The sequence below is a fragment of the Erigeron canadensis genome, chromosome 5 (assembly GCF_010389155.1).
Source record: "Erigeron canadensis isolate Cc75 chromosome 5, C_canadensis_v1, whole genome shotgun sequence".
NCBI classification, from domain to species: domain Eukaryota; kingdom Viridiplantae; phylum Streptophyta; class Magnoliopsida; order Asterales; family Asteraceae; genus Erigeron; species Erigeron canadensis.
In genome coordinates, this window is record NC_057765.1 from 4,763,687 (window position 1) to 4,835,775 (window position 72,089).

Genomic DNA, 72,089 nt, shown 5'->3' on the forward strand with positions numbered 1-72,089 from the left:
GAACGTCTAGTCTGCTGGAGTGTTGAACCCACCAAAAAGCGGCTTCTACAATGTAGCAAACCGTATACCCTTGACAAATCAACTTTTCATTTTATAAAGTGTCTTACCTAAACCTAAAAAGCGCAAAAGTAATCTTGTGGAACAATTTTCATGTGTCTCCAACGATAACAATGACACTTTTGACACTCCGGGTTGGTAAAAACAAACATCATAAAAGGGAAGTATTCCACGACTGGTGTTGGCATTCATCTAAGAAAAGTAAAAGCCATTTTTTTACTCAACGAAAACTAACAAAGACCCATAACTATGAGATGGGCGACGTTTTAGTTGTCGAGTGAAACTAAATAGTGTAGCGTTACGTGGAACGATTGTTGATCAAAACATATTATGGGTGCATTTGGTGAGGAGTTTTTCAAAATCAGGAAAAGCCATGTTTGGATGTAGCTTTTTAAGAAAAGCCCCTTGATCAAACTACTGTAAGTAAGTTCTAAAACTTTAGCTACGAGTTCTTCCAACTTCAGCCCCTAGCTACGGTCCCAATTTGTTTTTGTTAAACAACTGTGAAGAAAGAAAGAAACTGCTCAGTGTCGCCTTCCAGGGTTTTGAGCCCCAATACCTCGACAGTGTATGAGGGAGGTTAAGATGTAGGCAAACCTTACCTTTACCAAGGTAGAGAGGTAGAGAGGCTGCTTCTAGGTTCTACCTAAATGGTAGAATAGGTACCTAAATGCCAAACATATTGTATATTAGTGAATTGGAAAAATCTTTAATGGAATATTCTCAGATGGATTGGTTTAAGCGCTTGTATTCGAGCTGCATTTTTGGACAAAAATACCTAAATTTAAACCACAATATTATTACTAACTAGATAAATGCAGAATAAAGATATGAGAAGGCTTTCTGCATCTAAGTTAAGTTTAATTAGAATTGTAATTATAACTCTAGTAAGAATTAATGGCGTCAACTTAAGAGGACAGTGCCCTTTGGAATCGTGAATAGTGAGGTATGACCCCACTGAACGGTATCTTGATTGTTGATTTAACTATGCAGTAAGCATTGACTTTGATACGGAAGAGGACTCTGTTCTTACCCAAATGCTTCAAGCTGTTGCTGTTCCTGTTATTGGAAATGTTTGCCGTGTTTTCATGCATGGCCTGAATCATGTCCAGGTACGTAGTCTCATCTCAGCAATTTTTTTGATCTTGATTTTGTTTTTTCTTTCTTTTTAAGACTGCGAAAGATGCTGAAAGTAGCTTCTGGTTTTGTATTGCAGATCTATGGTGGCGAAAAGTTACAGCAAGCATTGGTCAGCCGACCAGATAAGACACCGCTTATTACGGTATGGCAAGGATGAATGTTTTGTAACTTTTCTTATTCCTTTAATACCTATTTTTTTCTTCGCATACAGTTGACTCATCTCTATAAAAAATGAAGGTTAGCAATCATATTGCCTCCATTGACGATCCTCTAGTTATTGCTGCACTCCTTCCTTCAAGTGTACTTATGCATGCTCGTAACTTGAGATGGACACTGTGTGCTACTGATCGATGTTTCCGTAATCCAGTCACCTCTGCATTCTTTAAGTCTGTTAAAGTTCTTCCCGTCTCACGTGGTGAAGGAATTTATCAGAAGGTATTGGTTGCCAACTTGTTGCTTTTTGTGATTTATTTTGTTAATTCACTTTTCAAGTGTTTGTTTTATTGTTCGTTTCACGTTGCCTTTTATTAATTTATATTTTTCATTATAATCCAGTAGATTTAATCAAGAGTTGATTTACATAAACAGTTGGTCCAAGTCTTTCAAAAACCAATTTTTACCCTCGAAATCCAAATTGACGCTGTATTTGGTTTTTATACTTACAAGCTTCTAATCCAGAGTATTATTGTATTCAAATGTTGTATATAATTATATTATTATTGAACTTTAAAGTGACTTTTAAATTGTTTAAAAGCATCTCTAGTTTTGGCTTATGGTTAGAGGAGCTTGAAACGGGTTTAATATCTTGATATGAGCCTTCATATCTGACCTTTGGTGTTATTGGTTGCTTATTTAGTTATTTATTTTGTCAGGGTATGGATATTGCTATTGCAAAACTAAACAGGGGTGGGTGGGTCCACATATTCCCTGAAGGCAGTCGTTCCCGAGATGGCGGAAGAACAATGGGCTCTATTAAAAGAGGCACTGCAAGGTTAGTAAGGATGTGTGGTTATGTAACTTCTGGATATATGTCTAAGCTGCTATCTAAAATAAAACCTTAATACTTGACTACTATCTCTTCTATTTCTTGCTTGTTGGTATAGCCTAAAGTTGAACATGAATAAATATTTTGAAAGCCAAGTTGGCTAGGTTTTCTTAGATGCATATGGGGAAGACCTCAGCGGTGATCACCATCAGTAATTCAATTAATCAAATCCTAATAGGCGTCAACCATTAAGTGAAAGGATTAGTATCCATTTGGGTTTATTGTTAATCCAGCACCGACTTTGGTAATTCTCCTACTTTTTATAAATGGATGAGAGTCAGATTAAGAAGTCTGCCAATAAAGAAAGAGTTGTAAACACGATGTTGGATTTGAAGAAACCATATGTAATTACGGTGAAAGTTGGCGTTGCTTAATTGCTGTGTAAGTTGGCATCATGACTTATTGCGAAAGAATGATCATGAATAATGATTTGTGGTAGGTAAATAACCAAAGATAACACGTCAACGATCATGGCATGGATATGACTTTTATTCTTGTTGTGCATCAGTGAGTTTAAAACTCCAAATGAAGACAACCAACAACGAGAACTTGGATAGTTAATTTTGAACAACAGTACCACATTCAACTTAAAGACCATAGTCTCATGATAACAGTTGTGAAATATCTTTAAAAGGGGCCTAACTAGAATTCCATCGTAGGTAGATAGAGTAGCTTGCTTGTGCCGGTCAAGTTTTTGAGCGCAAGTGCACAACACACCATAGACTCAAGAAGTTGTGAGAAGATGCTCGCTAATTGCAGCATTTCCAAGTATTATTAGGAGAAGTTCGAATAGGGTTATTACGACTTGAGAACTTTAAGTATACATATTCAAGGGTTTATGTCAAGACTCAAGTACAATGTCAAGGGTCTATATATTATGCTTATTTATTTTTTAGGATTACGGAGGTTTCACATGTTGACAACTTTTGAACATGATTACAATTATTGTAGGGTTCAGTGCATCATACTATAGCTAACTATACACGAAAAGTCATAGTGTGCACACGAACTTAGTAAAAATGTTCAAATTATGTAAATAACTATGACAGGCCAATAAAAAAAACTTACACGTGGCAACCCATATTGAATGCCACGTATACCATCTTACATGATTTGAACAATTTTGCTAAGTTCATGCATACAATAGAGATTCTCGTAGTTTGTGCACACTATAACTTTTCGGTCTTAGTTACTTACATTTAGATGCACTTATCCCATTATTATATAGATGTTCCGGCACTGTATTGGTCCTATGCTCCACTTGCATTATCTCTTGTGTACAAATGCATAATATTTTAACTGTACTTCCTCCAATGGATCTTTTTTAGGGGAGTCATAGTATGTGAATTGCTCATTTACTTGTTTGCACTATATGTGCAATAATTGCAGTATTCCCCTCATTGTGTTACGAAACATTGATGCCATTCATTTTGATATAGGGGTACTTGGAATATTTGTGTTTAAAATTGTGCCTAAAAGTTTTGCACTATGCATGGCAGTTTATAAAGTTTTCGTCTATAGAACAATAATTTTGATATCCAGTTTCAATTTTGCACAGGTTAATCCTTGATGCAGATAATGCACCCATTGTCGTTCCATTTGTGCATGTAGGGATGCAAGAGATCATGCCCATTGGTGCCACTATTCCTAGGGTTGGCAAAACGGTATGATTGAAAGTCACATTGTTCTCGCTAATATCCTATTTCTTTCATGTTACATGAATGAAAAGAATATGGACTAACATGAGTGTACCCGCCGATGAAAAACAACTTTTTTCGCAGTAGCTTCCATACCATGTAGAGAAAAGAGATACATACGTTTGTTATGGCGTATAATGTTAAAATTATTCATTTATGACTGAAATTGTAGGTGACAGTACTTGTTGGTGATCCAATCGATTTTAAAGATATGAGGGATATGGAACAGGATAACCACATACCAAGGGGAACTCTATATGATGCTGTCTCTGCACGTATCAGTGATCGTCTACTAAAACTAAAAGCACAGGTTGACAATATTGTCCAACTGCAAACTGATGTAGCACTAAGACGAGATGAGTATTTTGATAGTGGGTATGAACAAGATAATGAGTCTTTTGAGGTTAGATCTCCTTACCAAGGATCAGGAATTGTATCAAGGATTCGTGGTTATATGGATCCCACTGAGCTAATGGGTTTTGCCGCAAGAGGTTTGTTTACGAGTCAAAGTGTTCGAGGGGTAAAGCCTATAAAAGCGTGGGACAGTTTTTGGAAGCAAGTGCATCAAACTCGTGAAGTGGCTTCAGTTTCCATGTTGTCATGGGCCACTTGACTTTTAACTTTAGTTTTTGGTTTGTAAAATAAATAGGGTATATGCAGTTAAAGTTGATAGTTGTACTTTTTTTGTAAGATGTTTAAGAAATAATTTAGGGTCTCTTTCACTTTATTCACCAGGCTGTCTCCATGGAGATCCTTTATACCTGTATTCTCCCCTAATTTCTTTATTCATTTTTTCCCATGCTGTCAAAAAATAAGTTAGAAAATTCAAACTGTGGTGTTGCACCTGGTATCCAAATTACCCATCTCCTTTATTAATCAATTTAACTTTTTTTTTTTTAACGCACTAATTTAAATATTTTTATCTAATATACCTATAATACTTTTAGTGAAATTATATACGATATACATCTCTTAACCCATAAAATAACTAAACTAACAATTTTTTGAGATATCAAGTGCTTTCACATTAATAACCACTTTTGCGGTTGCCACTGTCGTCCCTACCATCAACCGTTGCCGTCATGTTGAAAATGTACGTGAATATATACAAGTTTATCGCAGAAAATAGAGCACAAGATGAGAAATATGGCACTTGGATTATCTCACAAATCGTGTAGTCACTATCAGATTAAACCTATTTGTGGGTACTATATACAAATGATTTAATCGGATTAATTGTGAAATTCTCAAGAACAGGATATGTATATTTCGTATGAGAAGGTAAAAGAAGAAGAAAAAACAGTACTCTCTTTGAAAGGGAACCAGGGATATATTGATAAAAGTGGAAACCATCGCAACCAATGGAAACCGTCACAACTAACGGAAACCATCAAAACCGTTTCTTCTTTTATCTATACTCCCTTTTGTCCAATATTATATACTTCTTCTTTTATGTTGACCAAAGTAAGGACCACATGGTGGCTTGACAATTTTGTGACATCCGATTTATTTTATATCCAACACCAAATGAGTTATGAAATATCTTTTCATATGTACTTGAGTATATAAAATAAAATATATACAAACATATATCATAGATGAATAAATAAATCAGACAAGATTTAATTTTATTAAATTAAACAAGCATGCACTCCCGCATCTCCTCACTCGTTTAATACTAATAAAATTAATTTGATCAACGAGTCAATCCAATATCACTAAAATCATGTTAGTTATACTAGATAACCAACATGTCACCACCGCCATTGTCGCACCACCACACCCTTGCACCGCACGGGCATGTGACTACTTATTAAATAATCATACATTATTAGATAACTCGACAGACAAATAGTGGGTTTACACCAACGTGGTGAAGACAAGAGGGGCCGAAGAGGCTGAGTTGAAGGCTCTTATACTGATGTGGTGGGAAACTATCCATATAGGAATGAGGGTGATTGCTGTTTCAGGAGCTTCTCGGGCTTATTCTTTTTGTGTTCAGTCTACACGATTAGTTATTGATGCTAGTAAGCTTCCAAACGAGCCTCTAGTTACTAGATGGAATACTTGGGCTCCCAGGAAATTAAGTTTATATACACGGATGGAGGGTATATATGGACAGGCTGCCTACCCGGTTTAACTTGTCAAAACAAAAGTAAGATTTTAGAGATGATCATTTGGTGCGGATTTTGGCTCATTTTGAAGACAAGGAACAACGAGGTACTGGTATTGAGCAACAAAAAAATGATTAGATTTTCTTTTTGATTTCGCACTTGGTTATTATTTTTCTAGGTCTTTTTCTATAGGTAACAAGTTGAACATGACTTAATTAGATTGAGTGGCTTAAGAAAACCCAAGTTTAGTGATGTAACATTTCTCTTGGTTTCGCGTATTGGTTGACCCTTATCAACGGGACAACGGGTATGATCTATCAATAAAATTGCGGTTAAAGAAAACTCTATATAGTTAATATTAACAAACAAATATTAATGCAAGTTGTGGCATATGTAATAGCATGTACTAATAAGATACAAATAGGAGAATAGACGAATTAGGATATTTAGATTGCGTACGTAATATACTAAATTTAACTGAAATCTTGGACCGAAGTGACGATAGCGATGCTGGCATTAGCAAGTTACCAAATGTTAAGGGGGTGGAGCACTAGGTGATGACTAAATTGGGTTCAATAATAGGAGAGTTATAAAGTATGTACTGTATATCTTTTTTATAGAATAATGGCCGACAATTCAAACAAACAAACAAACATGCTTTGATAAGTATAGTACAGTTGTAATTAGGTAAAAACATCTCCAAAGATGATAAGGAATACATGGATGGATGGCATTCGCTTCATTAGCTGCATGCCACTTATAGGTAAAAGCTAGTATAATTAATATGCTAATATCCTTGTTATCTTAAGTTTATTTCCAAAACTAAAAAAACCTATGATTTCCTTATCCTCCCCCTCTTCTATTTGTATCCTCTTTTATACCCTTGTTGTATTTTTGATTACTTTTGCCACCACCTCTGGTTCGTATGATGGAAACAAGAGCGATCATTTGGCGTTGGTGTCGTTCAAGTCATTGATTAGTAATCCATATGGAGTTCTAGCCTCATGGAACTCTTCCTCCCATTTCTGCAACTGGAGTGGTGTTTCATGTGGGAAGCGACATAGAAGAGTGACTGCGATAAACCTACAATCGAAAGGCCTCCAAGGCTCATTGTCTTCTCATGTAGGAAATTTGAGCTTCCTTAGGTTGTTAACACTTAGGAACAACAGCTTTCAAGGAGCCATCCCCCATGAGCTTGGTCGTCTATTTAGGCTACGTTTCCTTATATTGTCCGAAAACAAATTCAACGGAGTCATTCCTGCTAACTTGTCTGGTTGTTATAACCTTGAAAAGCTTTGGCTTGAAATTAATAATCTAGTTGGAAGCGTACCCTTGGAGATCACTTTCCTTTCGAAACTTACCGTTCTTTCATTGGGTTCAAATAACTTAACCGGAGGAATCTCACCTTTCTTGGGAAATATGACATCCATGGAAGCATTCTCTGTTACAAACAATCCATTGGATGGGAGCATTCCGCACACTTTAGGTCGCTTGAAAAACTCAAAGATCTTTTACGCTGGTGAATGTAACTTACATGGAATAATACCTCACTCCATCTATAACCTTTCGCTCCTAAGTAATTTTTCGTTGGCTGCAAATCAGCTTACGGGTACTCTTCCGCCTACACTTGGGTCAATGCTCCCTAATCTTCAACTTTTTCAACTATGGGGCAATCAATTGTCGGGTCTTCTTCCCCCGTCAATATCTAACTGTTCGAAATTAGATTTTCTTGAGATGCGTAACAACAATTTTAGTGGGAAATTGACGATTGACTTCGCAAAGCTAAAATACATTTCTTATATAAATTTGGAATTTAACAACTTCAATGGAGGTGGGGATGCAAATGATATGAACTTTATTGTTTCTTTGGGAAACTGTAGCATCTTAGCAAAACTGTTTCTTGGTTATTGCAATTTTCAAGGAGTTGTTCCGACCTCAGTCGGTAATCTTTCTCATCAACTCAGTCATCTAGAATTAGGAGGAAATCAACTATATGGAAGCCTCCCTTCAAGTATAGGAAATCTTGTAGGTTTGACCTATTTAACTTTAGAAGAAAACCAACTCACGGGGAAAATCCCCTCTACCATTGGCATGCTTTCAAAACTACACGAGGCTTACTTTTATGAAAACCAATTCTCAAATACAGTTCCTCATGCAATAGGGAACTTATCAATGTTAACTTTGATTTATTTAGGCTCCAACAGATTGGAAGGGGATATCCCACCAAGTATGGGGAATTGTCATCAGCTTCAGGGGTTGTACCTTCAGAACAATAAACTAAGTGGCAAAATACCTAAAGAAATTCTTCAACTAAGTTCTCTAATCTTTTTATATCTTTCAAATAATAGCCTCTTTGGTTCAATCCCAACTGAGGTTGAAGATCTCAAATCATTGAACGAGCTGGATTTATCTCATAATCATTTATCAGGTTTTATTCCGAGTAGCCTTGGCCGTTGTACTAGCCTTACCTACTTACACATAAACAACAACTTATTTCAAGGAATGGTACCATATTCATTAAGTCTTGTAAAAGGACTGGAAGAACTCGATCTTTCTCGCAACAATTTATCAGGCCAAATTCCTCCGTTCTTAGAATGGTTCTCTTTAAAATACTTGAATCTATCTTTTAATGATTTTCAAGGTCAAGTACCGGTAAAAGGAGTATTTTCCAATGCAAGTGCATTCTCCATTTCGGGGAACAATAGACTTTGTGGTGGCTTAGTTGAACTTAGGTTACCCAAATGTGAAATGGCAAGGAAACATAACAAAAGGTTCACATTGTTTATTATAGTTATTTTAGTTTCTTGTACAGTCCTTTCCGTATTATCTATATTCTATGTTTGGTTTAAAAAGAAAAATAATGGGCAACTATCTCAGTCATCCATCAATGAAAGATTCTTAAAAGTTTCGTACGATCAACTCCTCAAGGCTACTGATGGCTTCTCTGAAGCGAACTTGATTGGCCAGGGTGGCTCAAGCTCTGTTTATAAAGGAACCCTTGATCATGATGACGAATTCGTTGCAGTAAAAGTTCTACATCTTCGAATTCGGGGAGCTCACAAAAGATTTATAGCGGAGTGTGAAGCATGGCGAACTATCCGACACCGGAATTTATTAAAGATAATAACTTCGTGTTCGAGCATTGACTTTCAGGGCAACGATTTCAAAGCTTTGGTTTACGAGTTCATGCCTAACGGGAGTTTACATGATTTGCTACATTCAAATGCAAATAGATCTAGACTAAACTTATTTCAAAGAATTAATATTCTCATCGATGTTGCATCCGCACTTGATTATCTTCATAACGAGTGTATACCAACCGTTGTTCATGGAGATATGAAGCCTAGCAATATTCTACTAGATAATGATATGGTGGCCCATGTTGGAGACTTTGGTTTCGCGAAATTTGTTGGAAACAATTCAAACCAAAACAACTCAACGGGGGTTAAAGGAACAGTTGGATATACACCTCCCGGTAAACTTAAAGGGTTCTCTTAAGCTAGTTTTACTTTGAAATATTACCTTTACGTAAAACTCGTTGCCTATTGTAAATTGCAGAGTATGGTTTAGGGAGTAAGATGACAAGTAGTGGGGATGTGTACAGCTTTGGAATATTATTACTAGAGGTTATGACCAAGAAAAAGCCGACTGATGACATATTCAACGAAAACCTTAGCCTCCATAAGTTTGCTTATGTGGCCTTGCTAGACCAAGTAATTGATGTGCTTGATGTTGATATTGTTGTCATGCAAAGTACTGAAACAAATGCACGAAAAATGGAAGAATGTTTGGCTGCAACTATTAGGATTGGAGTATCATGCTCTGTAGATTCCCCATCACAACGGATGAATATCAACAATGCTCTCCACAAGTTGTTGCATGTTCGGGCTACCCTTGAAAATCTTGAGGTACTGTGTTCACTGCTTTTACTTTTTGTGTAAGAAAAACCTTAACAAATAAGGTGGTTGATATGCTCCAAATATGCACTATTTCAGGTTTAACACCAAGCTTGCCTGGCACAGTCCAAAGTAGATGCGGTAAGGAGTGGTATATGCTGTGGTTAAATATTTGTTATTAACAGTGTACTTTAACTACCTGTTAATGTTTGTTTGTATGTTTCGTGCTATAATAAATTAAATAAATTTGTGTGTTGTTTGTCACCTCATAGAGTAAAGGTTCTAACAAAATTATCAAGTCTACCCGTTACTGTGAGATGTTTGAAGATCACAATATTCATTTGATCTTCCGGAGACTCATTAAAGCATTACGACTGTGTTTTCACTAATAAATTCAAACCGTTTTCATTGATTTCCACGTGCAGAACATTGTATCCGTAATCTGAACCATTGGTCAATGTAGCCCTGGCCTAAGCATCTAGATTTGGGCCTTCTCTGAACTATTGCTTCAGTCATGTCCTGATGTCCATGGTGTCAAGGGCGATTTGACTTTTAACTATAGTTTATTGACTTTTAACTTTTTGATTTGTAAAATCGGGCATATGCAGTTAAAAGTTGACATAGTATTCCATTGTAAAATGTTTGAAAAATCACTTTGGTTCGCCTTCTCTGTATTTGTGGTTAGACGACACTAGCGGAATAAGTCAGTAATTTTTGTTGAAATTTTTAATAATATGTCAATGCCACTTGACACATTCAGAATAACTCAAGCAGTAGATACTTCTTTCTCTTCATTATTTTGGATTTATTCAGCACTAGCTATTATTCACCTGAGGATTTCAGGATTTGGATAAGCTTATAGTTCAGAAATTACAAGCTCAGCTCTCCCTCCAGAGAGACGGTACATGTAATCCTCCCAATTTCTGCACTCACTTTTTTTAATGATGTCGAAAAAACAATTAATTAAAATCAAACTGTGGTGTTGCATCAAGTTTTGAGAAAAGCCAAGAGGATAAAAAACAAACCCCTAGTAACCAAAGATAGATTTGTCTTTCAGTTGATTTCTTTTGTATTAAGGTGGTACCACTATGAGTTAAATATGAGCCATGCGATGCTAATGTGCTTTTAATGACCCATAACTCAAATTTAGACACCTATAAGTACATTAAACTATTCCGAGATATACTAAGTTAGCATGAGCGTTCTCATAGATTTTTCTGACATTGTTATATAAGTTCCTATTACTTTCCGCAATAATTGATACCCAATCTGAAATTACCATTATTGTTTGATTTATGTGATGTTTTTTCATTGTTCTCATTAAACAGCTATACTTGTAATTAAAAACTGATTCAGTTAACTAGTTTTGATAGTGCCAATTACTCTAGGTTCAAGTGCCTGAGTTAAGATACCCAATGACTTAAAAATGAGGAGGTATTGGGTTCAAATTCCACAGGTGACAAAATTTTTTAGAGTACTATGTTGGGTTGGGGGGGTTCTTGTTCTCACCTTTGATGTGTTTCCTTCTATTAGTGGTCTTCTAGTTTTGTACACTACTCTTCCAATAGCAACAGTCATCTCTACCACTTCATACATCCCAATGTTATTGCGTCGCAAAGAAATTAAAGTTTGCGTCACTTTTAAAGCTATCGAAGCAGCCTTTTTAATTTAATCTGCAGACTAGTTAAATTATTGGGAAAAGTGTTGTTTCAAATGGGGAACGGGTTCGGTTGGCTAAGAATCCAACTGAAAGCTGTTTGAAATTATGGTGAAGAACAGTAATTTGTGTTTTTCTGCTGATTTCATCACTGCTTCTGACTTGTTAGCACTTGCTGGTAAGGTCATTGTGTGTGATTTCATATTACTTTTTTTTTTTTTTTTTTTTTTTTGTAACGACCAACTAACAGAATCTCCTAGCTACTCCGTACAGAGTGACCCATTGGTGAAAGGTCACCCCTTAGTCGGACCAATCCACATATTAGTTATTGCATATTCTATATATATAAAGTCAACCAAAGTGTATTTACCTTGGAACGGGTTGATTTGAATTACCCCATGTCAATTTTTGATGAAATACCATACATGATTGCATTAGTGGGGAAAGCGCTTTGAAGTGTCACAATGCCTTATTTTCCGTTTTAAAAACTTTAACTCGTTATAGAGCTTAAGAACTTTTTGTAGAGATGCTCTAACCTATCCCGAAGGAGAGTTATCAAGAATTGTAGCTTCATTGCACTAAAACGGGGCATTTAAAACTAATGCATATATAATAACCAACTTCATCTCCAACATCACACCACCAACCCAGTTTCAATATCCATTCAATAAAATACCAAACATATTACCTTTTCACTTAGGAACACTAAATCACTATTAAAAATATAACTATTCCATAACCCAAAATTTCAGAAACAAACTAAAATGTACAACTAAGAAAGATGAAATTTAGTACATACCATCTTGTAGTCTCTGGTTGTATATATTTACATATAAAAAAGGCATTAAGTGAAGAAAGACGAAGATATTGAGGCATTAGGTGCACTTAGTTGTCAAATAGAGCCCATCATCAACTCAATAGAGTGAGATGGTATATATCCGTGCTTTAAATTTTATCACATCACCTTGTGATTTGCTGTTTTATCAATTTTAGCCCATGTGATATTTTTTTATTATTAATTCACCATGTGCTGCCATTCTCTATCACGTGTCAAAATCCTTGATCGACACGTGTCTTTTTAATTTAATAATCTATATAATTTTTTAAATAGAATCCTAATCCAATTATGTTTCTAATTTTTATTAATTAAATTAGTGCATATTATTTATATGGAAACAATTTTTAATCTACACGTAATATTTTGTAAACTGTAATCTTTTAGCAAGTAATAATATAAATTCATCCATGGAGATAGTTTTCTTTATTTTCCTACTTTTAGATTTTATAATCTGTTCCATACAATGTTATACTTTTAATAATCTTAGTTCGATTCATACTCAAACCCCATGCTTAATTAACATACAATTTGAATACATGCCCCCGAAAAAAGAAAAACATTTTAAATAATTATACATCAATTCAATCCATCAAAAAGCTCTACCGATATGTGTCACGAAAGACATTCTTTGTTGGAAAAAAGACCACATGCAATTGTTGAAAGTAAGTTTTTTTTCATGTAGTTGTAATTTATCAAATACTTGGTTGTCATTATCATTTTCCATAAGTTATTAGCATGCAGACTCCAAAAAGTTGAATTTACGATCCGTAATCACAAGGCTATTTGTCGTCATCCACTATGCTTATAAGTTTTGATTTTGATGTAATTGTAAAAAGATAAAATATCACAAATGGTCCTTGTGGTTGTTCATATTAGCATTTTGCCCCTTGTAACATCAGTTAAATTTGACCATTAAATAAGGGTATATTAGTCCTTTCAAGTTTAACATTTCTCTCACCCCTATCAATTATCATCTTCATCATCAGAACCTAAATCACATAACACAAACTTTTAATTTTTGATCATTCAAATTCAACCTAATAATAATTCGATAAATCAATATACATCTAAACCCAAATTTTAATTGTGAAGCATTTAAAATCGGTATCACCTGAACACATAATCAAAACCCAACCCAAAATTATTCACCCATTTTTTCTCTTTCGTATTTTCTTCTTCAATCATCATCACCATCATGATGTAAATTATATTTTGTAACACGCAATAGCAAACTATAAACATTGTAGACCCACAAATAGCAGATCTCAAAGCAATTAATTAGAAAGCATTGCAAATCCTTATAATGCATCTAACGAGAGCTATAAGAAAATAGATATAAATATTAAACTATAATAGTTGGTTTATGCAATTAGTTTTATGTAGAGATAGGCCTCTACATGGACATCAAGCAAAAGTGGGGATGTATATATATATATATATAGATGTAAGCAAACAAAGGGGATTTGGGTTTTAATTGGGAATCGAAAAACACAGAGCCACAATAAAGAAAAAGGGATCGAAAAAAGACACACAACCGCTGCTGCGGTTCTATTTCTCACTGCTATTCCGACGTTGTTGCCGTTGTTGTTCCTGCATCTATGTGTGTTTTGTATGTTTTGTGTATACATGTGTGTTGTGGTAGATATATATCAAATCATATTTGGATTGTATCATCGTTTTACTTTAATTTTGCTTATGTGCAGAGGGTTTGATTTCAAATTAATTTCTTGGATATGATTTTGATTATATTTGAAAGTGGACTATTTCATTATTAATCTAGGATTTTTGAATTAAAAGGGGTGATTTTGGAATCAAATGTATAGATACGTATAATATACATATATTGTTTTGGAAATAAATGTGTTGGGAAAGAAATGGTTGAAAAGACTAAAATACCCTCATGTGCCATGCAAATGAGGGTTTTAACGGCCTTAATTTAACAGATGTTAGTGGTAGGGACTGCTAGCAACGAAATTGAAAAACCAAAGGACAATTAGCGACGAAAAAAAAGTATAAGGGGCAAAATGCTAATATGAACAACCACAGGGACCATTTGTGACATTTTCTCTTGTAAAAATTTAAGGTAAATCCAAAACTTTAGCTAAACATAGATTATACTTATGATTACTCATTACCTTTTATTATAACTTAGCTTCGATCATTGGTTTATTTTAACAACAATTTATTTCACATTCATGCATCATGTATAAAGCATATTTAAATTTCTTTATGAAAAATCTAGATGGCTACCATACATCGTACGTGTATTAGGACTAGTTATATTATATACATCATATGTGTATTAGGACTAGTTATATTACCATATGTCTTGGATTCTAACATTTGAAACCTCTCCAAGATGTCATCGACATACTTAGCCTGGTGAATGAAAAATCCATCTTTCCTTTGATCAACCTGTAGTCCGAGAAAGATTTGTAGTTCTCCCACAGCACTAATTTCAAACTGCTTTATCATGCTCATTTCAAATTCTTTGCACATCTTTACATTGGATGAACCAAAAATGATATCATCTACGTAAACTTGTACAATCAGATAATCACGCTTCCGCCATTTAACAAACAATGTGTTGTCTATCGAACCTCTTGTAAAACCATTTGTCAACAAATGTGTCGACAAATTTTCATACCACACTCTGGGTGCTTGATGCAATCCATAAAGAGCCTTATCAAGCCGATATGCTCGTCTTGGATAGTTAGGATCTTCAAACCCCGGTGGTTGATGAACATAAACTTCTTCTTTAACTTCTCCATACAGGAAGGAACTCTTAACGTCTAACTGATACACCTTTATACCTTTAAAGCTTGCATAGGCTAAAAATAACCTTATAGCTTCAATACATGCAACTGGCGCAAAAGTTTCGTTATAGTCATATCCTTCTCTTTGAGCAAACCCCTGAACAACCAAACGTGCTTTATTTCTGGTAACGATCCCTTCGTCATCTCGTTTTCATTTGAATACCCAATGAGTTCCAATTGGTTCTTTACCTCTAAGCACATCTACTAACTCCCATACTCCAACTTTTTCAAATTGAGCTAATTCCTCTTGCATAGCTTCAACCCAAAAAGAATCTTGAAGTAATGCCTTAACATTCTTAGGTTCTTTTTGCGAAATGAAACAAGAATACAGACACTCAGTTATAATTCATGTATCCTTCACTTCACAAAATAAACTAGTCATCTCCTTATTTAACTGATTTCTAGTGCGAATAGGTTCTGTAGCATCACCAAGAATGTTTGTAACTGGATGATCCTTATTTACTCGGTATTGAGGAACCGAATCAACATTTAGATTTTCTCCTAAATTCGATTGAATCTGAAATTCAAGAGAGCTAAAATCATATTCCGATTCTTCAGAAATAGGATCATTATCAAGCAATGGAATCCTTGAAGGAGTAATTGGAGTAGTATTCTCGGGTTCAGAAACATATGAATCTAATGTCTTATCATTGTCGTTACCACTTTCACCAACAACAGTAGGAGGAGATGAAGAACTATTTTCCATATGATCTCTTAAAATGATCACATCATCAGCTATGTCAGGATCTGAGTAAGAAGCAGGATCGTGTAATGAACGAAACACACTGTCATAATCAAAGTTCTTGCCAGTTCCAGAATGTATAGCGGGCTTATGACTGACAATCTTGACATTTGTCCCCAAGCCAACTTTGCCTGGCTGTTTGTTGTAAACCCGTCGAATTGATGTACCTGGTTTATAACCCATGAAAATCCCTCTTCAACTTTTGGATCAAACTTTGACTGAGGTAGATATTTCAAGAAAGTACACGGTACACCAAATGGTTCAACATTCTGTAGATTCGGTTTCTTTTTATGTAGAAGCTCATAGTATGTCTTATTATGACGCTTAATTACAGAAACCTTATTCAAAATATGACCAACTGTATTCATAGACTCCCCCCAGAACATAGTGGGGAGCCCTGAATCAGCAAGCATTGTTCTAGCAGTTTCGATTAGAGTCCTATTCTTTCTTTCAGCAACTCCATTTTGTTGAGGTTCATACGGTACACTGAATTGATGTTGGATTCCTTTGGACAAACAAAAGACTTCCAATGTTTTATTTTTAAATTAAGTTTCGTTATCACTCCTGCTTCTTTTAACACGAACTCCATAAACATTTTTAGTTTCAACAAAAAAATTTATCAAAACCCGAGGAGTTTCATCTTTCGAATGTAGAAAGAATACCCATGAGAATCTCGAGTAGTTATCAGTGATCACTAAACAATAATACATCTCACCTATACTCCTTACATTCACATGACTAAGTAAATCTATGTGAAGTAACTCAAATGGGTTGACAATAGAATTTTCTTGCTTTGGTTTATGTGAAGACTTCTGCTGCTTACCTTTCAAACAAGGTACACATTTGTCTTCCATTTCAAACCTTTTCATTGGAACACCTTCAACCAAACCATGTTTGACAATATCATTCATCTTTAGGAAATGAATATGTCCCATTCTTCTATGCCATAACAACGATTCAGATTCACTTGCTTTAGATAGCAAACAAACTGGCTCCTTTGAGTTATCAACACCTAATATAAGGCCATAGATGTCTTTCTTCCTAGTTTCAAAATAAGTGCTTCTTTCTCAGTAAAATGGACATGATTACCCTTGTCACAAATCCGAGAAACACTCATAAGATTATGAGATAATGTTCCACATAATTGACTTTCTCCAATGTAATTTTCCCATTGACAACATAACCTTGGCCTGAGATATTGCCGCCCTTGGGACCTGCGAAACTAACATAAGATCCATTTATATCTTCATAGTTGGACAACAATTTCTTGTCCCTTGTCATGTGCCGGGAGCATCCACTATCAACATACCAAAGACTGATAGGCTTCCTTGGTTCTCCCTTCTGATATGCAGCCTTGCAATCTGCCGTGTATGCAATGAAGTCTTCAGTTGTCATACCTTCAGGTATCACAAATTCTTTCATTTGATCTTCAATGCGCTTCTTATCAAAGTCATCATTTGGGTTAGATGACTCTATGTTCTTTTCTGAAGCTTTTACAGCTCACACAGATTCACTCTCAGACCTTACAATCTCAACAACTTTCTTAACATTCTGCTTAACGACTTTAAATGTGTTCTCTTCACTTGTATACACAACATAATCAATTGTCTCAGCTACTTCATTTGCATAGCTATCAAAGACCTCAACCATATAAGCATGATTTGAAGTATCTTCGGATTGTGTATCCCATTGATAAGTACCATTTGGATTCTGAACAACAACAGCCTTGGACTCCATGAATTGATGAGAACCTGACTGTTGTGAAGAAGCAGGTAATGTAATCATTGCTTGAGTCTTTTGATTATTGGGTGGAGTAATACCGCCTTGATTGTAGTTCTGTCTACCCGCCACGGTATTATCAGTCCTCTTGGGACATTGACACTCTCTTGTAAAGTGACCATATCCATCGCAATTATAACATTTCACCTTGGATTTGTCAAAGCCTTTAGTGCCATTACCCAAAAACCTTCCAGTTCTCTAAGAGAATCTTCTGACTTTAATGGCTAACATTGTTAGCTGCTATTGTAGATCCATTTCTTCTAAATCATTAGGATCTATTTGATTGTAATCCTCATCAATCAGTGCAGGGTCAGTAACCTTTCTATTTGTATAAGCTTCATGAGCTGAACAAAAGGCCGAATATACATACATTCTTCCTTCTGCGGAACTCATACTCATTGGCATGGAATTGAATGACTGAGAATTGCTTTTGACAGAATAAGCAGTATTGTCATAAGCAACATATCCTGCAAGTCCATCAGCATCTACTATTGGTGAAGCTTCAGCACCACTTAGAAATGCATTAGTTCCTGAGCTAGTACTTGCTAAATGAACAGGATTAGCATGATACAGTGATGGATCTTGAGTAAAATCCGAGTGAGTATCCTTGATCCTTCTCTTCATTTATCTGATCTTTGGAAACTACAGTCTCAAAGTCCCATGAACTGTAATCCTTGTCATCTTGAAGATGATGAACATGTTCCGTCCATATTTTTGGTAGTGCATCCAAAAATTTGTCTACTAACTTAGTTTGAGGGTATGCAACACCAAAATATGATAACTCAGTAGTTAAATGACTGAATCGAGTAATTATCTCATCAAGAGATTCTCCTTTCAGTCCATTAAAGGCTGCATACTGACACTTAAGAAGTTTAATACGATTTATTTTCAAAGTAGCATCGCCTTCACAGTATTTTTCAAGGGCATACCATAACTCCTTTGAAGTAGTGTGTACTTTTTAAACAGATGTACACTATCTTGAGGTAAGGCCATAGTAAGAGTTGAGAGAGCCTTTCCTTCAATTACATACTTCTTCTTTTTAGCATCTGGCATATCAGTGTAAGTATACGTACCGATTACACCATTTTTCTCAAATGTTGGCCAGTCAAAACCTTTAGTTATCATAGCCCACATATCAAAATCATTTTGACGAATATAGTCTTCAAATCTTCTTTTCCACATCCAATAATTTTCCATACGGAAGAGATTTGGAGGTGTGTTACCACGACCAACTTCATGGTCATGCAGAATCATTTGACTGATAAGCAGGGCATTTGGTGAATTAGCAGCAGTTGGTACAGTAGTCATTTCGAATCTTTTAAGATTAAATCAGAGGAAATAACAGTGTAAACCACGAAGAACAGTTCGTGCGGCACGAAGTCACACGACTAACACGTGACACGAAGTCACACGGGATCACACGAAGAGCACGTGACACAAAGTGACACACGAAGGACAATTGTCACGATCTTGGACGCGAAGAGCAGTTCGTGCTGATGTAAGCACACGAACGAAGATCACCTCGTGTTGACGTTAGCACGAGGTCGCACGAAGCAAAACACGAATTTAACAAAAACGCGAATTTCGAAGTGATTTTGCAATCAATAGCAAATCAAAAAATCTTAAACCTTCTGGTAATCAACCTTAGGGCTCTGATACCACTTGTAAGGTACCCTATTGTTGTATGGATCGTAATAAGATGTGATTCGTTATGTAAAGAGTGCGGAATCCTCTTGAGATAACTAGATTGCTATTGCCTTTTGTCAATTAATGAATAGTTAATCGACCTAAGGAGACACACGAAGTACAAATTCGTGAAGGAGTATTCACGAGCAACAATTCGATGTAATTCGTTAATTATCCCTTTAACTGTTAAAGTTCGATCACTAATTTCGTCAATTAGTGTTGTATTTATACTAATAGGGTTATGGTTCGTGTGATCTTGGGCTTCACACGAAGTGAATCGAGCCCGATCCACCAAAACGCGATCTGACTTCGTATTGACGTCAGAACGAGGACAACACAACGTGCTAATAACGTCAACATGAGGTGCGCAGTCTTGGATCCTTTATTTCACCCGTACATAACGTTCAGCCACCATTATAAGTATTTTAAGACACTTATAACCTTGGTTATACGTCCTTGTACCTGCAAAACAATAATATAACACACAAACATAACAATAATCATAACCAAATATTATATTGAAGTTCAAACGTAATCTTTAAATACAAACGTAAGTCCAAATGACTTATTATTTAAACGATTACACACATATTCCTAAAACAAAAACGTTAATCAAATCTATGTTGCTATTGTCACACAAATCTGCATCTACTACAACCATATGCATAGAAGCACATGCAACTGACACGGAAAAACCTGATGGCAATTTTGAAGGTTTGTAATGCCGATACATGTTCGTTATCAATGATTTGGGTTGATGATGAGATTGATACTCCAACTTCACCTGCACGGTCGATTGGTAATGCATATGGATTAAGATGGTCATAAACAAATAAAGGGTCACCATCACTTAGCATACCACGAAATGTTTTTAGACTAAGAGGAGTAGCCCGTTAAATGGGCGTTGCAATGATGGGAACGCCTCAGAACGCCTTCCTGAACGCCCCCTTCGGCCCTAAGGGGCGTTCCCCTCCTTAAAAAGTGTGTAGCGTTAGAAATTGAAAGGCTTGAGCCCCCTTGTCCTTTTGCCTGCAGACCCACTTTCCTTCTGCCACCTTTCCTTTTATTTCACATGTTATACCAAAATTTATACACCTTTTCTTAATTTGTGTAGCTCACTTTATATAAAACAAGTTTTTACATATAAAAAAAGGAATGCCCTTGGCCATTCTTCCATCTCAAATGAATGGGGGAATGCCCTTTACCATTACCATAAAGCCACATGTCATGAAAGGATTTGAGGAAGGGCATTCCCTTAATGCTCCACTCCTCCTAGTCTAACACTTAATGCAGTCAAGATGCATGAATAAGCTCCTGGGTGTCATTCCTTTCTTTTCATCATCACTTCTCCAACTGATTCCCATAGTGTGACCTCCACCTGTCGCCCCCTGCGCAGAACAACATGCAAACAGATTTAACGACGTATAACAACGTATGACATGTGAAGAAATGACATTCCGTTGAATACATTTCATTAGTGAGATTGCACTCAAGAGTCTGTGCACCATTGGATTCTCTTCTAGGTTTCCCAACACTAATCACATAACCAATCAATCTGCAACAGCTAACAGTAACACATCTGACTTTAAACGAAGACCGACACTCGAAAATGTACTCATTTTAAAATTGTATCAAATTTGTAATTGATCTTTATATTGTTACGTTACAAATCATCAAAAAATATGGCAAACCTTTTATGTAACTAAAATGATAAAATATATATACTCATTTTAAAATTGTAGCGAATCTGTAATTGATTTTTATATTGTTACAACCTTTTATGTAACTAAAATGAGAAAAGATATATCCGTAAAGCATCACCCAAATCTATCAAATGGATCGAGTAAATGCAAATTATCAAAAACAGTACATGGCAAAACATGTATGCAATACTAATCAATTACAACTAAAGATTTAAGAGTAATCAACTTTCAAGGGCCCACCGGCCACATGCTAGTTGGAGTTCATCCAGGAACAAGTCAGATGCAGCAGAAGAGGACGTTGCCACGAACCAGAACCTTCTTAGCCATGGTGTGAAAAAAGTAGTATATTATGTAAACAATATCAAAAGGCAGCCCATATTTGTACCACTTAAATTTATAAGTGTATCATACTGTACAAATAATATAACAGACAGTATAAATATATGATGCATAGTAGTGGTAGATTAATCAAAAAGTATGGTACGATTATCATTTCCCATATCAAAAAGTAATCAATAATGGTTGTTAGGAAACTAACATGAAGATGTAACCTTATGTACATGGATAAATACGTGAATAAATATTTGTGACTCGTCATACACACCTATCAAAGGTTATAGAAGTTGCTCATAAGTCATTTCATGAAGTTTTTTTTTGAAACGGGCGTTTTTCAAGGGGGTTTTCTCAAACAAATTTTCGAAAAAAAGATTTGTACAACCAGGTAAACCGGTATTTCAAATACCGGTTTCGTTTTTTTTTCTCCAAAATGGTATTTCAATTACTGGTTTCAAAAAAAGAGATTGAACCCGGTATTGGCATCACCGGTTTCGAAATACGTGCTAGCTTTTCAGAACCTATCAGAATGTACAGTAAGTATGCATGGTGATAGTGACACATCACTGCAAACCCGGTATTGGCAAAACCGGGTTCGAGGATGGAATGAGGAACCATAACCACAGTGGTTGTAGGCTCCGTTGCTGTGGTTTTTTCCTGTAGTTGTACTGTTCCAATTTTCAGGTTGCTTTCCGTTGAATAGCAAACACCAATATATGTGACTTTTATTTTATTTTCTGATGGGGATTTGTTTCAGAAAAAAAAAGTTTGTAAAGGGAGAAAGGAATTTGGAACGATGGGGATTTACTAGGAAAAAAGAAATGTATATCAACTATACTGTAATATATGGACAACAGGTGTAGATCGATGTAGATGTGATCAATGTAAAAGTGGTAGTTGAGATAATATAAATGATGAAAGTTTAGGGTGTAAAATTAGTTCATTAATGACAATTAGGTAAATTTGTATAACTAATAATGGATGGTTCATTAAGGGCAAAACAGTCATTTTCAAACTCTTCTTTTTCTAACTTTTTAACATGGTATAATTTTTATAATGTAGTATAGATATATATCTTCTCATATTGTGTCCAAATTTGTAACTTTTGAAAAGTATGTTTACTTTGTTAAGAAAAATAATTAATCATCTTACATATTAATTTAAAAATCTTATTAAAATTATATAAATATGACATGTGAATTTCACTAATTCTATTTTTTAATCTCACCTCTCGATTTTCCACATGTTAAACATCTTATGAATTAGATTAGATAACTATTCTAAAAAAAACAATATATGAATTAGATTAGATAAATTCTAAATTCTAAAAAAAAACAATAAATAAAAATGGTTCAGAATTTCAGATAGGACATGGTTGTTAATGGATTGGGCCAAGCGCATTGAAATTCGGCCCATACATAATTTGATCAACACAATAATAAAACCCTAGTAAATATATGCACCCTATAATAATACTTACAACCTTCAGAAGCAACGTTCGTGTCGCCTCCATCCATCCATCCATCGTCTCAACACCTGCACTCAGGTTTCAACCTCTTTTGATCCTCATCACACACACACACATACTCACACACACATATATATATGCTCAGTTTCTATTTGTTTTCATAGTTTCATTTTAAAGCTGAAATAGGATAACTTTGGATTTAAGTAGTTGAATATTATTAGTAAATAACTGTTATTATCGTGTTTTATGTTTTTTTTGGTATAAAAATAGAACAAAAAATGGCTGTCCCAAAGTTGGATAAGAAGATTATCAAGAAGCGGGTCAAGAAGTTTAAAAGGCCCCAAAGCGATTGGAAGATTTGCGTCAAGGTATACCTTTTATTTTATTTTATTATTTATAGATTTTGTGCTATTTTATTGTGTTTGTATTTCTGTCAAATGTGTTCGGTGGTGTGGTTAGAAGTTTAATGTCTAGGTTTTCAACAGGAATTTATGTTTTGTTGGTAGGAATTTATGTTTTGTAGGTTGTCTAATTAACTTTGGACTAACAATAATACACAATTTTGTCACAGACAAGAAATGGGTGAGGTTAAATTTAGACGGTCGTAAGTTTACCGTTGGTAACTTTGGACTAAACTGATACATCAAAGAGAAATATAGAGTTATAGTGGTGTAGACAGGATTTTCATTGTGGTGTCGCTGAAAAATTTTCATGATACTAACCAGCCTAAAATTAAATTACACCAACATGGGGTTGCTAATTATCCAAAAATCTAAATAAATACATAAAAATAGTACTACAAGTATAGAGTTTTATAGACATTTTAAGAGAGGTTCTCAAATGATTAAGATTTTTTAAAATTTGTTATATGTCAAGTGACTGTAGTGTTTTTATTTTTGTATAAAAATTCTTTGTTGCAGGAAAACTGGAGGAGGCCTAAGGGTATTGATTCTCGAGTGAGAAGGAAGTTTAAGGGAGTTACTCTTATGCCAAACATTGGTTATGGATCAGACAAGAAAACCCGACACTTTCTTCCAAATGGGTTCAAGAAGTTTGTGGTGCACAATGCAAAAGAGTTGGAAGTCCTTATGATGCACAACAGGTACTTTACTTCAGTCTAAAGTGTATATATATATATATATGACATTGATGCTGGCATGAGGTTTGATCAAAGTGCATTACTGTTAAATACATTTCTTAAGTACTATGAATTATGAAAATATATGAAAATTTGAAGCAAATTCTTTTTATCCTGAAAGGATTACCGATGGCCAAAGATGTGGTTATATAATGAACTCGTACAATGACTACAATCTCCTATTAGTCTTGTTGAACATGATACTCTATATATACTTGCTCACTTGAGAACAACCTCAGGAAAGGTGGGCAGGCCTGTTAGCGTTAGGCACCTGCCCACAATTTGTTAGTTTTATAGCGAAAGGTTAGAATAGAGGTAACAAGTTAGGAGTGTGGCAGATGTCATAGATCAAAGAATATAATATATGGTATCCGTCAAAATGGGTCTGGTAGAAAATAAAGACCATTTTCTTTTCGTTTTAAAAAAATTACAATTACACTTCGTGTAAATGTCCATTCTTCTACTCACACAATGTGGTGGTGGTAGCTGAAAAATGAGAGAGTTTCTGGATGGTCTGCTCTCTTATTATATGTTGTCTCTGTGTTGAGGATTGTGTGTTTCTATATATTGTTGCAACTAGAGTGTATGGTTACAGTTTAGGGGATACAATGGCTGTGAACCTTTCCATACTTCAAGGGATTCTCTTACCTTAGTTTAAAGATTTCATATAGTATAGGAATGTGCAAGATAGATTCTTGAATAATACTCTACTATCGATTGAAAACCATTCAATGATTTTCTAGTTTCTTATGGACGTCTGTGAGACCTTCCCAGTTTACCTGTTTGGTTTTTATTCAACATTTTGGTTTGACCTTGTAGTCATCTCTTCGGAAAAATGTAACTTAATTCGACCTGTCTTGTTGTAAGTGTGAAGTTCAAACTCTCTTTTGCATACTATTTGTTGACATCAATATATGTTCATTGTCTTAATGTCAGGACATACTGTGCTGAAATTGCTCACAACGTCTCTACCCGCAAAAGAAAGGATATTGTGGAACGTGCAGCCCAGTTGGATGTCGTCGTTACCAACAAACTGGCCAGGTTGCGCAGCCAGGAGGATGAGTAAACTGTCTTGTATTAACCATGAATGATATAAGCACTTTTCTATGGATTGTTTGTGGTGTTTTTAGTACTTCAGTTAAGGACATGTTTAGTTTTATTTCTGACCCTATCTACATGAAATGCAACTTCAAGAAGTGTTTGATGTGTTCTGCTAGTTTCATTTTTGTAATGTTTATGTTAAATTACGAGTGTTTTATAGCTTTATTCCAAATGTTACCAATTTATTGTCAAGTGTAGGTGCAAATGAGTTGTTATTGCAAAGGTTACCAATAGCGTGAAAGCATTGACCGTTTACGCATAATATCGTTGGGTATTGGTAATCTTAGTAATAAACCCTCTACCTTGGATATTTTGGATTGCAAAATAAGGAGACAGTTTACTCATCCTTACGAAAACTATAAATGTATCTAGTTTTTAGCAAGGCTAAGACTCCATATATTTTAATTCTATGCTCCACTTGTTACAGCTTACAGTATTTGGTATCATTGTTGTCGTAGAGGCAATGTGTAATTAGTAATTTAGTATGTCATATAGACTCTAACTGGAGCAAATACTGTCTATGAAAAACCTATTGTATAAAGAGAATAACCTATATCTATACTACTAATTAAAGAAAATACCCTTATGTTAAAAGTTACATGAGGGGAAATGTCTAAAATGCCCTCCCATGTAATATTTTCATCTACCATCATTAAAATGTTTAATATTTTCACTTGCACTACCCTTAAGGTTAATGATTAAATTACACTATCAATCATTTATCTTTGAAAATATCTTCATTAACCATTTACATCAATAATCTACATCAATTCACGTTTCATCTACCACCAACAATCACCTGTACAATTACATCGTCGCCGTCACAATCACCGTTGCATTACGCGGGTAACGTGCTAGTATGCTTTTAATAAATAACCGAAGGATTGAAAATATAAATTTGTTTTAGTAATTTGCTTTGCCCTGGACACACCTAGTTGAAGCATATAAGTTATCCTTTTGTACAAAAGTAAAATAACCACATGAACTTCTTTAATGTTTAATTTTAACTAGGGTGAGGGTAAAGATAGTAAGAGAGGGATGACACTGGGATGATGATTTTGATTTGACTTGGTAATGATTGTCCCAATATTTTCCTAACTCAATGAGAACTGGATCACTTATCGAGTTTTAACAGACAGACTTTAATTTAGAAAACATATATACATCTACGACATAAATATAAGTAATTTTAATTAACCAAACAAAAATAAATATTTAACCAAAAAAGTAAGTTATGGAATGATCAAATTTAAAGATATAATGTTAAATTTTACAAGTGTTCTTACCGTATTCTTACTTTAAGGGTATTCTTATTTTATTAGTTTTATATATATAAAGTGAAGGTGGTGCTATTATGCACCGAAGTTGGGTGAAATATCTCTCACAAACTAATTTAGCTAAAAGATAATCCGGATTCACATTTTATTTTTAAATCCTTACAAGTTAAATGTAAACTAGAAATGATCATGCCCCACGTTGTGGGGCTTCAATTGCGAGGTTTTTTTTGGCAAAAAAGTTCAAAGTTATTTTTGAATGCCAAAAAAAGTTCAAAGTTATTTTTGAATAGAATTGAAAAAACAAAATTTAACAGAAACATATCTTAATATCAATTACTATTTTATGAAAAGAATAAAATGAACAAATTTTTTTCAAAATTCTAAATAAAAGTATAAATCAAGAAAACCATGAGGAAAAAGAAATGACATTAATTTAAATAAAAATAAGAACAAACAATTTCAAAATAACCATATTAATTATTTACAACTAGCTTAAATGAATTAAAAATAGACCTATTTAAACCTTTTAGGCGGCCGATTTAAACACCCAACCACTCACTCATTACACCAAGCAGAAACCACGTCCTCTAAATCTAATTTTATTAACTTTTACTATACCTTTTTTTTAAACGGCATAAATTTATTTAGATACATAACTAGCAAGGTGTTAGTTGTCAAAAAGTACAAATACAAGTGAAATCTAGAAAGTACTAAAATCAACTAATCTATACTCTTCCCGATACATTAACTGCGAGGATTACAAAAAGAGTGAAAAACTTATGCCGATTACGGTGACCTAAGACATAAGAAAAAACTCCCAACCAACGAAGGACGAGCCACCGGTTTTTACTTCACGGTGTTTTTGATGTAATCCCAAACATGTATCGAGGTACAGGTAACCCAAATCGAACAAAAAACAAACAGTCCAAAAAAGGCTACAAACACTGTGACCTGGAGCATTAGTCAGTATGAAAAGGCTTGTCTAACCACGTTTCCCAAACGTAAGAATCATTTCTATCCCGGTTGTGAACCCAAAGATACGAGCAAGAAACGATAGCATTAAAGATATCCATAATATTTTCTTTCAAGTTGTTATGAAGAATGTTGTTTCTCGCTTTCCAAATATACCCTCAAGAAGTGTATAAAATAGCTTCAAGTCTTTTCATTCGTACCAGAGATGCTCAAAGTATCACACCATTTGAGTATGTCTTCAGGAGATGTGTTAGGGATAACCAGCCTAGTCCATTTGTTGAGGAGAGTCGTTACATCTTTCGCCATCTTACAACAATTAAAAAGATGGTTAACAGTTTCAACACTCGACTGACATAGCTCGCATCGGAATGTTGACACGTGAATGTGAATACCTCTAGCAAAGAGATTCACGTTTGTAGGTATACAATTTCTTCTCAACCTCCAAATAAAAATGTTGACTTTCTTTGGAAGAAGAGAGTTCCATTTGGTTTTCATACTAACATCAGACAGTAGTGGTCAATTGACTTACGAATTTCGACAATAGAAAAATAACTCTTCCCACTAAAACTCCGACCCCATTTATCATGGTCTTCATTAACTAGGTTACTTGGTAACATACTAATGAGTTGATTAACTTGTTCAATTTCACGAGTTGTTCTTATTGGCCTGCGCCATTTCCAAATCCAACCAGAATCGTCGTGCCGGTCACTAACAACACAATTTTTATCCAAGTCAAGGGCTGCTAGTCTAGGGAATTTAACATCTAGAGGTTCACAATCGCACCATGCTTGAGTCCAAAATTTGGTGCATGATCCATTCCTTAATTTGCGACTTATATAATTGAGCTTTAAATTCGAATTTTCATGAGTATATTTTATCGACTCGATGATAGAGTGCCACAGCCCTTTATTCTTCGCATACAAGTTAGAAAAACAATCATCTCCGTGTATAGCTTGTAAAACTTTCACCCAGATAATGTGCGGTTCATCAAGGGCACGCCATCTCCATCTGTAAAGAAGTGCCTGGTTCATAGCATCGATGCTTCCAAAGCCAATACCCCCGTCATCTTTTGATGCTAAAAATGTACCCCATTTAACCCAAGCAAGTTTTCTTTTTTGTTTCAAGCTACCCCAAAAGAAAGAAGAGCAGATCGATTCCAAAAGTTGATTGACTTTCTTAGGCATCCGAAAAATGGAGAAGAAATAAATTCCTAGAGAACCCAATACAGAGGATATAAGAGTGGACCTACCTCCGATCGACAACATATTAGCTTTCCAAGTCGCACGACGTTTCTCAAACTTGGAGATAATCGGCTTCCAAATAGCAATCCTTTTTGGGCTGCCCCCAATAGGTATACCCAAGTATTTAAACGGCAATGATTCGGCTTTACAACCAAATTCATGAGCCATTTGGTTCACTTCTCCAATTTCAACCCCGATCCCGATAATAGAGGATTTCTCGAAGTTAATTTTAAGTCCCGAAATGTAGTAGAAAAATTTAAAAGCCTTGGATATAACTTCTAGATTCGGCTTTGACCAATTCCCCACTAACATTACATCATCTGCATAAAAAAGATGTGAAACCTGCACTTGGTTAATATTAGCACATTTAAACAAACCACGTCTTACTAAGTTGTTAACAGCCACATGAAGACCCTCCGTAGCTATGATAAAAAGAAATGGAGACATTGGATTTCCTTGTCTCAGACCTCGCTGTATTGGAAATTCCTCAGTTGGACTTCCATTCACCAAACCGATGATCTTGCAGAACATAAGCAAGCTTTAATCCAAATAATCCATTTTTGACCAAATCCCATTGCTGATAGAATAGTGAACAGGAAATTCCAAGACAAGGAATCATACGCCTTAGCAAAGTCAATTTTGAACAACAACAATTTTTTCTTCCGCTTCTTGTACCAGTCAATGACTTCGTTTAGGAGGAGTGGCCCATCTAAAATCTGTCTGCCTTTAATGAAGGTCGTCTGCTGGGGACTTACAACTTGATTAACAACTTTGGTGAGTCGGTCAGCAAGAATCTTTGATATAATTTTGTATTAAACCCCAATAAGACTGATTGGTCTGAAATCAGACACGGTGATAAGATTATGAATCTTAGGAATAAGAGTAATAAAGGAAGAATTACAACCTGTCGTGATGATAGCATGGTTATAAAACTCTGTCACCATATTAATGATCTCATTTTTCACCATACTCCAATGTCTTTTAATAGATGCGAAAGAAAACCCGTCTCGACCAGGTGCTTTGTCTCCTCCACAACTTCACACCTAGTTTTCAAATTTTTCGTACACCTAACATATACTTCCTCTGTCCAACTAAATTTGTCAACTTTTAAATTTTTAAAGTCAAACTTTACGAACTTTGACCATAAATATATTTATTTGTGTTTAATACACGGGGCACATACCTAGTGAGAAGCACTATGAAGTCACGTTCATCAGTGGGAGAGCCAGGATTTGCAGTCTGGGTCACCGAACAGTTTTCATGATACTTACTAGCGTAAAACTATATTACAAAATTAAATTATATCAGTTTGGGGTTGTCAACTACTTTCAAAGTAGAAAAATTAATAAAAATAGTACTAAAAAAATAGAGTTTTATAATATTTGTGGAGTTGTCATGACCACCTTTGGCCACCACATAGCTACGTCACCGACGCTCATGCTTGTGGCCTTAAATGTCATTCGTGTGCCATCTTGGGACGTACCCACTGAGAAGCACTTATCGGCATCCAATGTTTTAAATACCGGTAAATACCGGCCGGTATTACCGGTACCGGAGACCACACCGGTATTTTAAGTCCGGTATTTTTCCGGTAATTTCACTATTCAATACCGGCCGGTATTTCCGGTATTTTCCGGTATTACCATACCGGTATTTCCGGTATTTTCAAAAAATAAATTTTGATTTTTTAAAAAAATTATTTTTATGATACTTTAATGTTATTTTTTGTTATTTGTGAACTTTAAAACCTATATTTTGTTATGAAATACATATTTGGTATTATTTTTTAGTATTTATAATTGTATTCTGACTATATATTTTTGTTAAATTGTAACAAGTTTTGTAAGATTTTTACACAAAATAATATAATAAATTAAAAATAGTCGTACCGACCGGTATTTCCGGTATTACCGATAATACCGGTAATACGGATAATACCGGTAATACCGAAAAAATTTTCCACGCCGGTATAACTATAATACCGGTTTTTAAAACATTGTCGGCATCACATTCAGACTTGCTCTTGCTAGCATACGGTGCAGTCTTTGACATCCTCATAGTATGGAGGCTTCAAAAAGTCTATGATTGTAACTGGGTGCCTGGGTCGATTATGGATTGTAATTTTTGGAGCTCCTTGCTAGTTGTTTTAACGAAAGCTTTTTGTTTAAAAAAAACGAGTTAGGCACTGCAACTTGCGCATCCATCATTTTCCCTAATCATCAAACAATTACAGTTACACTTTATACACCTCCGTATAAATAATCTCTCATTTATATATCATAAAAATAAAAAATCTATTTTCTCCCCCGCCAAAATTCAAAAAAGAAAAAAAAACCCAACCAAATGATCTCCAAATTAGGCATAAGACCACACCGCGATCGAAACTTTTTTCTAAAGCTAATTTCCAAAGCCACAACCCACTCTCAATTCCAACAAACCCACGCCCAAATCATCCAAAACTCTCTCCATTCCGATTTAGCCACCGTCACGAAACTCGTTCAAAAACTCTCCGATTTCGGTTTCATTTCCTACTCTTCTCAAATTTGTTCCACTTTTCCAAACCCAGATCTTTTTCTTTACAATGTCATCATCAGATCATACTCTATCAACAACCAGCATTTTAATTCCCTTTCTGTTTATCGCAAATTACGCGAAAATCTTGACCTTAAACCGGATAGTTTTACTTATTCTTTCGTTATTTCAGCCGCGTCGAAACTAAAGTTTAAAAATTTGGGTTTAATGCTTCATGGGCAAGCTATAGTTAGCGGGGTTGGGCTGGAATTGTTTGTTGGGTCTTCTATTGTTGATATGTATTTAAATTTTGGGGATTTGGGTTATGCATATAAGGTGTTTGATAAAATGTCTCAACGAGATACGGTTTTGTGTAACACTTTGATATCTGGGTGTGTTAAAAACGGGTGTTTTGATGAAGCGGTTTTGGTGTTTAAAGATATGGTTTTGAATGGGGTTGGATTTGATTCGACTAGTTTTGCTGCTGTGATTACTGCGGCTGTTGATTTGAATGATTTGAAATTGGGAATGGCGATTCAGGGTTTGTCGGTAAAGTTTGGGTTTTATTCAGATGTTCATGTGGTTACCGGTTTTATATCGTTGTATGCTAAATGTGGGGACATGTTGACCGCGAAGTGGTTGTTTCAGCAGATTGAAAAAGCGGATGTGATTGCTTATAATGCTATGATTTCCGGATTTAGCTGCAATGGAGAGATGGAAAATGCTGTTGGTCTTTTTACTGAACTGCTTGTTTTGCAAAAGAGAGTTAGTTCGAGTACTATAGTTGGTTTGATTCCCGTGTTATATCCGTTTGATTATTCGAGTCTAATGAGCACAATCCATAGTTTTTGTGTGAAATCGAATTTAGTTTCTAAAACTTCGGTAGCAACTGCATTGATAACAGTCTATAGTAGACTCAATGAGATTGATTCAGCAAGAAATTTATTTGATGAAACAACAGATAAAACCCTGGCTGCGTGGAATGCTATGATTTCAGGTTATGCTCAAAATGGAGTGGTTTATAAGGCTGTTGAACTTTTCCAAGATATGAAAAAACTTAACGTACTGCCAAATCCTACGACGATAACTAGTATACTTTCAGCATGTGCTCAACTTAGTTCTTATAGTTTAGGAAAATGGGTTCATGATATAGCAACCAAGGAAAGTTTTGAGTCGAATGTTTATGTCTCAACGGCTTTGATCGATATGTATGCCAAGTGTGGTAGGATAGAAGAGGCTCGGAAAGTGTTTGACACAATGACAGAAAAGAATCCCGTTACATGGAATGCTATGATATCTGGCTATGGTCTCCACGGGCAAGCACATGAAGCACTCAAGATTTTTAACGAAATGGTGGATTCTAAAGTACCATTAAGCGGGGTTAGCTTTGTTTCTATTTTATATGCTTGTAGCCATGCCGGATTCGTAAAAGAAGGAGAAAATATTTTCAACTCAATGGTTGAAGATCACGGGTTTGAACCGTTACCAGAGCATTACGCGTGCATGGTTGACCTATATGGTCGGGCTGGAGAACTACAAAAGGCTTTGACTTTTATTAACACAATGCCCGTTGAGCCAGGTCTCCCTATCTGGGGTGCACTTCTTAGTGCTTGTAAGACTCACAAGAACACTAACACCGATATAACAAAGTTCGTATCAGCAAAAATATTTGAATTGGATCCTGAAAATGTAGGGTATCGGGTCTTACTTTCCAATATATACACTGCTGACAAGAATTATCACGAAGCTGCTTCCGTAAGGCAGGCGATCAAGAACCAAAATCGCGTAAAGGATCCTGCAGTCACTAAAATAGAGATCAATAAAACTCTACATGTATTTACATCTGGACAACAATCTCATGAACTAAAGGAAGCAATTGATGCAATGTTGGAGAAATTACTGGGAAAAATGAGAGAAGCTGGATTTCAGACAGATACAGAGATAGCATTGCATGATGTCGAAGCAGAAGAGAAGGAAATAATGGCGAAGGTTCATAGTGAGAAACTAGCGATTGCTTTTGGACTTATAAACACAGAAGAAGGTTCACAGATTACGATTTTCAAAAACCTTCGAGTCTGTACAGATTGCCATAACTTCACTAAGTTTGTATCCAAGATTACTGGAAGAGTTATTGTTGTGGGGGATGCTAATAGGTTTCATCATTTTAAAGATGGAGAATGCTCTTGTGGAGACTATTGGTGAAAGTACTATCTTCTTCAAAACAAGGGTATACTGAAACATTATTCATTTTCGCAGACTAGGAAGTTTCATCTAATTGTTTAAAAAAGGTACGTTTTCAAAAGTTTTTTTGAGCTATTTACCTCATTAATCTTGCGGTTTCTATATAGTGAAAGGAGTAGTACCATTTTGTATACCCTAATGTATATGAAACTTGAGTTTGTCAGAAAAAGCTTCGTATACTGGACTGATAATCAACTAATTTTTGTCTCTTGGTTCAATTAGAAGACGAAAAGCACTAAGCTCCCAGCATATATAGCCAGTATGTCAGCAACTTTGGCCAATGTTTGGCCAAAAAGACTGGTTATCAATTCAGTCTCAGTTGGAGGTAATCACCTTGACAGAGCAAATCTTTTTTTATTAAAGACCACTAATCTGACTTCTCCCCCCTAAAAGGAATATCCTCCATCCAACTTTACCACTAATCTGACTTCTCCTCGAAGGAAAATCCCTTATCCAACTCGCTTCGGTGCTCCTCTGTATTATTTGCCCATACCTTTACTTTAACTAATGGACCTCAAAGTAATTGCATTCACTGTCACCACATGATGAATGTGAGTACCATCCGTTGAGATACAACCCAAGGCTTAACCAATGGTACATCACAAAAATCAAGAAGTGGTTTTGCTAATCAAGTTCGCACAAAGACTAAATAGAATTAATTGCAAAACACTTTATGATATTTTTGAATAACGCTGCTTCATTTTATCCCTGACTTAATTGATGCACTTGCAGTACTTACTGCACCTTTGTTCACTCAACAACAAGACCATCTATTGATATTGAAATTACACTTCATCTCAAGTCTCAACAGATTACAGATACAACAAATCAAAGCAATGATATCCATGACACTTAAAAATCCCAAATATGCTTCCATTTAGGGGTTGCAATGTTGCATACCCAGTTACTCTACTTAGGGCTGGCATAATAGGTCACACCGAACCTGTTAAGACACGAACCTGTTAAGGTCAAACACGAACACAGCCTGTTAACTAATCGTGTCATTTTTTCCAAACACGAACACAACACCACTTGTAAGACGTGTTAACATGTATTTTATAGATTTCTTGACTAATACTTAAAAACCCCCTTGATGATACAAAAGCACTTACAAATCTCAACTAATACATAAGGATAATAATCCTTAACATTACTAAAATTCATAGACATCTTAACTAATACAAATCATATTTCAAATCATAATATCAATTCTTAGTATTTTTTTTATAAATGTATAACCTTGATAGCTGTTAACAGGTCCTAACCTAGCAAGTATGGATCTGTTAAGATACAAATCTTAAGAGGTCGTCAGGTCTTAATAGGTTTAGGTCTGTTAAGACACGAATCCTGTTAAGGTCAAACATGACCCTGTTACAGGTCGTATCGTGTTAACATGTTTCGTTTCAAAATTGCTAGCTCTTATACTACTCAGATGACTTTGAAGTTGGTGCATTTTTGCATGCAATTAATTTTACCACGTCCATTTCATATTTGACTCGGCCAGTTGAGTTATATGTTCCTTGCTTCATTCTTATGTGAGAAACCTTAGAGGTTAATGTATTGAATTGTATGAATAATGAGATTACATAAGGCCATATTTATAGGCTAATCTAAACTTGTTTACCAAGTATTACAATGATATTAGGAAACTATATATATCTAAGATATGGAAACTAATATATATTCTAATACGCCCCCTTAAGCTAAGGCCGTTGTGCGACTCTTAGCTTGGATCGCAACAGCATGAACCGATCTGAAGATAACGCCTTTGTAAAAACATCAGCAATCTGATCATGTGAAGATATGAACTTTACTGACAAATTTCCTTGAGCAACCTTCTCTCGTACAAAATGAAAATCAATTTCCACATGCATTGTGCGAGCATGAAAAACCGGATTAGCTGACAAATAAGTAGCGCCTAGATTGTCACACCACAATGTTGGAGTAGTATGTATCGGAATGCGCAATTTTTGAAGTAGAGATTGAAGCCATGTAAGTTCGGCGACAGTGTCAGCCATAGCTTTGTACTCAGCCTCTGTGGATGACCGAGATACAGTACGTTGTTTTCTAGCAGACCAAGAAACAAGATTAGATCCTAGATATATAGCAAATCCCCCCGTGGATCGACGGTCATCTGGGCAACCGGCCCAATCAGCATCAGAGTAGGCATTAATAGCATTAAAGGAGGCATCAGCATAAGCATGTAACTGAGTTGATGAGTTGCTAGAGATGCGTAATCCGTAACCGGATATCCCTTGTAAGTAACGAAGAATACACTTAACAGCGGACCAATGATTCTCAGTCGGGGAATGCATGTATTGACACACTTTGTTCACAGCAAATGCGATATCAGGCCTAGAAAGAGTAGCATACTGAAGACCCCTAACAATACTTCGGTATTTAACTGGATCCGAGAAAGCAGTGCTATCACCATTAGACAAAACCACAGATGTAGAAAGTGGAGATGGAACTGGTTTGGCATTGGACAACTTTGCGCGTTCCAATAGATCTGTAATATATAACCTGTATGTGTGATTTCCACACCCAGAAAATAGGACAGATGCCCCATGTCTTGAATGGCAAAGGCACGGCTAAGCTGATGAACAACCTGATCAAGCATCAAAGGGTTGTTACTTGTCAAAATAATATCATCAACGTACACTAGCATATATAGTACTGTACCACGAGCACAATAGATAAAAAGCGAGGGACCGGTTTTGGATCCCTTAAAACCGATGCGGTAAAGAGCCTGAGAGAGCCGATGAAACCATGCTCTCAGTGCTTGCTTTAGACCGTACAATGATTTGTGCAATAAACACACATGATTAGGTTTTGACCTGTCAACAAAACCTGGCGGTTGTTGTAGATACAATGTTTCCTTAAGATCACCATCTAAGAAAGCATTATGGACATCTAATTGTCTCAAGGGCCAATTGTTAGCTGTAGCAATAGATAAAACAACCCGGATAGTGGTAGCCTTGACAACAGGGCTAAAGGTGTCAGTGTAGTAATGCCTGGCTGTTGGTGAAATCCCTTAGCAACAAGTCTTGCTTTATAACGAGTGATAATTCCCCGTTGATCACGTTTAACTTTGTATACCCACTTGCAATCAACTACATTTTTCCTGGAACACGTGGCACTAATGACCATGTGCCGTTTCTCATGAGAGCTGAAAATTCATCCTCCATGGCTTTGCGCCAGAGAGGGTTCTTGTTAGCAATAGCAAAGGTAGCAGGTTCAGTTTCAGAAAGAGATGTAGAGGTATGATACGTAGACGGATCAAAAATTTTTGTTTTAGGCGGATTTTGGCGAAGATTTGAAGGACGTGTGTGTGTAGTGGGTTGGGATGGTGATGATGGTCTAGAGGAGGAAATAGGATCGACGAGTTGTGCAGGTTCTGATAAATGTTGTACTGGTTGGACAGGAGGAATGAGCGTAGTTGTGGGCTCAGGTGGAGAAGGTGAATCAATATTTTCAACTGACTTATTGAAAACTTGGTTGACCGTAAGAGGTGGAGATGATGGATAAGACGAGAAGTATTTGTCTGGTTTGGAGGTAGGTCTCGATGTCGAGGTGGGTTGACGAAATGGGAAGAAATATTCATTAAAGCGGACATGACGAGCAATATAGAGACGCTCAGACTCTTGGTCAAAACACCGATAACCGTGATGGGAGGTGCTATACCCCAAGAATGTGCAAGGAGTAGACCGAAAATCCATTTTGTGTGGATTATAGGGTCGTAGGTGAGGGAAACATTGACAACCAAAAACACGGAGAAAAGTGTAATCGGGTGTCCGGTTGAACAAAAACTCGAAAGGAGAGGTGTGTGCTGTGTTTGAAGAGGGCATGCGATTGATAAGGTAGACTGCAGTGTCAAAGGCAAAGTGCCGGAATTTAGATGGAACACCGGATTGAGAAAGAAGAGTGAGACCAGTTTTAACGACATGTCGGTGTCGTCTTTCAACAAGGCCATTTTGTTCACTTGTGTGAGGACAAGAGAATCTGTGGATGATGCCTAGATTTGAGAAAAAAGGAGACAATTTGCGAAATTCACCCCCTCCATCGGTTTGGACTGATTTCAGTTTTGTTTTAAATTGACGTTCTGCCATAGCAACAAATTGAGTAAATATATGATAGACATCAGATTTACGTTTCAAGGGGAAAAACCACATGTAACGTGAAAAGGCATCAACACACAACAAAAAATAAGAATGACCATCAAAAGAAGGAACGGGTGAAGGACCCCATACATCACAATAAACAAGATCAAGAATATTCGAAGCTTTATTGTGAGATAATGGTAAATGTAGTTTCGAAGACTTGCCAATATAGCAAGCAGTACAATGACTTAAAGAACTATTACTAGAAAGCGGTAACTTAAATCTAGATAACATGGAAGAAAACAATTTTGAATGAAGGTGACCCAGTCTTTGATGCCACACGTCCGGTGAGACTCGAACAGTGGTGAAGACAGATTTTTGGATTGGTTGACAACGTGGCAGACAAAAGGAGTAGAGACCTCCATTACTTGGACCAGTGAGGAGGGTAGAACGGGTGATCTTGTCCTTCACAGAAAAGAAAGTTGCGTGAAATTCAAAAAACACATTGTTGTCTAAACAAAACTTTTGAACGGAGAGAAGATTTTGTTTAATTTCAGGAACATGAAGGATATCTCGTAAAGAAAGACTTTTATTAGGTGAATAAAATGTTGAAGAGCCAATATGTAAAATAGGATGACCCTTACCACTACCAACATGAACATTGTCATCACCCAGGTACGGCTGGAATGTGTCAAAACTCGAGAGATTAGGAGTAACATGGTAATTAGAACCTGAGTTTGGAAGCCATGAAGTTGATGCAGGAGAGCGAGTATTAGCAGCATAGTTGGTCTGAGTAAAGTTAGCATACGGCTGCCGATTACGAATTGTGGAGGGGTCCCGATTTGGGCACTGAGACGGGAGATGACTGATTCCACACTTGCTACAAGTACCATATATAGTGTTTTGATTAGTTGCCCAAAAAAATGGATTTCAATTACCTCCACCGCGATTTTGGGAATTCTGATAATTGCCACGACCTCTACTATTGTTCTGATTGTTGCCTCGGTTATTGTTGGACCGATTTGTGTAAAACGTTTGAGGTGACTGGTTAAAGGATGGTTGAAGCTGAAAACCAAGACGGGATGCCAGTTGTTGAAGGGCTTCCATAGTATCATTAGGAAGCGAAGGTGAATTTCCACTAGGGCTCGAAGACTGTGGCAATGTAGTATTTGAGAAGGTTTGAGCGGGTGTTAAATCAGCCACAGATTTCTTGACCATGTAGTTAAGATCGAATAGAAGCCCGTTTAGCTCAGAGAATGCCAAGGGGGTTGGTCGGCCAAGTATGGTTGATTTGAAGTTGTTGTAATCATCGGGAAGACCTGTAATAACGTGCATTACAAGATCTTTGTCTTTTACTGGTTCGCCAATATTTGCAAGAGCATCAGCATACTCTTGTGCTCGATTAAGATAAGTAGACGTTGATTCACCGTCTTTCATCTGAAGTCGAAGGAGTTAGGACTTAAGGGTATATTCCCTAGACGAGGTTTGTCGGGCATAAGCGCGAGCAAGGGATAACCATAGTTCACGTGAAGTACCTCCTTGTACATGTTGGAACGATGCTTCAGAAACAGTAGACATAATAAGCATGCATACATGAGCATCATTAGATAGCCAAATCGGATGATTCGGGTTTGGTTGTGAAGTGGATGCAGCATCTTTTTGTTTGTCTTTTTCATCTATTGTTGGAGACGGACATGGAATTGTGCCATTTATGTACCCAAATAAACCATGTGTGGTGAAAAAAGCCTCAAGCATTGATTTCCAATATCCATAATTAGTTGGGGATAGTTTAAAGGCAAATTTGTGGGAGTTATGGATTGCTTTGTCTTGTGTGTAGATAGAAGCAAGCATCGCCATTGAAAAACTAAGTTAAATTTTCTGTTTTTTTTTGTTTTGGAAAAAAAATTAGGTTTCCGGCCACGGTCAACGGTGGTCAATGGCGGCGAAAATAAAATCCAAGTGGCGGGTTATGACCGGAATTCTTCTAGGATAACAACGGTGGTGGCGGTGTACCCTAACTCGCCGTAAATCGGCTTTAATTGCCGAATTAGTGAATTTTCCGGCGATCTATATGGCGGCGAGTGGCGGCGTGTGCGGCTTCCGGCGGTGGCGAAAATTTTGGGTTTTTTTCGGAATTTGATTCCGAGACTAATGATAGTGGAGGCGTTTTTTAATTTGAAGTTTAAAAGGGGTAATCGAAGTGGATTAGATTTAGGGTTTTTTTTTTTTATCTTCTCCGGAATTTTGGTGGTCGGATTATGGCTTTGATACCATGAGAAACCTTATAGGTTAATGTATTGAATTGTATGAATAATGAGATTACATAAGGCCATATTTATATGCTAATCTAAACTTGTTTACCAAGTATTACAATGATATTAGGAAACTATATATATCTAAGATATGGAAACTAATATATATTCTAATATTATGTCACTATAAATTTGATTACAAGTTCAAACTTGACATTGTTGAGCTATATATGTATTCGCTTATCCGTGTTAGCCTGTGCTTATTATTGGCTTTTCCGAATATAGAAATCGTAATGTTTAGAGTTAAAAGTGTACCAGTTTGTTATAATCCATGTGTCATACGAGTTCTATTCTTTGAAGTATGGTTTATTTAAAGTCAGAATCTCATACGACATGAACAAATCTGTTCACCATTTGTGTGTTTTCTTTTTGAATAATGTACCACCTACAGCTTGGCTCTCAAGTCCTCACCTTCAAACAACATTTTAGATTCAATGGGATACCTTCTCCAGTAGATTATACAAGGTATGTCTTTTTGCAACTTGTATACATAAATTTAGCATTTTATTCTTTTGAAGCACAGTGATGCTTGGTAAAGCCGTGTTTTGTATGTTGCCTAATCTTGCTACAGATCTATGATCTATATACCTGATCAAAAAACTTTCCATGCTATTTATCACAACAAAGTGTACACATAGTATAATGGCAACGGGTCGGGTATGGGCCGGGTTTAAGTAATCCCGGACCCAATTAAAAATCCCCGTCCTAAACCCGGACCTGACGGGTCACCGATTACTTACTAACTGTCAAGTAACGAGTTTCCCCACGGATAATTGGGGATCCATTAATTTATATACATATAATATATTACGTGATGGTTACAAGAGCTCTAATGTATTGATTAGCTAATGTTTTGATTAACTAAATTCGTAGTTACAAGAGGTCAGGACTTATATATAAAATTGTTGGTGACACTGCAAGTTTAGGACAGTAGCCAAACATTGGCACTTTCAATCACATTCACGCTAATAAATTCAAGAAGTATAAACATTTGTGATTAATTTTTAAATTATCAATTAGCATTTTATGCATTTAAATGCCTATTGTATATATAAAAATTAATATTATATAACTTAGTAATATATATGGATCGGGTATACGTGTTCGGGTATACAAGTCGGTATATGCAGGTTTTAATCTAAGGCCGGACCCGGACCCGGACCCGCAATAAATATAATAGCATCCCCATACCCGGCCCAAGGCCCAAAAGTGCCGGGTTTCGGATTTCCCCGTCGGGTACGGTTTTTTTTTGCCATCCCTTGTGCTTAGGTAAATTCAGGATTTTCCAACCAATGAACCATGTACATTGTACCTTAATTTTTATTGATAGCCTTGAATGAAACAAATAATGCATATAAGCCATATAAGGAGGTGGATATAAACCTAGAAAGGATGAAAGGTGTATTGAAGTCATAAAGACCATCGCTCGATTTCCGAAAAAGACCTCGGTTATATATTATCTTAAAATCAGCTCATTCATTCTTCCAGTCTGTCATCAGTTTCTATAGGTCTTCTGATGTAAGTTTGCTAGTGCCATCTAAGCGAAAGTCTATTTCTTGATCTTGGCAAATATTTGAGTGCTATGAAGAATCATCTGTGTCTTCATGGCCATACATATCCACGGTTTCGTTCTACATTCGGTCATTTTAGATTATAGTTTAGGAACATTACAATGGAAATATCTTTCAATCGCTAATTAGTACAACTGTTGTGTTTTTTAGTTGATAGGGAACTGCAAAATATGTACCAGTATCATTTAAGAACAAGTTGAATAACATTTGTTCATGTCAGGATATTCTAGCTTTATATCAGTGTTCTTTTAGTAACCAACAAGTTGAACATTAATGATCCTTTAAAAGTCTCCAGTTGAAATCACAATTAACTTTTCAGGGCTTCCAGTCCTGGCCTGAAAATCAGCAAAGTTTTTATTAATATGAAAATAATAAAGTTGGCAAGTTATATTCTTTAAGAAAACTTTACTTCGTCCTAAATATATAATTCATCTTATATTCTAGCTTGTCCAAAACTCTCTGTCACTATTAAATATGGTTAGATAAATTAATCTGATTTTCCTAAGTTGAGTTTTAAGCTTGATTATTTGCGTTTCTGTAGTTTCTACAGCAAAAAGGTGCATTCTCTAGGATTTCATGGGTTAAATGTAGGGTTATGATTTCGGTATCCCAACCCAATTATGAGAACAAAAAAATATCTATCATTCTCAACTCTTTTGGTAACGTGGGTCATTATAAAAAGTTAATGTACTGTAAGTGACAGTCGGATTATTTGAATAGTGATCTTTTTCAGGTTTCTCGATTAACAACTATTTCAAAAGGATTTTGGAAAAGGACTCGGGTTAAAGAACTTGATTCAGAATTTGATACGTTTGCATCTATGTGTCCAGTAGTTATTATACTCTTGCCATGCCTTACCAGGAAGTCAGTTCTGTAATTTCAAGTAGTATCTCGATCAAACCCGATACAAGATCAAATCCTAGAGAAAAAAAAATTCACGAAGGACACCTTTATCAATCACATAAACCTCTTTTTTCCTTAACAATCTCGACAGAGAAAGTTATCAATGATTCTGTGCAGTACCTGCAAACAAAATGAGTTGCTGATTTCCAAAGGCTTTATAAAAAACAAGTATGCTAACAATAAAAGAGATACTCTCGTTAGAATAGTTTAGTTACAGCACCACATTGAACCCGATTGAGAATGTAAGTTTCGAAGCTCGACAATGCTTGCAGAGGTGATTAGATGAAAACTATGTTCAGTAAACTCGTTGCATTCATTTTTGTAAACTCGTTGCATTCAATTTCGTCTTCGAAGTGGAAAATGATGAAGTGGGTCATGTTTTCTTTGTTGTACAAAGCTCATAAGCATTAAATCATTTACGATTCGCTCATATTGATGGTCTAAATTATTTGTAGCGTAACTGCGTAAGTGATAATTTCTTGTTGATTGTATACATGATAAAGAAACAAATACTTATTATTCAAAAGAGCACCTGCCTTATAAGCAGGAGGTTTTGGGTTCAAGATAGGAAGTCTTTCTATGAAGGTTTGACTTGGGTATACCCAGATTCAAGTCTGAGAAGGCAGGGTTTACCCCTATTGATCGTCGTGCCTTCGGGCGGATTAGTAGGGGTTTTCCCCCATTGGGTATTTGAAATAGGCATTTCTACTTCGAGGGAGCTCTCTAACGCGGACTCGATTAAGACAACGTATGTTAGACCTCCCGCTGTCGAATCGTGACACGAAGTTCTCAAGCGAAATTCACCTTTCAAAAGAGCATAATAAAGTTGTATTATGTGCCACTAAAAGCTTTTTATGATGCAAGTTCAACAAGTTTTTAATGGCAAAAAGCATTCCCTGCTATTGTGTTTTTGTTTTTAAACTACAATTATTTGTTATTAACGTGGCTTAAAAAAATGTCATTAACGGACCGGTAGAATTGAACCTTATCCCTAGATAACCCGATCAATTTGATCCCCTTCCAAGGGCAAGTTCTTATGCGTGGGGCTGTACACGAACTAAACAGTTCATGAACCGTTCGACGGGAAGTTCGTTCGTGTTCGTTAGCATAGTTAAATGAACGAACATGAACAAAGCACTCCTTCGTTTATTTACGTTCATGAACGTTCGATAATCTGTTCGTGAACGTTCGTTCTTTTATGTTCATGAACCGTTGTTTGTGAACAATAGTTTGTTTATGTTCGTGAACATTTGTTCATTATGTTCATTTACATATACATACAGGGCCGGCTCGACTATTTATTGGGGTCAAGCATGGGCTTTAGGCCCCCAAAAACAAAAGTCCCCCAATTTTGTAGCTATCTGTTTGTATACATCAAAATTTCTAGGCACCTAGAAAAATACTCGAGTAAATTGAAGAAAAAAAAGAGGGAATAGGGTAAGTCAGATGCCTCATATCTCGAAGTCTTCATCTCCTTGAAAACTGAAAAACATATGAGAAGAATAAAAAGCTTATCACCTAATTGATTTTGGTAAAGGAAACACATTTATTCCTTTGTCTTGCAACTCCCTCTCCTTCGTATTTCGTAAGGTTTTTTTTTTTATGTTTTAAAACACAATTTCACTATATTATATATTAGTTCTAACTGAATAAGGGTGAAAGTAGATTTTTAGGAATGTTACATGTTGTTCATCTCCTTGAAAACAGATAAAGGAGGAGGGTTTTTATTAATTTTATTTTAATTCTGGTGATGATGAGACATATACACAACTAAGGTTTATAAATTTGGGTCTTTTGTTATTCATCATAATAGTTTGACCAGCAAAAATTAGAATTATGTGATAACTAGTTTATTAATGTTAAGGGCTTTTAAAACTGGTAGTGATACGCTTAATAATGTTAGATTGTTAGACTTGCTAAATGTTGTAATTATTGAGTCGAGTTTGATTGTCAAAACGAGTCAACAAAACAGGGTACACTTGGGTAAAGAAGATAATTACATGCTAACTTTTTATCAACCTTGAATATTGTTTCTTTAAACGACAGGTTAAAACGAGAAGCAACCCAACATCAGGTGACCAGCAGCAGCAACATCAACAGACAGTAGGTACACTTTTTTTGTGTTAATAAAATAGGCCCCCACAATTGATGTCGTTTAAGGCCACCAAAAACCTTGAGCCGACACTGTATACATATATATCTAATATCTAATACTATCTTATAAAGCATTTTGCTCTTTTTTCAAATCTCAATTAAGTAATTGAACTACCTAAATTACCCCTCTTCTAATACCTTCAATCTCAACCATTCATTTTTCTCTCTCTTTTCAAATCTCAACCAATCATTTCCTCTCTCTTCTACATAAATCATTTTATTCCTCTAATTCATTCAAAATCTTTTATCTCACAAACCGTATATCGATAAATTATAAAAATTATATAGGTGTTCTTAAAATTTCATCCTCTTTGATCAGAGATGTCATTCGATATACTTTCGACGAATTTTTAAATCTGAAGACGGAGCCTGTACAATTAAGGCATTTGGCTATCATACTCTATGACTTGACCTATCACCATCACCATCTCAACGCCGCAACTCGCGAGCACTATCTCTCATGTATATATATATATATATATAGGGTAAGGTTTATGTGGCTGTTATACTCCCAAGCTTGGGTGTGGAACCCCTCACATCTTGTTTTTTTTTAATCCATAAATTTCATGGGGGGCCAAACATTTACATATATATTAAAAAATTAGTATGTGAGGGGTTCTATACCCAAACTTGGGTGTATAACAGCCACATACTCCATTTTCTTATATATATATATAGAGAGAGAGTGAAAAATTGTTTTGAGAACCTTTTTTTGCGAGAACCTTTGAGAACTTTTCAAATCAAGCCCAACCGATGATTATTCTTTACATGAAAATTGTTTTTTGATTGTTTTCTAAATAACTTATGTGTAATTTTGAAGTTTATAATTGTGTGGAGGCATGGATTATCATCCGTTATACAATTATGTGGAGATTTGGATTCTTGATCACATGTGCACGAATATTGCTATGATTACATGTGATCGACTTGCATACATGTGATCACAACAATATTCATGCACATGTGATCAAGAATCCAAATCTCCACATAATTGTATAACGGATGATAATCCATGCCTCCACAATTATAAACTTCAAAATTACACATAAGTTATTCAAAAAACAATTTTCGTGTAAAGAATAATGATCGGTTGGGCTTGATTTGAAAAGTTCTCAAAGGTTCTCGCAAAAAAAAGGGTTCTCAAAATAACTTTACCATATATATATATATATATACTCTTTGTTCTTTTTGGTTTATCGAATAAAAGTTCCTATTCTTACTTGTTACTGGACGCCTAACCAATTCAAAAAAAAGATTCCACCAAAAAAGCGCTTCTACAACTATGAATAACAAAGATTTTTAGACCTCACATTTACTTACAGATGCGGGAATATTCTAATCAATTTCATAAATTATTAGAAACTACCTTATCAGATTCACGTTTTACCTAATCCTCAGTTTCTAGCTCTAAACTCATAATGGCCAGGATGATTTTACATTACATTCAATAGAAATTGAATGGGAAATTCTATTTTACATCATCAAACAACAAGTAAAGGAAGAAAGAAATTATTTAGCACCTCCTCCCAATACTGATTGAAAGTGCGTTGCTGTGTCAGAAGAAGGATAGCTATACTGATTCGGTATACTCTAAGACGCCCTCGGTACAATATTGACGATCTCACAAAGATTTTTCAGTGAATTTCCATTTACCGATCCAATCTTTTACAGAATTGATCCCCTTTTGACTATACAAGAAATATGTGGAGCTCAGCATGTCTGGAAGCACAGGAGAACGTTCTTTTGTTGATATTATTACCAGTATTTGCTACTAGGTCATTCATAGCATTACTATACCTTCCCTATTCATTGCGGGTTGGTTATTCGTCAGCACTGGTATAGCTTACGATGTGTTTGGAAGCCCGCGACCAAACGAGTATTTCACAGAGAACCGACAAGGAATTCCATTAATCACCGGCCGTTTTGATTCTTTGGAACAACTCGATGAATTTAGTAGATCTACTAAATTAGGTACTTTCTCTATGGTGACGATGCAGATTGCATGTTTTAAAGATTTTTGAAAGAAAGATGGATGGAGTATCATCTCCGATATCTGCATTGGTATGCTACTGCATGGTTGGACTACTAGAGCAACGACACTACTGCAAGCCTAAGAATAAAGTCGTGTGAGTGCATGGTTGGTCTTGTCATCGACATCCGAGCCACAGAGATCCCTTCCGTCGAACGGGACTCATTTATCTTCTTGGATGAAGACTATCGGGAGTTGGAACATGATGAACTATCACCAGTCAAGACGAGGAAGATTACGAGGACGATGGGAACCATGGTATTATTCTTTCTACAATTACCTCAAGACGGGTTCATACCGGAGTACGCCACTCGTGGTCAGAGGAGAGCCCGGAGGGAACTTTCCCGACGATTTGTGATCTTGGAAGATGTCCTTTACAAAAGGTCACTCGCCCGAAATAAGGAGCATTGTTGAACAAGCTCATTCAAGTGGGTGCGGAGGACACGTCAACAGCCAAATGCTTGCCAAGAAAATCATGAGGCAAGGCCCCCTATTAAAAGTAAGGGTGTCAAGAGATGTCATCAATGTCAACTCCTTTGATTTGATGGAATTTTATTTCAAAATGATGTATCATGTCGAATGGCGGGTCCATCGTCTATCCCCAAGGTAAGACCCCGAATGAAAAAAACGTACCTTCGAAGGCATGATTCCTGCGATCAGGAGCTGCTTAACATCATTGAGAACAAGAGATCAGAAGATTTTGTGGAGGATAAAGTAAAAAGCGAACCAACACTGGGACCTGATCATAGCCGCCGTGAAGTGTTTGGATGCAAAGGCGATGGTTTTTAGATTCGGCAAACATGAGATGTGTAAAATTCATTTATTTCAATTATTTTGCAAGAACAAGAAGAAAACAAAGAAAATAGTGGATCTGTTGAATTTCAAGTAGTAAGTTTCACCAACAAGATACGAAAACTTACTTCACATTTGGAATTGCACAAAAAAGATTATTTATCTCAGAGAGGTCTGCGGAAAATTTTGGGAAAACGTCAACAACTACTGGCTTATTTGTCAAAAAAAAAATAGAGCATGTTATAAAGAATTAATAGGGCAGTTGAATATTCGAGAGAGAAAAACTCGTTAATTTGAAGAGTTAGTTTGAGTTTGATGAACTTCTTTTCGCTTTCAGCAATTCATGGAAGAATGAATCAGGAAAAACCTATGACTGTACCAGCTACAAGAAAAGACCTCATGATAGTCCATATGGGACCTCACCACCCATCAATGCATGGTGTTCTTCGACTCATTGTTACTCTAGATGGTGAAGATGTTATTGACTGTGAACCCATATTGGGTTATTTACACAGAGGTATGGAAAAAATTGCAGAAAATCGAACAATTATACAATATTTGCCTTATGTAACACGTTGGGATTATTTAGCTACTATGTTCACAGAAGCAATAACTGTAAATGCGCCAGAGCAATTGGGCAACATTCAAGTCCCTAAAAGGGCTAGTTATATCAGAGTCATTATGTTAGAGTTAAGTCGTATAGCTTCCCATTTGTTATGGCTTGGCCCTTTTATGGCAGATATTGGGGCACAGACCCCCTTCTTCTATATTTTTCGAGAAAGAGAATTGATTTATGACCTATTCGAAGCTGCCACCGGTATGCGAATGATGCACAATTTTTTTCGTATTGGTGGAGTCGCTGCTGATTTACCCCATGGCTGGATAGAAAAATGTTTGGATTTTTGCGATTATTTTTTAACAGAGATTGCTGAATATCAAAAGCTTATTACACGGAATCCCATTTTTTTAGAACGAGTTGAAGGAGTAGGCATTATTGGTGGAGACGAAGCAATAAATTGGGGTTTGTCGGGACCAATGCTACGAGCTTTCGGAATACAATGGGATCTTCGAGTCCTCATGAATTACGTCTTTTAGTTCTTCCTTAGGAAGTTTATTTATTATAGAAGCCATTTCGTTCTGTTTAAGCTCAACGGTGATCAAATTATTTTCTGGAATTTGAATCCCTTGTTCATAGACTACGGCGGGAAGGTCGTTTAGACTAGGAAGAGACGCCTCTCAGTGTCAGTGTCGGCCCAGCAGAGTGCTTTCGCCGTTGGTGTTCTTTCCGATCTCTACGCATTTCACCGCTCCACCGGAAATTCCCTCTGCCCCTACCGTACTCCAGCTTGGTAGTTTCCACCGCCTGTCCAGAGTTGAGCCCTGGGATTTGACGGACATAATAAGTATCATGTAGAGCAATGTCTAGCCTAGAATTTGCCAGAACTATTCCAGTGAGTCCCCCTATGGTGAACAAAAATATGAACCCTACAGCAAATAACATGGGTGTTTTGTATTGTATCGAACCCCCCCACATGGTAGCGATCCAACTAAAGATTTTGATTCCAGTGGGGACAACTATGATCATGGTAGCTGCGGTGAAGTAGGCACGGGTATCAACGTCTATATATATATATATATAAGAGAATATGGGGTTGTTCCCTATCTAAGTTTAGATGGGGAACCCCTCACATTCAAATATTTTAATATTTGTTTGTAATTCAAATAAAATCATGGGCCCCCATGATTTTTATGATTAAAAAAATAAAATATGAGGTGTTCCCCATCTAAGCTTAGATGGGGGACAACCTCATACTCACTTCCCCATATATATATACATAATCAACTGTACTATACAAAATAGTTTAAATATATATACTTTTTTATATAATATATATTATTAAGAGTTAATTGCAGGATTCGTCCCTATGGTTTACCCATTTTAATGGTTTACATCCCTGTTAAGTTTTTTTAAACAAATCCGTCCAAACTTGTCATATTCTTTGTAAGTTACGTCCCTGTGGTTAACGACGTTATTATTTAGCCGTTAAGTCGACGCACATGAGCTGCACGTGAGGGCAGTTTTGTAATCTGCCACCCACAAATAACTTTGTAATTGCACGATTCGTCCCTGTGGTTTGTCCATTTTAGTGGTTTACATCCCTATTCTAGAATTTTCGTGGAGTAGATCCAAAGTACGCAAATTCGTTGCATGTTCCATCCCTGTGGTTGATGTCGTCAAATTTTTTACGTTAAATGGGATCACATGCCATATAAAGTTTGATGGGTTTTTCGAAAATTTGAAAACCCTCATTGAGTTTTTGACGGTAGAATTAAACAACGTTTGGAGTATACAGCTAAGCAAACTTGTTGATGGGTTGGTTAAAAATGCAAAATCCGCGTTGATGAGCTTCCCAATTGGAACTAGGTTCGTTCATATTACGGTCCAAACCGAGAAAACCGAGAAACCGGACCGATTTGGGACCGAAACCGAGTAGAACTGATATCATCAGTCCGGTCCACAGTTTCTTAATTTCATGTTATTTGGTTCTCGGTCCGGTCCATGTTTAAACCGAGAAAACCTTCGGTTTGAACCGAACCTAGGTATATGTTGCCTATAATTCAAAATTCAAATATTAAATATAAGTTCAAGCAGGATTCTTATTCCTTTTTTATAGCATACAAGATATGACTTCTTTTTCTTCAGCAAATAATCTCCTCAAAACACGTAACAGATAATCTTTAACCTTTTTATCCTAATAAATAAACATCATTTGATTTAAGCATTCATCAATTTACATGATTTACATCATGCACAGGGATTTTGAGAATTTTTTATTTTGTGATGGACAAGTATTTTTCTCATTATTTGATATTTTTAATACTTTATTTGATATTTTTGATACTTTATTTGCTACTGAGATTGACACTTTCTTTACTATTGAGCTTAATTTTATTTTTTGAAACCTTTTTGGTTATTGTGAATGCAAATTATGAATGCATAAATGATAGTTTGTACTTAGGTCAGAGACGCAACCACGCAGGTACTTAGCTCAGGTACTCTACTTTGTATGATTGTATCAAATTATATAGAAATTGTTGGTCATCGGTCCAACCTTTTAAACCCGAAAACCGAATATAAACTGAGCATGGACCGAACCGAAGACATCGGTCCGGTCCTCGGTTCTAAACTTCTACACAAACGGTCCTCGGTTCGGTCCGGTTCTTGGACCGTGAACACCCCTAATTGGAACCAACCACCACCAAGCTCTCACCATTACCAGCACCACAAACCACAAACCAAGCTGTTCTGAAACTCAATCGCGGACCACCACTGATTGATGCGTCTCTATTACCCGAACAACTACTTTGTATGTTGTTTACTTATTTATATATATATATACTAGGTTTATATGTTAATATGTATATGTAAATTCATAAAATCCCATAAGTGTGTATATATATATATATATTTATATTTATAGGATTCTGGGCCTTCTGGCTTTATACGTGGATGTGTATTAATATGCAATTTCTTTTTGTTTGAGCCTTAACAACCTATATCACAAGAATTAATTTCAATAATAACTAGATGAGAAGGAAATTGAATAAAGAGGAATTTGGTGATCTGTGATTGGGGAGAATGTACGAAAATACCTTCACATGTGTGGCACGTATTCCATTTAACGGAAGAAAATTGACTACATCAACCACAGGGATGGAACATGCAACAAATTTGCGTACTTTGGATCTATTCCACAAAAATTCTTGAGTAGGGATGTAAACCACTAAAATGGACAAACCACGGGGACGAATCGTGTAATTACAAAATTGTTTGTGGGTGGTAGATTACAAAACTACCCTCACGTGCACCTCACGTGCGTCGACTTAATGGCCAAATAATAACGTCGTTAAGCACATGGACGTAACTTGCAAAGAATATGACAAGTTTGGACAGATTTGTTTTAAAAAAACTTAACAGTGATGTAAACCACGAAAATGGGTAAACCACATGGACGAAACCTGCAATTAACTCTATTATTAATACCTAATTGTTTAAGAAAAAGTAAAAATAAAGATACTTACTTTATAAATATTTCGTTTGTTGTGTTTGTTCATTAGTATTTGTTCGTTTGTGTTCGTGAACATTCGTTCATGGACACAAATGCGTTCACGAACACAAACGAACGAACATGAACAAGTCATTATGTTTGTTTATCTGTTCGTGAACCGTTGGTTAAGTTAAATGAACGAACATGAGCAAGGTTCTGATCGTGTTCGTTCAATTCGTTAACGCCCCTAGTTACGCGTTGCTCACCTTGTAACAATCAATTTTGTAGAGGTGAAAATACAGATAAACCGGAAATTTGGGATAATCTCGAGTAAGTCAGTATGTGGTAGGTCCACAATCAATATAACAATCGTAGTGTTCAATCATTTTTGGTATACATGTACAATCATAATAAATGTACAATTATTATATGCTATATCTAGCAACCACAAGTAGCATATAATAAAAGAAAATGGAAAAAAACATAAAGATAAGAGTTACATAGAGATTCAAAAATTGAAATTATTCCAATATGACCATGTTATACTGAATTTAATCGCTCCATGTGACATCCACTGAGTGTCTTGATTCTTTGGCAGCAATTAGGAAAGACAGTAGTTTGTAGTTGAAATACATGTACTAATTTGGCTGTTTGGGACAATTAATTAATGATGAAAAAGGGCAAAAGGCTCTCTTCCAAATTTTGTAAATTAATAATAAGTTATTTATAGGTCGACATATGCATTATCAACTTTTGTACTATAGAGTTAGGGGAAGAGCAGTGGCAAGCGGCTTGTAGGCGGGTTGGCCATGCCGCCGAGGGAACACCGCCGCCATCCTAGCGGCATGCCAACGGCATGAAGGTGAGCGGGAAAAAGCCAGCGGAGGGATGGACGATTTCGAACGTTAAGGGAGCGTGTGGAGTGGGGGCTAACCCTCTTTTTTGACCATTTAACATCAAATAAAAAAAAAAAAATTTCATACACTGGTGCATTTTAGAGAAGACGAACGGCACAGCGCAACACATTGACATTACTTTCTTTTTATTTGATAGTGTAATATTTACAAAACATACCCTCAAGTATTATATATTTACAGATTATGTTAGTTTTTTAAATATAATTTGTTTTATAAAATTATTTAACTTAACTTATATAATGGATTTTTAAGTTTAACAATAATATGTTTAAATAGAAAAAATTATCTAGTTTAATTTAAAAAGAGAAAAGAAAAATAAATTTGGGAGGGTTGAGAAGGTGATGAATGCCATTAAAAATGGTTGGGAGGGTTGAAAAGGAAATTTGAGTTGGAGGTATTTGATTGGTAGGATTTGGGAGGGATGAAAAATTAAGCTACATGACTCCTCTCCCCTTAAAGTTGTAATAAGACTATATCAACTCGTTAGAGTTCTCCAGTTTAATTTATTACATATTGTGAGGTTGACTCTTTAAAATGACATGTTTTAGAAGTTTTTCTTTTATAGCTTATGATTTAAATCTCATAGTTTGAAATATGTGGATGATTTCACTGTTGTATGATGAATTGATGAGGTGTCCCTCATATGCACTATATTCAATTTCGAATACGCCCCGAGGTGTCCTCAATATGCTCTAATACGGCTCAATCCCAATAATGTACAACCGTATACAGTTTCTGATACGGCCCAATACGAAAAGCATTAGGGGTATTCTTATACCAATTTTAGTCAAAGTAAAAGTTAACAATTCATTTACTACCTTAACAAACCATTACATTGAGTATTGAAAGTTGTCAATATTAATGGTTAAGAGGATTAGTATAAATTAGAGTACTAGACGAATGTTCACGTGATATGTTGGCGATGACAACGGCAGTATGGTGGTGGTGGTAACGGATGGTAGTAGCGACCGGTGGTGTGGCGGTGGCTAATAATGTGCTTTATTTATGTAAAATTAATTGATATATAAAATGAGTAGTGTAGTTATTTTAGTATTTTAAGAATAGTTGTTAAAAATTAGATTTATCAATCGGATATGTTTAAAATAATAAATAAAATTGAACTGTATTTTTGGTACTAGACGTATGTCCGCACGACGCGGCGGCAATAGGTGGTGGTGGCGGCAACGGGTCATAGCGGAGTCGATGGCGGAGGGGTGGCGACTGTAGTAGGGTGATTATTAATGTAAAAGTTTTTTATTCAAAAGAGGTAGTGTAGTTTAGTTAGCTTATGGGTGTGAAGAGAAAATGGTTAAGAGTATTTTTGGTAGATTAATGGGTGAGATATGATGAAGGTAAAATGTTTATAGGCATATTGATCTTATTAAAGGTCGAAAAGTTTAAAAACAAAGATAAAGATGAAATGTTTTATAAAAGAGTTAAAAGATATGAAATCAATTTTGAGAAAGATGAAAAGTTAGTGAAGTAATTTTGTATATATTAACATAGATTATTTTAGAAAATAAGAGGTAATTATAAAACTAAAGATATTTTTAACTTAGAGAATAATTATATACTTAAATTGATTGAAAAGAATGTAGATAATTGTTTAGTGGTAAATAATGAAAGAACTAAATTATTTATATAACAAATACTTCATTTAGTTAGCTAGAAGTCAATTTTAAACAAAGTATTTTTTTTATTAGCCTTATTAAAATAATTTAGGTTATTCTAAAATAATATATGTGTGACCCAAATAGTCATATCTCTTACCTTATCTGGTAGGTGTGTGATAAGGTGATGAATTACCAACCTACACTTTACAATTGAGTCTTCTTAATCCTCCATAATTAGGTAGATTTAAGTAAAAGTACAGCCTTTAAAGTAATGACTTCTTAATCCTCCATAACTTTTAAGGACATATATCGAGTGTAATTGATACATTTTATATACAACAACAACAACAGAGCCCAATCCCTGCGCAGGGTATGAGGGGGGTAAGCTGTAGACAGTCTTACCTCTACACAAAGGTAGAGAGACTGCTTCCATAGGGACCTCCAGCCACAAAGATGTGCAAGGCGAAAAATGGGAAATGATTAGAATAACCATACCTGACTGTCGAGAATCTTAAAAGGAATAAATACCTGTCTGCTGAGTCCGGCTACATTGAGGGTCGAAACGAGTATCAACCATGCGCCCACCGATATCTTAGAAACATGTTTGGCAATACACATACAAATACAAAGGCAACCATATTGAGCATATTAAAGAACATACAAGTAGCAAACTAATAAGCAACTCGAACATGTAGTAGGAAACAACCAAGACAAATATGCATATAAAAACGAAAAGACAAAACCTGAAAGGGACCCGATGGGACCAAGGCAGTAACGACTTCTAAACAACCTATGCAAAAAAAATGAACTTAGGCCGCCTAGCTACACTAATCCTAGTCCTCTCACCTGCCCTCCAAACCATTAAACTAGACCTATACACCTAGTCCTTTAGATAAACTCTCATTGGTCATGTCCTCCGACAGACATTTTGGGGGAACAAACACAAGAGTAACCTCCCCCCTCGGTTTAGGCCTCTCGAGACTCAAGGCCAAAAACCCCTACGAAAGGTCACAGAGAACCAAAATCTAAATAAAAAAAAGTCTACTTAATCTAATCCCATATGCCTTACCCTCGTAGTCCACGACCTCTACCAGAAAGCTCCTCTAGCGCATTCGGAAATCCGTCCTTCCCCCTCCATCTACCTACCTCTTTTCTTGTCACGTCAAAGTCCTCTGTAGCGTCGACTCACCTTAGCTGAGCCACTTCTCTAGGCCAAACCCTCACAAACCTCCTTTGGCAAGGCAATATGGAAAAATATGGCCATCTAGGTCACACAAAAATCCTACCCTAACCTAATATTCTACTCTAATCCTAGTTCGCCGTGTCGTCCTATCCGACGTCATGTCCTCCGACAAGCCAAGTTCTATTAGGTCCTTCGCTAATCGATCCTCCCACCTCATCTTAGGTCGTCCCCTTCTTCGTATGCTGTCCACGTGAATAGCCTCCGCTCTCCTAAGTGGTGCTGTTTCATCCCTTCTCCTAACATGGCCAAACCATCTCAAGCGCTCTTCCCTTAGCTTGTTAATGATGGTCCCTACTTCAAGTTCGGCTCTAAAAGCTCCCGTCGGGATCCTGTCTGCTAAGGTCTTCCCGCAAGTCCACCTTAACATCCTCATCTCAGCCACCTCTACTCGAGTCGCTTGGGCTTTCGTTATCGCCCAACATTCTGACCCGTATAACATAGCCGGTCTAATAGCCACTCTATAAAACTTCTCTTTCAGCTTTAGCGGGATCCTCTTGTCGCACATGACTCCAGAAGCTGCTCTCCACTTCATCCATCCAGCTTGGATTCGATGTGTCACATCTTCGTCTATCCCCCCCGATTTGTGTATCACCGATCCTAAGTATCTAAAAGACTCTTTCGGACGCAATATCCGTCCCCCAATGCTAATATCCTCATCCCCATTTTGTCTGATCTCCTGCTTATCGAAGTCACATCTAAGGTATTCTGTCTTCTCTCGACTCACGAACAGACCATGGTCTTCAAGGGCTTCTCTCCATTTCTCTAGCCTCTGGTTTAGTTCCTCCGTCGATCTCGCAATAAGCGCAATGTCATCGGCAAATATCATACACCACGATAGTTCCTCTTGTAGACCACTGGACAACTCGTCTAAGATCAACGTAAAAAGGTACGGGCTAAGCGCCGAACCCTGGTGTAGGCCCATTTCTACGGAGAAAAGTTCAGTGTTCCCCACAGGGGTTCGGACACTGGTCCTCGCCCTATCGTACATATCCCTAATAACCCTAATGTATCTCCCGGTAACTCCTTTCGCTTGTAGCGTCCTCCAAATCAGCTGTCGTGGTACACTATCGTATGCCTTTTCCAAATCTAGGAAGGTACAATGTAGCGCTTTTTGTCTTTCCCTATACTTTTCCACAAGGCTTCTGGTGATGTGAATAGCCTCCATCGTCGACCTACCTGGCATAAAACCGAATTGATTCTCTGCCACCTTCGTAACCCTTCTAAGCCTTATCTCTATCACTCTCTCCCATAGCTTCATGGTATGACTTAGGAGTTTAATGCCCCTATAGTTGCTACAACTCTGCACGTCCCCCTTGTTCTTATAGATAGGTATGACTTCACTAAGTCTCCATTCTTCTGGCATTTTTGCACTTGTCCAAATCTTGTTGAAAAGGCTTGTCAGCAAGCTTATCCCCACGTCTCCCAAGCATCTCCATGCCTCGATAGGAATTTGGTCAGGACCTGTTGCTTTGTTTCTCCCCATCTTCTTTAGAGCGAACCTTACTTCCTCTTGGCTGATCCTCGGAGTATCGTCGTCATCGCAACAAATGTCTGAATGGGTACCGTGATCGATTCCTCCTTCACTTCGCCCCGACTCTCTCCTATTAAACAGGATGGCGAAGTACTCTTCCCATCTTTTCCTAATGTCTTCCACCTTCACAATGCTCCGTCCGCTTTCATCCTTAATATAGATGACGTCTTCTAAATCCCTACGTTTTCTCTCCCTTGCTTTTGCAATTCTGAATATATCGTTTTTGCCTTCCTTGGTGTCTAGTTTCTTATATAGTTCTTCGTACGCTCTTTCTTTTGCTATAGCTACAATCTTCTTTGCTTCTTTCTTGGCTTCGTAGTATCTCTGCCTAGCCAAGGACCAGTCTTCATTTGTCCCGTATTGCTTGCTCTTGATAAGCTCTTTAAAGCAACTAAGTTTTGTGGCAACCTTGGTCTGGACCTCTTCACTGATCCACCAAGATTCTTTACCCTCTTTACGCTGACTACCTGTCCCTCTTGTTTCCCCTAGTACCGCCTTTGCCGTCTCCCTCATACCCTTTGCCAAGTGTGTCCACAACTGATCAACATCCATATGCGGGCCGTTTTGGATCTCTAATGCGAACCTCACGCTGGTCATCGATCTAAACGTCTCTGCTGCTTCACCCATAAGGTTTTTCCAAAGGATTCTTGGCTTTACAGCCTTCTCTATCTTGGTTGCTCGTCTACTCAAGAATAAATCCAAAATCTACAGTTTATGTTGGGAGTAGCAACCCTCTTTGGGGAGGACCTTGCAATCTTTACAAGCCTTGAAGTCACCTTTACGCATCAGGAAGTAGTCAATCTGCGTTTCATTGCGGCCGCTCTGGAAGGTAATCAGCTGAGATTTCCTCTTTCGGAAGAACGAGTTTGCTATAACCAGTTCATGCGCAGTAGCGAAATCCAATATCATGCGTCCCTCTTCATTCCTCCGTCCAAATCCTAAACCCCCATATACACCCGGGTATCCGTCTGACTGTACTCCTATATGCCCGTTTAAGTCTCCTCCTATTTTATATGTAGATTGTATATATGTTTACTACCTTTGTTGTGTTTAGTGATTAACTTATAATTCATGTTCGTTAATATGCTTATAGGTACTATGTTTGTCAATCATTGTAGCTTTGTATCTACAGCAATGCAGATGACCTGAAATGAATGCAAGATTTGGTCCATCTAAAATTTTTATATGGGAAAAATGAAAAAAATAGTCTAAAAATTTTCATAACTATTGGATGATGACATATGAAAAAATCAGAGGAACAAGATTAGAAAATATAATTAGTGGATAACACATGTCAACTTTTTAAAATTTTAAAAGGATTTTTAGGCTAACTTTAAGATGATTTATTATTTTTTTTTTATATCATTAGACATCAGGTAATAAATGAAGCAAAACGACAAAAACTAAAGTTAACTTCCACCTAAAAAATGAAAAGAAAGAATTACTTATGTGTTTAATAGGTGTAACTTCCACCTACAGTTAATTTTAGTTTTAAATAGATTATTTGATTATTGCATATACATAACGCAATTAACTAAAAAAGTGTTTAGCAAAAAAAGTAATTATCTATGCTTTTACTGAGACAAAACGCAGTTTTGGATAACATGTTCTTTCAAAGTTTTTAGACGTAAAATTTATTTTGCTTAATCATTTCCAAACACCTCGTTAGACAATAAACATTTTAAATATCTATCCTTGAAATCGAACTTGTGACATGAGATGTCATGATTATATTTCGAACAATGGTTAGCAACATATTTGCATCTCATTGTTGGATTTTTTTTTTTTTTTTTTGAATTGTGCATCGGAATTACTTAGCATTCGACACAATTATCTCCATTCAATATAAAAAGAAATTTATCATAAGTTAAAAAAAATGTATATAATTATATTAGATTTACTCATGTGTCAAATAAATGAGGTATTTATCACATATTCAAGATAGTATTAAATAAATTTTTTTAAATTCAAATCAAGTTTTATTTATGTTATATTATCAATTCTCGAAAATGACATCAGCTTTATGTTTTTAATCGATAATTTTATTTCTATTTTATATACGTTTAATCATCTAAAAATAAATATTTAAATTTTAAAATTTTTAAGTATACGTATTTTATTTATATTTTATAATAGGTTAGATAAGTCTTACAATAAAAAAAAATATTATTTTAGTATTTTATTTATATTTTTTAGTGAGTTAGATAAATCTTACAATAAAATAAAATAAAATAAAATATTGATATAAATATTAATTCGTATTAATCTAAATCTCTAACTCTAGGTATATCTTGTTATTAGATATACATTATGCAATAAAATATTAACTATTTTGATATTGAGTTAAAGTGTAAATTGGTAATGGAAAAAAAGAATAGATTAATTTAGACATGTGTTGATTTAACTAATTTAAAAAAAATTGAGAATTGTTATTGGTCAATAGCTATTAAGTCAGTTTTTTTTTTTAGTATAAATTAATGTTCGTGTAAATTACACATGCTGTTTATCACATGTCAAGAAAAGATGATTATTAAATATGTAAATTTAAATAAAAAAAATATATGTAAAGTCAAATTAAAAGAATATATTTAAAGGATTGGAAACATTGTTATCTCATTATTAAAGTTTTATATACACACTGTAAGTTAAAATAACTGTATTATATTATTTAAAAACAGTTTTATACATAGTAACCAGTATTCATGATTTATATATTCATTAAAAATGTAAATTAACATATAACATTTTAATATTTTATAAGAAAAAAGTTATAAATATTTATAAAAAATTAATTAATTAAATGATGAAAAATTTAAAAAAATTTCTCAACTAAATGACTACAAAATATGTAATAAATATAAACTAAGTGTTTAGTGAGGTTAAAAAGTATAAAATATTGATGGAAACAAATAATAAAATGAATACTAATATACTAATAATTTTGGATAATGATTATAAGAATTTTTAATTTATAACTAAATTAATAATGACATAATCGATGTTTAATTTTAATGATTGAAAAACTGTAATTGGTTAATAAGTTGTTAGATCAGTTTTCTTTTAATTAATATATATTAAGATTAAATTATGATTTACATGGAACCCCAATCTATTTTTATCACATTTGGACTTCAACTTATGATTTCTTCATTGAAATCAACGGGTAACCCAGCCTAATTACGTGAACTTGAGGTCATTGATATCACTAGTCATTTGTTAATTACATTTATGTTAACATTAGTCAATTGTCATTACCTACTTGTGATTGCGAAAACAAAGAATAAGAAGAAGTACCATTCAAGTTAATTACGTGTTAACTAACTAAACGAAAAAGTTGCATCACAATTATGTTATCATTAGTCATTTGTCATTACCTAAACCAAGAGCTCTTTTTACAAAACAAGACATATTTTCCCTTTACATTTAAAGTAATAATTTACACACACACGTAGCCTAATGATAAGGGAAAAAGAGATGATATTTGTACCACAAATTTTGATTAATTTATCGTAAACGTGCTTTACTGACTTATACAGTTTGCTTTAAAATTATCAATGACAGATCCAGGAATCTTTAACGATGGGGGGCTAAAAAAATTTACCATAAAAAATCAAACAACTAAACAATCTCGATATAGCAACCAAACAAACTCAAATCAACATCAAAACAGACCGTTAATATCAACAAAATAATACGCTAACAACACGTAAAATAACTTGTCAATACTTAATAGCACCAAAAACACAATGCAAGTTGTATTAAAAAAACAAACTAAATAGTAAATATGCAACAACAAAATACCATTCGTTTATAGTACCAAGATTAGGACAAAATTATAATTTATACAAAAGTAAATACACTATGACGGTATAATCTACTCGATTACCATACCTATCAAACAATATTAATGGTAAACCTTCTTTCTTTTTTATTCCTTTTTTTCTTTTTGACAACTTATGACCACATAGTTGATAAAGTCTTGTAAGCCACATTTCTAATTAACATTCGTTAACAATAGCATCTCTTGAAAATGGTAATTCAGTTGAAGACAAGTTGACGTAAACAAAATTAAAACTTTTGTTGTCTTGTTAAAGCATGTGTACTCAAAGTTAGAACGAAACTCAAAAACTGAAAAAAGTAAACACACTTATGATTGTAGTATTTTTTTGTATTTGTTTGTGACATGAATCATGAAGTTATAAATTTTGATTGGGTGGACTGGGTTATTTTCACTTTTGGAGCTGGTTTGTTTTTACATATTTAGGCTTGGATCAAGTATTAAATGCATAGAATTTTTATAGTAAGGGTAACATTGGTTTAGGGATGGGCATGGGACTGGTACCGTCCCGTACCGGTCCCGGTACCGACGGTACCGATTCCGAATTTGACCAAAAGTGAGTACCGATCCCGGTCCCATTTGAATTGGTACCGGGACCGGGATATCGGTACCAATCCCGACTAGTCCCGATTATACAAATAATTGAACACGAAGCTGATGAATAATTGGAATTTTATCTTGCTCATAGCCATAGGAAGTTAAAGAAGTTTACAAAAATATTCAAATATATTTCTACATAATCTTTATATCTTATAACACTAAATACATGTATGAAGATGAGTTTGACAAAACATTTATACTGAAAGATAAATTATAACACTAAACACATGTAAGAATAATGAGTTAAAGAAGTATATCTGTTTTTGTTCATTATGAATTTATGACGGTGATAGGAGCAAATGACTCAAGAGTGATAGCCGAAGCTACTGTTGTCTTGACAACTTATGGAGTCCTTTATGCATCTGATAAAAGCGTATTTCACCTTCTTACTCGTCTAATATTGAAGTTTTTTCATATCCTCCCTTCTTAAGTGTGGCATGCTGCCAACTTAGCTACTGGCATGAATAATTGATACTTTATCAATATAAAATGTAAATACTTGTTTATGATTTTTAAATATTGGAATACAATTTGTATGTACAGATTATGCTGACATGACATATGAAAGAAAACTAAAATCCTTATCTTGCTGGTGATAAAATTCCTAGCACCAATCGAATTATTTAAACATATATATGATATTTATCATCAAAAACACCAAGTTTTTCTTATTATATCGAGTAGAACATCAGCTAGTCGGGACTCTTCGGGATTTTCCCGGTACCGGTACCGTCTAGTACCGATCCCGCAAACTCTCAAAAGTGAGTACCGGTACCGGTCCCACTCGGGATTCGGTACCTCTTTTCGGTACCGGGATCGGGACGGTACCGGTACGGGATCGGGATTTGGGAATTTATGATCATCCCTACATTGGTTGGGGTTACCCTCCCTCTCTTTATACGTTGCATCCCACTAATAATTGGACTGTGGTAGATATATTAAGTCTTATGGTACTAATATCAATTCTCTATAGGAAATGTTAAAGAGTAAATTACAGTTTGTGTCCCTAAAGTTGACACGTTTTTCAATTTTGATCCCTAAAGTGAAAGAATTACAATTTTAACCTTAAACTTGGCTAATTTTTTCAATCATGGTCCTTTAATCAGGAGGAGTTAAATTTTGGCCGTTAACGCTACGCCCGAGGGACTAAAAGTGAAAAACACGGAAAATGTAACTCATTCTTCCATTTATCTTCTTCAACAAGATTCCGGCCTCCGGTCATCTTCTTCGATAGACTCACAAACTTATTATTTACACCCAATGACCAACTCCATTTCTAATTTGCCATTGACCAATGAAAAGAGTGGTTTCCCCCTCTCTCTTTATTACTCTTTCTTGCCACTTCCATGAAACGTTGTCGTTTTCATGTTTGAGCCAATGATTTCTAAACTCCCCATTCATCTATCAATCAATAACCCTTCAAAATTATATATTATGTGCTCATTCATTTGCTGTTGGTGCTCAATTATATTCATATCTATATTTATATTTCTATCTGGCTGACTCGTTTGATGTTAAATGTACATTATTGGCGATGATGATACTTATCTGCAATAACTTATAAGTTTTTTTTTTCCGAGCATAAATCGGATAACAGGTGAATTCGGACTGTATCTTGGTTGACTGACTATAAAGTTTTTGGTTGTAAACAAAAATCCACTCGTACGTATGAAATTTGATATCGTATCATTTGAGTAAATGATTTTGTTTGTGGTTTAGATTTGGATTGAAAGTCGAGTTTTTATTAGGTATCATCGGAAAATAAATGTCTAGTCGGAACATTCCATCGTAAAAGATGACCGGAAAAAAAAAATGGAAGAATAAATTTATTTGTATGATTTTCATTTTTCGTCGGTCATTGACAAGCTAGAAATGGCGTTGGTCATTGGGTGTAAATAATAAGTTTGTGAGTCCATCGAAGAAGATGACCGGAGGCCGGAATTTTGTTGAAGAAGATAAATGGAAGAATGAGTTACATTTTCCGTCCCTAAAGTTGGCACGTTTTTCACTTTTAGTCCCTCGAGCGTAACATTAACGGCCAAAGTTTAACTTCGTCTGGCCAAAGGACCACGATTGTAAAAATTAACTAAGTTTAAAGTCAAAACTGTAAGTTTTTCACTTTAGAGATCAAAAGTGAAAAGCGTGCCAACTTAAAAGACGAAAAGCGTAATTTACTCAATGTTAAAAGTGATCCCTGATTAATGATCTTGCGTACTGGGAAAATACCAGCTACAATTTGCCACAAATCTAGCTAGTTTAAAAGAGCTCAATACATAACTTCTATCAAATTCCACGTCTGTCATGTTGATGATAAAATATATAACTTATATTTAATAAGAACTCTTAAGAGAAAAGAAAGTATTCTTGGTTATCTTTATAGCGAAGTACCATGGTACCAGTTTCACGTCTATTTTTTATTTTTATTAATTTTAACAGCAGGATGAAAAAATGCTAAGAAAGAATATTGCCATTACCTGCCAACCAACCAACCACCATCATAATGGTAGCTGTACCCGTAAATTGTTAAGAATGTATAAAAAATACAATACTTTAGACCCGCGTTTAATGCTGGAAACAAGACTTACGATATTATGAATATTAGATCTTCATACATTTAAGTCATAAAAACTTATAATTTTGAAGATATACGGTTTTAAATGTTATACTTTACAAGTTATGTATAATAATCACAGGTTCGTCACTGTCATTATTAGCTGAGACATATTGATAAAGTTGTCTGCAGTGTTCATTCCACAAGACACATACTACAATAATTCTTCTATTATATAATTTTTTGAAACCAGTTGTACTCATAATGTGATATTATTATGAAAGATAATTAAGAATTAAAATATAAACTTAAGTGTGATCATGTATTTGACATTCAAGTATATGTCTTTGATCATGATGCGGAGCCCATAACACGAATAAGTTTATTTTTAATTACCTGTCCTATGATATCTAGATAGTAATTATGATTTTTTTCATATTCTTTGATAACTATTAGGACTCTTGATTTGAGTGACAATTGTAACTTTAAATATTAATACGCAAGACTAATATATAAAAAGGGAGAAAATTTTGCACCTTTTTGATTGAGAGATAAAATGAATCTTGAATGAAGTTCATATTAATTTGGATTTAGTATTAAAATAACACTCTGTTGTAACTCGTGCATTGTTTTGTGATCGTCCCATGTTTAGTGATACCTATTGTGTTTAGGATAAAGATATTGTATATACCATTTAGGTAGAAACTGGAAGCAGCCTCTCTACTTAGGTAGAGGTAAGGTCTGCCTACATCTTAACTTCCCCTATACACCGTCGGGGTATTGGGGCTTAAAACTTGCGAAAGGTGGCACTGAGCAGTTACTTACTTTTATATTGTATATTTTTATTTGTTATTATGTTTGGGATAATTATCTAGGGTTCGTTATGAAAATATAATCTAATATATTATTATATTGGACGACATTATATTAAGATACTAATGTACGACATTTATAGGTATCAATTTATAAATATTTTCTTATAAGTTAATATTTATCTCTAGTCATGTAGTCAACATTGATATTTATAGGTGTAAATCTATACTTATTTTTTTTTAATAAAAAGTCAGGAAAAGTCAAAATTAAAAATTTGAGAAAATCGAGAGATGTGATTACACGGATTGTTGATAACATTTTAAAGATAAGATAAATTATTATTATATATATATGTGTGTGTATAAATGTAAAAAATGTAACTAAAAAAAATTTAAAAGAATATACTTCTAGAATAATGAGAACATATAATGTATTCAGTTTATTGAAATAATTTTTCGTAGAATATATTTTATATGTTGATATTTATTAATTAGTTAAATATTTAAAATTTTTTAAAAAGTTGTCTCTAAGTTGATGACTAAAAATAAATATAATTTAAGTATTCATGGTTAAAAAGTATAAATTATTGATGAAAAACAAAAAAATAAGCTAATGAGACTTTTTCTACAAAAACTAATATAATAATGTATTTGGATAATGATTATAAGATTTTTAATTTATAATTAAATTAAATGATGATATAAGCAAAAATCAATTTGATAAAACTGGACGATTTGATTGGTTAATAAATTATTAATTTAACTGTTTTATACTAAATATTTAAATTTAGATACTGTGACAAAAGAAACTTATCATAGATGATTAAATGATATCAAACTGTTTTATATTTTAGTATCATATCACAGTAAGATATTTAGTATTTTATTAATATGATTAAATTAGGATTGGATTTTTAATATAACTATTGGAATTTTGCATTTACCCTTCTTCAAATGATATTTGTTTATTTTATTCAAACAATTAAATACCTTATTTGTATTTATTTTGAAGCTAACAAGTAATTCTATATTTAGAGTTGAAGTTGGAGACGGAAAGGAAGAGATTTATGTATATTCCCAACTTCTCCTTTTAAGGCATTTATTTAAAGAGAAAATTACATTTTTGGTACCTCAATTTGATAACTTTTACACTTTTAGTCTCCAACTAAAAAAATTGCAGCTTTTATACCTAAAGTTTTGAGTTTTTTTCAGTTTTGATACCACGTTCATACGGCGTTAAATCTTGCCGTTAACGCCCTCACGTGACAAACACATGAGGGGTATTCCTCTTTGACCCCCTTTTTCTGAGAAAATTACAGTTTTGATACCTCAAGTTGTCAATTTTTTCACTTTTGGTACCTCAAGTAGACAACATATTTTTATTAAACTCTCCAATTTTTATCTAACACATTAGCACCTATCAAAGAATACACACTCAAAAATCAACACACATGATTTTTTTTTTTTAACGACTCCTAAAAAAACTCCCAATGGTGTGTATCTATTCTTGAAATATTATATGTTGTTGGTGTAATTACGGGTGATGGTGGAGGAACTGAATGCATTGATGGATCGATGGCCGGAAAAAACTCATGTCACCGGAAGATCCTCTCTGGTGGTGTATGATTGATATAAGAGATTTGAATCCTCCCACCCCTGAATTACCCCATTCTTCTATTGAAATATGCTACAAACGACACTTGATCGGAATCTGCTACAAACGAGATCTTAACGGAATTTGCTACAGATGAATATATTTGCTACAGACGGGATTAGATCGGAATCTGGTGCATGGTGGGGAGGGAGATAGTCGGCAACCTTTTCTGGTGGTGTATGATTCATATAAGAGATCTGAATCTATTTATGCATGTTTATGTATTGGATTTGGTATGTTATAAAGATATATAGGTATACATGGATTCATATGAATGTGTGTTGATTTTTAAGTGTGTGTTGTTTGACAGATGCTAATATGTGAGATGAAAATTATAGAGTGTAATAAAACAAATGTTGTCTACTTGAGGTACCAAAAGTGAAAAATTTGACAACTTGAGGTATCAAAACTGTAATTTTATCAAAAAAAAGAGGGCCAAAAGACTAAAATACCCCTCACGTGTTTGTCACGTGAGGGAGTTAACGGCAAAATTTAACGCCGTATAAACGTGGTACCAAAACTAAAAAAACACAAAACTTTAGGTATGAAAGCTGCAATTTTTTGAGTTGAAGACTAAAAGTGCAAAAGTTGCCAAATTGAGGTATCAAAAATGTAATTTTCTCTTATTTAAAAGATATAAATATTAGAAATATTTTAAAAATACTCGTAGTACTTTTATTGATATACACGTATTGCACATAATATCCTTCGTGATTCTCAAACTCGAAAAAAGTTGATAATCGTATCACGTCTTAATGTCTTATAGATTAATAAATTTTTTTTTTGATAATGGTCCTAGAGTTATAGACTATTGAAATTGTGTGAAACGATATTAATAACAAACCAACCAACTAGAATATCGGCAGGACCCGGCCCATAGGCCCCATATATACCACAGTACCACACCCATTAATCAGCAAGCTATAAAAAGGAAAGCAAAATTAAACTCTCAAAAATATATAAAGATACAGATTTATATAAAAATCACTAAATCACAAATTATTAGTGTCACTCATTCACTTTCACTTTCATCATCATCTCACGTAAATGGAGACCATCTCTAAACCACCAAAACCCGTACTTTCCTTACCATGGAAAACTCGCGTTGGTCTTTCCGTTATCGCAACTTTCACGGACGCATCGTGTCGTAAAAACGGGTCCGTCAACCGTCGACTTCTTAATTTATTCGATTTCCGTACCCCTCCGTCTTCAAAACCTATCAACGGCGTCGCCACACACGACGTCATTGTCGATAAATCACGTAACGTATGGTTTCGTGTATTCGTCCCGACTAATGAAAATAATATCACATCTGACCTCCCCGTGATATTTTTTTATCACGGTGGAGGCTTTGTTTTTTTGGCGCCTGATGGCGTGGCGTATGACGCCGTTTGTAGACGGTTTGCGAGAAAAGTGGGAGCGGTTGTTGTTTCGGTTAATTATCGTCTTGCGCCGGAAAATAAGTATCCGGCGCAACACGACGATTGTTTTGATGTGTTGAAGTTTTTAGATGATGATGAAAATAGAAAGAAATTTTTGCCTAAAAATGCGAATTTGTTGAGGTGTTTTGTTGCGGGAGATAGTGCCGGTGGAAATCTTGCTCATCATGTTGCACTACGAGCTTGCGAATTCAATTTTCGTCATGTTAAGGTAATTTCCGACACCTAACAAATTTTTTTAATTTATATTGCTTTTTATGTACCTGTATGACTAGTCATGCGAAAGGATTTTTAGAACAAATTTAAGTCCAGAAGATTTACATTATTATATATACTTTTATACTCAGATAATAAATGTTGCATTATAAATATTGATAAAAAAAGTTGCATTAGAAATGATTCAGTTGTAACCTAATGAACTCCTTCTACTCACGCTATGCGGCGGTATTTGTGGCGGCGACGGTGTTAGTGGGTGACTACTGTTCGTGGTAGAGGTGACGTCGAGTGGTATAAATAATTGATGTAAAAGTCTTTAATTTATAGAGTTAATTGAGAGATTTTAAAAGATTAAGGACTAATAGTATAATATATATTTAAGGATATTTTAGACATTTCTCCATGTATCTTTCAACATGGGATTATTCTTTTTATACGAGTAATATAATATAGGATATAAAAAAATAAAAGTTACTTAATTTATAATATTAATTACACTTTAAATCTTTTACCTTCTAAAAAATAGTTCATTTTACACATGTCCGTACTATCATACTGTAATCACCGTTTCCACCGTCACATTACTAGTATATACTTTATTCATCTTTTACATCATCGCAACAACCTCCAACAACTATCATAAATTATCCGCTCTATAAATGAAATAAAGTTAGCTTATAAACTATTTATGGTCTTCGTTTTATACGCGTACTATATATACTAGTAGTACTAATCTAACGTGATCAATGCAACATTGTAAAGGCTCAATTTTTACCAAATGTATATTTAGTTGATTCATAATTTTTTTCATTTTATATTGCACTTGAATATATCACCGAATGATATTATAAGAAAATCTTGTGTCCTCATATCTTATCTTATCTTAAACAAATATATTGCACTTGAGTAGGAAAATAGTTAGAACTAGCTAGTCACAAAATAGAAAAAAAAAAAAATAGTTTTCCTGTTAGTTTACGTGGTATCTGTCGCTATCCCTAGTAACCCGAATATAAAAAACTTTTCCGTTTACTTGTTTAATAATAAGTTATTTATAAAAATTTAAGATTATCTTTTTAGGAAAGCAAAATGCCTAAAATTGTCAACAACAGCAAAACGCCTAACGTATCCTTGTTCCTTTTCAAGGCGTAGCTATTGAATATCCGTTTTGTGGACTGTATTCAATAAGATGACACGAAATTTTGTGCAGTCAAATTTGATTGTACAGAGTGCCAACCAATATGGAATACTGTCCACATGATACATACCACTTGCTACATACGTGATACGTTAGTTGGATAAAACATTTTGTTAAAGCAAGCATTTACGATTTGATAAATGTATATTTTAAAATGTTATTAATTTGGGGTAAACATCATTATCAGACTATCTTCAATGAAGATGTCCTTAAGTGTATTATTAGACTATTTTTAATGAAGGTGTCCTTAAGTGTTTTTAGTTGTTCATGTATATTTGTGCCATTAAAGTTTATGCAAACCTAAAGATTTTTTTGATGTATCTTTTCATCAAAGACATGTCCTTAGGTTATATCCAAGACTTTTTTTTTTTTTCCTTTTGTATATAGATATAAAGATATGTAAAAATGTTTGTATAGCTGAAGTTAAAATTAAAAGATTTTAAAAATATATAAAGATTTTAAAGATTTGTAAAGATATGATGTAGTAGCTCAAAAACACCTAAAGATATTCTTAACATTGGAGATAGTCTTATATATTCATATATTCGACTACAATTTCGTAAAAAACCAATTATGAAAATACTTTTGTTAAAATCTCAAAAACATGACATGTCGTTCACATCAAAATATAAGTTTAAAATTTATATGTTTAAACATCATTGAGTAATCCAACTATTAATATATGAAGGTTACCCTTTTTTCTTTTTCATTTTCACCTTCTAACATTTATCAAGTGTTAAATTTTTATTCACACAAAATTTATCACATATCTCATTTTTGTTTTTTATCTTTGAGCATTAGCTCAATGGTTGAAATACCACCCCCTTATACATGAGGTCTTGAGTTCAAGCCTTGGGGAGGACATAAAGAAGTCCCTTTATGAGGGCTTGGCTTGGGTATACCCATGTTCAAGTCTGAGGGGGCAGGGTTTACCCATATTGATCGTCGTGCCTTCGGGCGGATTAGTAGGGGGTTTTCCCCCCATCGGGTATTTGAAATAGGCATTTCTACTTCGAGGGAGCTCTCTAGCGCGGACCCAGTTAAGACAACGTATGCTAGACCTTTCGCTGTCGAATCGCGACACGAAGTTTCCAGCGAAATTCACCTTTCAAATAAAAAATAAAAATAAGAAAAAAAATTTAACGCCTTTGATCTGACAAATTTATTGAAAGACTGAACTAAGACTATTTAGCTACATAGTCATATTAAAAGCTCCTATTTCTGGTGTGAGCATTGAATACAAAGATGAATAATGATCCAAGACTTTATATCGGGTAGATTGATAAGTGAAAGTACGTGGCTTCTTTTATTTAAATTATTTGGAAAAATCAGATTTTTAACTCCAACGTATACGATTGTAATTACAATTTAGATGAACATAATAACATAACAATATAGAATCAAAGAACAGAATTCTCAAATTTGTTTTCATTATATACATTTTTAATTCATGGGTTTTATTTTTATAAATGATAAAGAGTTCTAATAAGATATTTCGTAATACTTAACTTTTAGGTACGAATATATCATTTACATATTACATCACGTGTCGATCAAAAGATACTTACATCACGTTATATATAATTGTAGTCTTGTGTTAGCTAATTAAGAAATGTACAGAGAGTTACGTTACGTATCATGTTTTCAGGTAATCGGGGCAGTAGTAATTCAACCATTTTTCGGTGGAGAGGGGCAGACCGATTCAGAAATAAGACTCGAAGGAACTCCACTGGTTTCAAAAAAGCGAACAGACTGGATGTGGAAGGCGTTTATGCCACAAGACAAAGATTTCAACCGCGACCATCCAGTGATCAACGTAAGCGGCCCCAAGGCTGTTGACATATCAAAAATGGATTTTCCACCAACAGTCGTTGTCATTGCTGGGTTTGATGCTCTATGCGATTGGCAAAAACGGTACTACGAGTGGCTAAAGAAGTCGGGGAAAGAAGTTTACTTGTTTGAGTACCCAAATATGTGCCATGCTTTCTACATCTTCCCGGAATTGCCTGAATCTGCACAACTTATTGGCCAAATTCGCGAGTTCATTCACAAGGTTTCTAGTAAGATTGGCAATTAGTGATATAATGAGGATAGACTACTTTTAGAATGTAAGATTTAAGACTCTTAAGATCATAATGTTTCGAGTTAATTTGTTACTTTGGAAAAAATAAATTATTCATTAAATCGTTGTATCTTCCATAGTTCCCAAATTAACTCTTTATTAAGTTTCTGAAGTTTGTTTTTTGAAAATCTGATATTGCAATATTACTTAAACGACATTGGAAAATACAGAACAGTTTGCCTATATTAAGGTCCAATATTTACATCAAATTAATACAGTACCAAATTTAAACAAGTAATGAATCGGAGTATACGATCTTTGAATCCATTGTTTCCAATTTACTACATTCTCCGTGCTCCAATGGATCGCTACGGATCTCCTTGCTCCAATCCGAGTTTACCACTAAACAGAGTTATGAAACCGGTCCCATCCAATGCGACAAAGAATGTGTAAGGGGTTTGAATAAGGGAGATTAGTTTCCTGGAATGTAACTATTTTTGACCGAATGTTTATAGTTAAAAAAAAAACTAAAGTTATGTGTATTGTATGCAACTTGAAAAAATGTTAATTGTATGTAAGAAAACATATGTGGCAACCATATACAGGTGCCACTTGTCAGATTTTAATTGGTTGAAATGGAATTCTTACATACGAGTTGTTTACATACAATACACACAACTTTAGTTATTTCCTATTATAGACATTTGTTCAAAGTTTCTTACATTTCAGGAAACTAATCTTTCGAATAAGTAGTTGAAGTGGGTGGGATAGATGCACATTTGTTTGCTTGTCGGAAAACCGAAAAGAACATCATTACCCGTTTTTACATAATAGTACTGAACAAATAAGTCGTTAATCTTCAACTAAAATCACATCAAGTAGTTCAAGTGCTGCAACAGATTCAGAAGGATCCTATGGAGTAGTCCCAAATCCAGTTTTGCTTCTAATATCAAGCAGTTTGCTTCTCCAAGACCAAAACTACTATCTACCAATACAATACATGTACCTCGCATGTTGGACATTCATAAATACTCAGTTATGCTAATCCAAATATTG

At 35.1% G+C, this 72,089-nt stretch overlaps 7 protein-coding genes across 8 annotated transcripts in view; 6 read left to right on the forward strand and 1 right to left on the reverse strand.

Moving 5' to 3' along the window:
* LOC122599788 (tafazzin) overlaps positions 1-4,670 on the forward strand; it is a 7,275-nt gene extending 2,605 nt beyond the window's left edge. Inside the window, exons 1-7 of one of the 2 annotated variants that reach the window (XM_043772368.1) lie at positions 458-476; positions 1,051-1,169; positions 1,274-1,339; positions 1,435-1,632; positions 2,070-2,188; positions 3,801-3,906; positions 4,112-4,670. In XM_043772368.1, the coding sequence (XP_043628303.1) occupies positions 1,095-1,169; positions 1,274-1,339; positions 1,435-1,632; positions 2,070-2,188; positions 3,801-3,906; positions 4,112-4,552 (1,005 nt within the window). In that variant the 5' untranslated portion in view covers positions 458-476; positions 1,051-1,094 and the 3' untranslated portion in view covers positions 4,553-4,670. Of the gene's footprint in view, positions 1-457; positions 477-1,050; positions 1,170-1,273; positions 1,340-1,434; positions 1,633-2,069; positions 2,189-3,800; positions 3,907-4,111 lie in introns of those variants that run through there. The other variant, XM_043772367.1, reaches the window with a different exon arrangement.
* Positions 4,671-6,887: 2,217 nt separating this feature from the next.
* Positions 6,888-10,343, forward strand: LOC122601046 (putative receptor-like protein kinase At3g47110). The gene is made up of 3 exons (XM_043773824.1): positions 6,888-9,528; positions 9,612-9,961; positions 10,049-10,343. The coding sequence occupies exons 1-3, from the start codon at positions 6,888-6,890 to the stop codon at positions 10,052-10,054; spliced, it is 2,997 nt and encodes a 998-aa protein (XP_043629759.1). The 3' UTR covers positions 10,055-10,343.
* Positions 10,344-22,942: 12,599 nt separating this feature from the next.
* On the forward strand, positions 22,943-25,369 carry LOC122599640 (60S ribosomal protein L32-1-like). The gene is made up of 4 exons (XM_043772178.1): positions 22,943-23,049; positions 23,242-23,339; positions 23,892-24,073; positions 25,046-25,369. Exons 2-4 carry the CDS (start codon positions 23,250-23,252, stop codon positions 25,173-25,175), a joined length of 402 nt encoding a protein of 133 aa, XP_043628113.1. The 5' UTR covers positions 22,943-23,049; positions 23,242-23,249; the 3' UTR covers positions 25,176-25,369.
* Positions 25,370-27,950: 2,581 nt separating this feature from the next.
* On the reverse strand, positions 27,951-29,147 carry LOC122601047. Its single transcript, XM_043773825.1, has one exon. The coding sequence runs from the start codon at positions 29,145-29,147 to the stop codon at positions 27,951-27,953; it is 1,197 nt and encodes a 398-aa protein (XP_043629760.1).
* Positions 29,148-31,018: 1,871 nt separating this feature from the next.
* On the forward strand, positions 31,019-33,581 carry LOC122601115 (pentatricopeptide repeat-containing protein At4g30700). The gene has a single exon (XM_043773887.1). The coding sequence runs from the start codon at positions 31,044-31,046 to the stop codon at positions 33,411-33,413; it is 2,370 nt and encodes a 789-aa protein (XP_043629822.1). The 5' UTR covers positions 31,019-31,043; the 3' UTR covers positions 33,414-33,581.
* Positions 33,582-47,458: 13,877 nt separating this feature from the next.
* Positions 47,459-48,408, forward strand: LOC122600076 (NAD(P)H-quinone oxidoreductase subunit H, chloroplastic). Its single transcript, XM_043772732.1, has one exon. The coding sequence runs from the start codon at positions 47,629-47,631 to the stop codon at positions 48,406-48,408; it is 780 nt and encodes a 259-aa protein (XP_043628667.1). The 5' UTR covers positions 47,459-47,628.
* Positions 48,409-67,063: 18,655 nt separating this feature from the next.
* On the forward strand, positions 67,064-71,181 carry LOC122599952 (probable carboxylesterase 18). Its single transcript, XM_043772574.1, has 2 exons — positions 67,064-67,771; positions 70,620-71,181. The coding sequence occupies exons 1-2, from the start codon at positions 67,169-67,171 to the stop codon at positions 71,046-71,048; spliced, it is 1,032 nt and encodes a 343-aa protein (XP_043628509.1). The 5' UTR covers positions 67,064-67,168; the 3' UTR covers positions 71,049-71,181.
* Positions 71,182-72,089: the final 908 nt, after the last annotated feature.

Excerpts from the sequence above, each read along its gene's own strand:
- LOC122601047 (XM_043773825.1), bottom strand. The coding sequence starts at position 29,147 with ATGTCTCCATTTCTTTTTATCATAGCTACGGAGGGTCTTCATGTGGCT.
- LOC122601115 (XM_043773887.1), top strand. The coding sequence starts at position 31,044 with ATGATCTCCAAATTAGGCATAAGACCACACCGCGATCGAAACTTTTTT.
- LOC122599640 (XM_043772178.1), top strand. The coding sequence starts at position 23,250 with ATGGCTGTCCCAAAGTTGGATAAGAAGATTATCAAGAAGCGGGTCAAG. Across the intron at positions 23,340-23,891 it reads ATTGGAAGATTTGCGTCAAG|GAAAACTGGAGGAGGCCTAA; the intron begins GTATACCTTTTA and ends TCTTTGTTGCAG. Across the intron at positions 24,074-25,045 it reads GTCCTTATGATGCACAACAG|GACATACTGTGCTGAAATTG; the intron begins GTACTTTACTTC and ends TCTTAATGTCAG.
- LOC122600076 (XM_043772732.1), top strand. The coding sequence starts at position 47,629 with ATGAACTTCTTTTCGCTTTCAGCAATTCATGGAAGAATGAATCAGGAA.
- LOC122599952 (XM_043772574.1), top strand. The coding sequence starts at position 67,169 with ATGGAGACCATCTCTAAACCACCAAAACCCGTACTTTCCTTACCATGG. Across the intron at positions 67,772-70,619 it reads TCAATTTTCGTCATGTTAAG|GTAATCGGGGCAGTAGTAAT; the intron begins GTAATTTCCGAC and ends TCATGTTTTCAG.
- LOC122601046 (XM_043773824.1), top strand. The coding sequence starts at position 6,888 with ATGATTTCCTTATCCTCCCCCTCTTCTATTTGTATCCTCTTTTATACC. Across the intron at positions 9,529-9,611 it reads AGTTGGATATACACCTCCCG|AGTATGGTTTAGGGAGTAAG; the intron begins GTAAACTTAAAG and ends TGTAAATTGCAG.